Here is a 72,089-nt window from a genome sequence, read left to right as displayed (position 1 = left end):
GAAACCTTCTTCTGCTGCTGCTCATCTGAAGAACACGAAGAACAGACCATCCAAGACAGTCGTTTTTCAACAGTGGAAACGACACACAGGCGTGGGTCGAGAGCCACAGAATCAGCGACAGTATTGTTTTATCGTTCTTTGGTTTGCAACAATTATAAGCGCTACAAACCCGATTTTGAATTATTTCTCCCTTTTCATCATTTGTAAACACCATTTGAGCAATGAAATCAACTTTTGAGCGTGTTTCCAACATGATAATGAGCTAAATCTGCCACAACCAAGGAAATGAGGAAGCTATTTACGCATGAATAATTGGTAACTATTTTATTTTCTCTAATTTATAATTTATAATTCACTGAATCACTGCTTTTGCAGAGTTTTAAATTGTTTGAATAATTTTCTTAATTAGTTGTGATTCAAATGTGTATAATCCAAGTCTATTTTCTTACCAACACATATTTCGAGATATAGATAGGCGAGGTCTACTCGGCTCGAAATACCAAATGTGTATAATCCAAGTCTATATATATAGCATACGACTTCTTGTCTCAAGGAGTAGGATATATAGTAGATAGACTTTTGAGTGATAGATAAGTTCGAATCTTCACATGCATTTTTGTCGAGAAGTTCCACCGGTTCCTTGAGTAGTTATTCTACTGTATGATGAATCGCCATGAAGTCTTTGAGCTCCACTACACTTTCTATCATATTCCGAGACTTAGCTATAATAGACTAGAAATCAAGACTTATAGTTTTGGTCACTAACATTGACAAACATGCTTGAGATAGCAACGCATGTGAGTTCGACCGAGCAATGCTCTAACAACAATATTCTTAATTAACCAAAGTTATTACATGGGCCCACAAGATATTTCTATGTAAAGAAATATTCTAACATTCTCGCACTGGTCCATGTGATTATTTATTTAACGGTTAATTATAGAAAAACATAAGCGCGCATAATTGCTAAACAAATTTAATAGTTAAACGTAATACCTTAAAAAAGAAAATCACGTATGCGAGTCATGGCGGTGGCATGTTGTCCTGTTATCAACATGTTCCCTTCCATGTACCACAACACAAGCAACTTACTTAATCAGGCCTTAAATAGGGATATCATAATGGTCCACTAATGTCTTCAAAAGAAAACAATTTTTGTAACATTCATCCAGTAACATAAAAGTATACTGAAGTGGATACATTAATAAGTTCAGAATAATAACAATAATAAGATCTCAATAAGTGTTCAAACATAAGAAAAAGTCTAAGTGAAACTAATTGTTTGTTACTGCCTCAAGACCCATGTTTCCAACATGTTCCAAAAAGGTCTTGGGAGGTAACGCCTTCGTAAATGCATATGCAATCATAAGTTTTGTGCCTATGTGTTCAATGAACAACTTTTTCATCTGAACAGCTTGCTTCACGCATAGGTACTTTAGATCCATGCTTTGAAAAGAATACTTCTGCGGCATTATCACAGTAAAGTTTCATTGGTGCGGAAGCAAAATTTAGGTCTCCAAATATTGAGATGAAATTCCGCAGCCATGAACAGTGACTTGGAGCCTCATAACATGCTACAAATTCAGCTTCCATTGTTGAGCCAGTGAGAATAGACTCTTTTGCACTTTTCCATGATGAATCGCCATGAAGTCTTTGAGCTCCACTACACTTTCTATCATATTCCGAGACTTAGCTATAATAGACTAGAAATCAAGACTTATAGTTTTGGTCACTAACATTGACAAACATGCTTGAGATAGCAACGCATGTGAGTTCGACCGAGCAATGCTCTAACAACAATATTCTTAATTAACCAAAGTTATTACATGGGCCCACAAGATATTTCTATGTAAAGAAATATTCTAACATTCTCGCACTGGTCCATGTGATTATTTATTTAACGGTTAATTATAGAAAAACATAAGCGCGCATAATTGCTAAACAAATTTAATAGTTAAACGTAATACCTTAAAAAAGAAAATCACGTATGCGAGTCATGGCGGTGGCATGTTGTCCTGTTATCAACATGTTCCCTTCCATGTACCACAACACAAGCAACTTACTTAATCAGGCCTTAAATAGGGATATCATAATGGTCCACTAATGTCTTCAAAAGAAAACAATTTTTGTAACATTCATCCAGTAACATAAAAGTATACTGAAGTGGATACATTAATAAGTTCAGAATAATAACAATAATAAGATCTCAATAAGTGTTCAAACATAAGAAAAAGTCTAAGTGAAACTAATTGTTTGTTACTGCCTCAAGACCCATGTTTCCAACATGTTCCAAAAAGGTCTTGGGAGGTAACGCCTTCGTAAATGCATATGCAATCATAAGTTTTGTGCCTATGTGTTCAATGAACAACTTTTTCATCTGAACAGCTTGCTTCACGCATAGGTACTTTAGATCCATGCTTTGAAAAGAATACTTCTGCGGCATTATCACAGTAAAGTTTCATTGGTGCGGAAGCAAAATTTAGGTCTCCAAATATTGAGATGAAATTCCGCAGCCATGAACAGTGACTTGGAGCCTCATAACATGCTACAAATTCAGCTTCCATTGTTGAGCCAGTGAGAATAGACTCTTTTGCACTTTTCCATGATATTGCTCCTCCAGCTAATAGAAAAAGATATCCAAAAGTGCTCATTCGAGTATCATTACATCCCATGAAATCGGAATCTGTATAGCCAACCAACTCAAATTGATATGACTTCGTAAATGTGAGACGATGATCCTTCGTTCCTTGCAGTTACCTCAAAACTTTCTTTGCATCTTTCCAGTGTTCCATTCCAGGATTCACAAGGTATCTTCCCAGCATACCAACTATATAGCTGATATCTGGTCGTGTGCAAACTTGAGCATACATTAAACTTCCCACCACAGAAGCATAAGTGATTTTATCCATTTGTTTACGTTCCAGTTCATTCTTAGGACAAAGATTGAGTCCAAACTTGTCTCCTTTAGAAACCAGAACTATACTTGGCTTACATGCACTCATCTCAAACTTCTCTAGAATTCTTTCGATATATGCTTTCTGTGATATTGATAATGTTCCAAGTGATATATCACGGGATATTTCTATCCCAATCACATAAGAAGCCTCACCCATATCTTTCATTTCAAAATTCTTCGAGAGATATTCCTTAGTTTCATGCATAAGGCCAAGATCACAACTCGCAAGTAGTATGTCATCTACATACAATACCAAAAATATGAACTTCCTCCCACTGATCTTGAGGTATATGCATGGATCTACAACATTTTCTTCAAAACCAAATTTTTGAATGGTTTCGTTGAAGTTTAGATACCACTGCCTGGAGGCTTGCTTAAGTCCATGAATTGATTTCTTAAGTTTGCAGACCATGTGTTCCTGTCCTTCTAGGAAAAAACCTTCAGGTTGACACATGTAAATTTCTTCTTCAAGCTCACCATTAAGAAAGGTTGTTTTCACATCCATTTGATGTAACTCAAGGTCATATTGAGCTACTAATGCTAGAATAATTCTGAGAGAGTCTTTCTTTGACACGGGAGAAAAAGTCTCTTTGTAATCAATGCCATCTTTCTGAGTGAAACCTTTGGCTACAAGTCTATATTTATAACATTCAATATTGCCATTAGCATCGCGTTTGGTCTTAAAGACCCATTTACACCCGATTGCTTTGTGTCCTTCAGGAAATTCAACGTTTTCCCAGACTCCATTATCATCCATCGATTTTTTTTCTACTTTCACAACATTAATCCATTTACCAGAATTACTACACTTGATAGCTTGTGAATAAGAAACTGGATCTTTCATAATCCCGAAATCAAAATCCGATTCTTGTAGATAAACCACATAATCATCAGAAATAGTCTTTTTCCTTTCTCTGGTAGATATTCTTAAGGCTACTTCTTGTGGTTGTTCTACAATTTCCTCAGTGGCAATAGTATCATCATGAAGCGCCGGTGCCGTTATTTTTGTTTCTCCCTCATCAATCGGTTCTACAACCGGAGGAGTCATAATATCTGTAGAAATCTGAGGTAAAGGGATTATTACTCTGATTTCTTGAGCAGACTTTTCTTGCACTGGTGTACTCACACTAACTTCGCCATCCTTAATGAACTTTGCATTTCCAGTTTCAAAAATTCTCATACTATGGTTAGGACAATAAATAATATACCCCTTGGATTTTTCAGGAAAACCAATAAAGTAACCGCTAACAGTTTTCATATACAATTTCTTTTCTTTGGAATTATAAACTTTTGCTTCTACCCCAAACTTCCAAGTGTTTTAAATTAGGTTTCCATCCCTTCCACAGTTCAAAAGGAGTCTTTGGAACTGATTTGCTTGGAACTCTATTTAAAATGTACACAGCATAACGAAGAGCATACATCCGCAAACTTAAGGGTAAACTCACATGACTAATCATGCTTCTAACCATTTCCATTATAGTACGATTTTGCCTTTCTGCTACACCATTCTGCCAAGGTGAACCTGGTATTGAGCAACAATTCCAAGATTTTGAAGAAGTAAAGCGAAAGGTCCAAGATGTTGTCATGTTTAGTCATATCTTTCATAATACTCTCCATCCCTATCAGACCTAATGATTTTCACCTTGTTTTCTAATTGCCTCTCAACTTCGGTAATGAATTGCTCTACAACATTCATAGCTTGAGATTTATCGTGCAATAAGTAAAGGTAACAATAACGTGAAAAATCATCAATAAAGGTGATAAAATATTTTTCTCCTCCAAAAGTTGGAATGTCGAAGGGTCCACAAATATCTGTATGTATTATTTCAAGGAGTTCGAAACTTCTTGTGGAACCTTTCTTTGTGTGTTTTGTCATCTTGCCTTTAATACAATCCACACGACTCTTATAATCAGTAAAATCAAGGTTCTGTAGAATCCCATCTTTTACCAATCTTTGAAGCTTTTCACGAGATATGTGTCCAAGCTTCTTATGCCACAAGAAAGAGGAATTACCCTCAACACGTTCAGTTATATCATTATGATGCATGGTTAAATAGGTTCCAGATATTGATGATGGTGATAAATTTAATTTGTAAAGACCATCAGAAAGATGAACAGAACCAATAACTTTAAAATCTTTAAACCAATTGAAACATCCATTGGCAAAAGTTTTCATTCTGGTTTGTGAGTTAGGTTGAAAGGTATCCCTGCATCGAATTAGAAAAATGAACATTAACACCAGAATCAAACCACCATGATAAAGAAGATTCTTTAACAGTCAATTTTTTTTTCAAAATAGCTTATGAATCCCAACGGATTACCTTTACTTTCGAACTATTTTGACGCTTAGTGCAATCTTTCTGAAAATGACCAGGTTTCATACAGAAACGACACTTATTGTCATCTTTCTTTGCCTTCTTCTTTTCAGGTTGACCAAAATTATTCTGTGGTGCTCTCTTATTTCCCTTTGTAGGCTTGCGCTTATTATTCACTCCTCGATTGACGAAATGTGCTTGATTAAGCCCTTGCTGGTTTAGCCTAGATTCCTCTTGAACCAGCATGTTTCCCAGTTCATTTGCAGTCCACTTTTCCTTAATAGTGTTGAAATGCACTTGAAAAGGGGCATACTGAGGCGGAAGCGAGTTGAGAATGAATTGGACAAGAAAATTCTCATCCACAGTTAATTTCATCTCTGTGAGCTTAGCAGCAATGCTTCGCATTTCAATTATGGTGCATTGATCGTACACCGGTATACTTCATGGTGGTCAGATCAGCCATCAACTTCCCAGCTAGAGACTTATCCGCCCTCTTAAAGCATTCCTTTACGATTTCCATAAAGTCCTTAGCATTTTTAGGTTTGGGAAGCGATTCTTTAATGTTTGCACCAACATTCTCTTTCCTTTCTGAGAAGTTGGTGCCATCGAAGAATGGGATAAAAGAGTATACGAATGCAAAGACTTAGAACTAGAAGCTGTAAAACATGACAAAGATACACAAAGTCAAACTCTCACACATAAAAGTTAAGAAACTCATGTGGGTAGAATCTTAAATAAAACAACAATCATGTCATAAAGTCATAAAATCATTCACATATATATAAGGAAAGCAAAGACAAACATCTGTGGACATTATGCATTTCATAGTTACATATATAATCATAATATTAGTTCAAACATGTGAATTAGAGTAACCTGTGGGTAGCTTTTCATTCTAATATATATGACTAAATAGTTAATTTCTTAATGTTTATATACAAACACTTGAACAAACATCTCTTGTGGGTGATAGTTATTCTCATGTGATTGCAAAAAACGATGTAGACTTACAATGACATGTTCATATAACATAATACTTTAGTATCACTATGGTGATAGCTAAAGAGTATACAATTGAAACATTTTTGATGATCTAAACATATTATCGTACAATAAGGTTCTACACATGTTCATATTGTATCACATTAAAAACCAAGATCAAAAAAGTCAAGTCAAAGTCAACAGTCAAACATGTGAAAGTCAACAGTGGAAGTCAAACAGTTAGTCAAAGTCAACATGTGAAAGTCAATAGTCAAAGTCAATGACGGAAGTCAAACAGCCAGTCAAAGTAAACAGTCAATGTCAAACAGTCAAACAATAAAAGTCGAACATTATGGTCTTAATTTCAAACCAAGATGATTTTAAAACCCTATGGGCTTATCCAAAACAGAACCCAACATACATTTCATGTTTATGTTATAGTTAAGAAATATGAAACCAAGCCCAATAAACTTTCATAAACATCATAGTGAACCCCCATACACATAAACTTTTATTTTTCATTAACGTTTCATTTTCACATAACCGTAGCCGCATACTTCGCATATTAAACAAACGTTTTGAGTACTTTACGCATGAATCAAACATAACAGACTTTTATTGATGAACTAATCACATCATCATGTTATATCACGTCAAGCAAAAAAAAAATCATACGAGATCATATCATTTTCAATCGGATGAAATAACACATCAAATCTTTCTTATATGTTATAAATCCAATAAACATAGAAACATATCAAGCTATTACAGGTGAGCCCATATTATAATTAACAGGATCTAAAACTTAAAAAAAAAAACCGCATGATATATTTTCTCAATCAATAAAAAAATTAAATATCAATCAAGTAAGACAAAATATTCATATTTATAAATCGTACATAAATATGATTATTAATAATCAAACAGACATACTATGGATTTTTATAAAGACAACAATTGCATACAACATCATAGAAAATCATGGAGTTCTAAACCAGGCTCCAAATCCCAAATATATTTTTTATTTATATATACATAATGGTTGAATCTTCGAACAACATGATAATCATAATACGCATAGTTGTGTTAAAGTATAACACCTGATGAAGTCATTGATTGAATCCAAGAAATCCTCCAAGTCTGCAAGCACACCCGTATAACAGAATACAGTGGAATATCTTGGTTTCTCCTTCTTGACCTTTTGTGTAATGAATGATAAAATTCTCGAACCAATACTAATGGCTATTGAGTTCCTTTTATAGGTAGAAGGAGGACCAAGGTTCCTAGGGTTAGTGTTAGCAGTCAATCTCGACCGTCCATCAAGGAAGAGTTAATAGGAATTAATCACCTAGAATGGTAACCAGAATATTTAGCAATATTCTTAATTAACCAAAGTTATTACATGGGCCCACAAGATATTTCTATGTAAATAAATATTCTAAGAGTTCTTCGTCTTCAATCGATGAACGTCGTGAAGTCTAAATCTGAACTACACATTTTATCCTAATCTGAGACTTAGCTATAAGTAGACTAGATATCAAGACTTATAGTTTTGGAAAATAAACTTGACAAACAAGATTGAGATAGCAACGTTTGCGAGTTCGACCGAGCAGTGCTCTAACAATTCTCGTACATGGTGAGGTGATACAGAACCCCAAAGATAACACTTATAAGACCCCATAATGCACCACTTTCAAATATCCCAGGCTCAAGAACTTTGTGACAAAAGCTGGAGTACTTTACATCCATAGTGTGTCGATCAACAGTTTGGTCCTGCTGGTATAAGGACAAGAAAACACGCACTTAAAACTATTTTTGCAAAAAAAACTACTTCAAATATTTATGTAAGATATTTGACATAATTAATGTTTTTGAAGAATAATCAATACCCTCAATAGTGTAATCATGATTCAGAACAAAAAAACGTCATCTTAGAGATTTTTTTTATGTTTATGGATTTCTAGGAGATGGTCATAGGAAAAGGAAAAAAAACTTTGTTAATTCCATTTCGATTGATATTATTGTGGATATTTTTAAGAGAACAATATACATTGCGATCAACTTTATTGTAATCATGATTAAGAAGAATTATTTTAGAGAAAACTAAAATTAGAGTTTATTTTGTTTCGGGGAAAATACTGATTAGGGTATATATATAACTGTTGAATTTGTGAGAATACTAAAATAACAATGATAATTGATTTTAAGTATGATTAAGAAAAAAGTTAAGGTTTACTTTGATTTTAAGTAAGAGGGAGATTTAAGTTTAATCATATTAGTATAAAATTAAAACTTGATTGGTTTTTCATTTTAACTTATGATTTTTCATTTTAACTTAAACATTTTGGGTTATGGTTAATATATGTGTGGGCTATATTTAAGATAAGACAATGTAAATTCATCTTGAAGTTGAATACCCATGTCGAAACTCGTCTACATGCGTCCTAATTTTTCCAATCAGAGAACTAAATTCATAACGAAATTATAGAATACTTTCGAATTTCTATTACCTACCAAATAATTCTACTGTAATCTATCATGCTCAGAGTATATAGGTTTTGGGTTTGATTTACTTGGTTTATAGGAATTCTTCAACATCAAGCATCGCAGGAAAAAATAAATAAAATAAGACACAACCAAAATGAGATAACAACACCTAATGCAAAGACAACAAAAAATTACAGAACTAAGGGATTTTTATACCTAAGTAGTAGAAGTTGTTTGAAGTGGGGGGCTTTAAGAAGCTTACTTCTCAAGTTTAAGGGAGATAATTCTTTAGAGGAGATAGAGCAAGAAACAAAAGGAAGTACTGGAGAATAACTATTCCGTTGTTTATACAATAAAACCTCTATATAATAATATCCTAGGGATCACAAAAAAATAATCTTATATGGAGGTTATTCTTATATGGATGTTTAATTTGAACAGGCGAAAAGAAGTTTTTTCATATGTGTATTTGGGAATATTCATGCATATGCATAGGAAACACAAAAAATATATACAAAAACTATTTAAATGAGGATTTTTTTTTATGTTTATGCATGTACAAAATTTGTATTAAACCAATTCACGTACATCACAATTATCACATTGAAAATTGACAATTAAAATCAAATTAGTATGAAGATATACGTATTAAGTTGTGCACAAAAATTCAAAAAATCATTTTGAAGCAAACGTACTTGTAATATGGTTACAAGAATCTCTTCATCTTAAAATTTGATGTATGACAAGTGTTATATATTTATATGATGATGTTAATTATTCTTATATGGAGGTTGGTAACTTAAGACGGAACCAAAAACAATTATGACTTATTCCAATATGAAGTTTATTCTTAAATATAGCTGGTCCAAGTCGGGACTGTTAATTTTTATTCTTATATGGAGTTTATTCCTATATGAAATATTCTTCCGGAAGTTTCGTTGTTTCCCAAACGAAATGAAAAACTAAAAGATGAAACACTTAAGAGTTTTTATTCCCACCGAAGAAAGCTATTAAGAATTTAAATTGCATTTTCATTACCTTCTTTATCTCTGAATTTTTTTCTTTACTATGAGTTGCTTTTCCCATGTCTGTTTTGATTTATTTATTTTTAATGTAGAGATATCTGCCATTTAGGGAAAGTTTGAGAGGACCACGTCCCACGTAAACAGGAAAAGCGTAGGCCCTATTAGTAGGGAAAGTGAAAGTGAGGCTGAGCTTTTAAAAGCTCTACAATCAAACGTTCTGGCTTCATTAAGTTTAATTAATAATTTTGTGGCCTATAAAAAAATTTCAATGACAAAATTTACCCTATTGTTTGTTCATTCTCAGGTTTTCTACAATCAATGTTTTTCCATTTAGAATTCACCAAACGCTTCTTTAAAATTACTTTACTTTTTAGATTATAGTTTAACGAATTAGCCTACTAAATAAATATTCACTACAAGAAAAACTGGATTAAGCAACCAGGCAGTTTTGGTTGCAAAAGCCCATATTAAGTCGCACTAACCCTTAGAGCGACTTAATTTGGCGCTCGCTCTTGAGTTGCAAAAGGTGGGATCTCTATAGGTTTAGAGCAGCTAGGCACTCGCTCTAAGAATGTTTCAACTACCATCAGCGATTAATTAATATGCTTGCTTTCAGTTTATTCCAATTATCCTAGAGTGAGTTGCTCTAAATTTATTTCAACCATCTTAGCGAGTAATATGTTACGTTGACAAAGGTTTAGAGCAACTTAACTGACTAATAATAAGTTGCTCAAGGGTATTGGATGTACAAGATTTTAGTCGGTACAAACTTTCAACTTGTCTTAAATTAGTTGCTATAACCTTTGAGTTTGTCTAAAATTATTTGCTCATTACACAGAATGTTCCGGTTCTTTTAAAGGCTTCCGACCAATTTTGACTCGGCTGAATAAAAAATGAAATCATAATTAACACAAAAAGAAAATATAAGAACAAACTAAATGCAAAATTAATTTAATTTATTATCATTAAATTCAATTTACAACATCAATTGTTAATCAGGAAAATTACAATCTCATTTTACAAAAATTAAATAAAAGTACAATCTCATTTCTTTAAAAAAAAAACAAATTACAAGCTCTTTAACATACTTTAAGTTCGAAGGCTACATCATGCTTCTTCTTACCAAATACTTAAAGCTTTGAAGGCTACATCATGCTTCTTCTGAAACTCACTAAGATTCATACTGTTGCGACCTGATACCGTATTTTCTAGATCTGGTTTTGTTGTCAAAGTTTAGGCTGCAAAAGTAGAAGGATACCCAACAATCCTAGATACTGCAGAATCAGCACCAACAATCCTCAGCTGCTCAGCACGCCATCATCTTCTCTTGTTGTGAGTCTCTAGATGCAACTTATTCAGCCATTCCACCTGTGCGAAGCTCTCAGCAATTCAGTGCAATAACCTCAAACCAAAAGCCTACAGTATACACAACCAGCACCCATCATGTCATCCATTTCTTCATCACCAGAAGTACCATGAACAGAACATCAACAAAAAATCTTCCCCTGCAATAGAAGACCCATTGAATTCCTTCTGCTGTGCTATTTGAGAAGCAATACTGTGGTCAAAAAAATATAGAGCAGCTACCATCACAGCTGGTATAATGGCAGCAAAAAGTACATCGGTGGGACTTCTCCATCACTAATAACAATCATTAAACATAAAATCAAACAAAGAACTTAGCAATTTTCACCTGGCATTTGCATCCATTTATAAAAGTAGCCAAGATTGCCGCCACTGGAGTCTAATTAGAACCTGATCAAGGGATAATTGGAAGCTTGAAAAGTAAAGTACATTATTGAAGTAGTCTCTGATATGTTCCTCACAACAAGTTTAAGTGGCTAGCACATATGATACATAACTAAAGCTTAATTCAATTAGAGTGATAGCTTAATTAGATGGTTACATACAAGAAATACACTAGACTGCAATAAGCAGTTCACCCTCTCCAACCATTAGGAGGTCGAAACACCGTTTAAGAACACTGAGACAGTTACGACCCAGCTTTAGATGATTAACAAGACACACATGTACATTTTCCCTCAGCTATCCTGTTCCTGCGGAGAAGCCAAATAAGATGCTAAATAAACAGACTAGACGTCTAGTAGTGGTGGGTGTTTCCGTGTTTGTATGTTGTGACTTTTTTCACTGAATATCAATGGACATCAAATGCCACAATATCCAAACATTTGATAAAAAAAATCCTAGCATGAATTTCATAGTTCAAAATCTACAGATATATTTAGTTTAAGGAAAGCCCAGAACTCAACTTCATTATTGAAACTGAAAATATAGGATTTAGAGTTGTACTGATATTTCTTCTTACCTTAAACAGCAGTTTGGTGTTTCTATTAAGTTAACCAACTTGTATTTGGCTTATGACATTAAACAGATAGAATCCTCAAAGTCAAACTTGATTTCCCTCTAAATCTACATCATCTTCCACAGCATGAGCATCAACCATCCTGCATTCCATTTTTAGTTAGAAGCAATTAATTTGAAAAACAAATCAACCCAGAGGCAAGAAAAATCTAGCAATTAGTTTTTAGTTGTACCTCTCTTCTGGGCGAACATGAACCCTTGTATCAGTTAAGCTAATACTCTAAGACAACATGCACTGGATGCTCGAGTTCAAACAGTCAAGAACTGGATCTTGCAATTCAAATCTGTTGGCATGGCCTATCAATGACAAAAACACAATATTTTAAGCACACAAAAGATATTAATCAACACTTGTAGTATAATACTGAAACTGAAATAATTGTATTTAGAGTTGTAATGTTATTTCCATATACCTGAAACTGCAATTAATTTGGTGTTTAGATCAATCGAAGAAATTTTTATTTATTTGACTATTAAAAATAAGCAGAGAACACCCTCGAAATCCAAAAATGATTCTCCTCTTGCTTCCAATTTGGTGTTGAGGGGGCCTTTCAATTTCTACAGCATGAGCATCAACCTAATCCTGCAAACTTAACAAAGTTGTATTAACAAGGATGAAAAATATATGTATCCAAAGGCAACATTAAAAAGAAAATTAAGCACTAGTTTTGATTTCTACTTCTTTGAGCATCTATAGATGTTGTTGATGAGAGTTGTGATGCTGGTGGTATTTGTGGTAATAGTGATAAGTGTAAGAGGCGGCCGCCGGAAGCGGTAGTGGTAGAATTATACATCCAATTTTTTTGATAGGAGTCATAATGCTATTGAATTGTAGCTTACAATTTCCCCCCGTCAATCCTGCAATAGTTGATGTCCAATGCAATGATATTATTAACATCACAGAAATGTTGTACCAGTAGAATGTCATTAATAACTAGACTACTCCCTATAAGAAGAATATTAATGACATGATCAAAAGAGAAAGCCCTTCAAACACCAATCAGATGTTACACCCAAATAGAAAAAAAAGAATAACTAAAATAGCTAAAAGAATAACAATCAGCTCCATTCTACTTGAGAAGGAGAAACAAATATCATGATTATAACATTACAAAAACCAATTACTGTTTCCAGACCCAGTTTAGCTAATAAATCCAAGAGATAGACAAGAGCCAACCTTCAAAAGCTTTACACTATTCAAGAATTTGGGAATTCTGATTGCTTTTTAGGATTTGGAATCCCATAGATAAAATGAAATTCATAGCAGTATAATCAACAATTGCATCTAGAGTTGTAGTGCTATTTCTATATACCTGAAACTGCAGGTTTGATGTCTAGTTGATTGTTGGAGCAGAGAGCATCGTCCAAGACCACCGATAGTTGATGCTCAAAGTGCAATTAGTCTTCTGATTTCGTAACTTGTTTTCTTGAAAGATTTATTGAAGAAAAATGTTCAAATCAAGCTCGATCATTGAAGTGGAAGAGGGTTTACAGGTATGATGCCGCTAATGGAATTGATGTCCGCTGCGGTTCGGCATGTAGTTGTGATAATAGCTATTCTGATACAGGCGGAGGCGCAAGTAGAAGTGATGCAACTGTTTTGATAAGATAAATCATTATGCTGCTTTAATTGAATTGAAATATGTTGTTCTCCCACCACTGATTGATTAATTTAGCTGATCTTGAGTATCTGTTTCAGCAAATCTGGAGAAATCAGATTGTCAACACCACCAAGTACAGCAGCAGCAAGCTTTGATCTAAAAGGATTCTAGACTCTGTACTCAATCACTTTACTACCACCTTCCATTCCACCACCACCACGACCTCCTTCTTTGCTGCCTCCTCTGCCTCTATCACCACCACGGCCTCAAAATTTTCAAATCAAACATTCCCATCTCTAATCTTTCCCCTAAAACCTCAATTTCAGTTTCAGTCACTTGATTCAATTACATCCAAGAACCCTAATATCTATATTGGGAAAGAACAGAAACCCTAGCTTCTCTAATCTTCATTAAAACTCACACATCAATCACTAATTCTTCCTCATCATATTGTGTTCACCAAACCCACTTTAATTTCTCAATTTCTAACTCAATTACCGATTCACTGAGGAAATCCTAGTTCTCGATTCATAACAGGACTCAATCCTATTCTTCATAATTAGCAGAAACACCAACTCCTGCTTCTTTTATATATCCTCACGATAAAAATTTCTTCAAGCCATACCTCAATTTGACCTCTCGATTTTCAACTGAAGAAGAGCAGAAAAGAAGAACGAAAAAGAAGAAAGAAAAAGAGAGAATAAAAAGAGAAAATGAGTTTCAAAGAAGCAGGTGAAGAGGGGGAGAGGAGACGGTGATGACGAGTAAAAGATGGGTTGAGTGAATTAGATTTTCTCAAGTAATGCCGCCGGTCATCAATCTATGGAAGAGACGAAGAGCAGAGAAGATGAAGATAGAGCAAAACAGATCGAGTTCGAGTGGTTGGGTGGGTTTGGTGGGTGAATGAAAGTGATGGACGGAGTTCGTTGGATCCAGCCATACGAATTGAGAAAACAATCTGACGGTTGAGATTTTATTTGTGATGCTCATACGGATTGAAACACATTTGTGTTTCTTTTGTGTTAATACAAACTCATGTTTTCGGTTTAATTATCAACCTTTAACATGAAAAAAAATCTAAAAAAAATCTAAATAAATTTAGAACATTGTTTTCGACATTCTGATATAAAAAAATCCAAAAAATGTATAAGAATGAATCGGGAAAATGAAAAATGAATTCGATAATTGGTGTATTTCTATGTGCTTTCTCTTTGTGTTTTTGTGCTTTCTCTTTGTGCTTCGGGTTTGAATTTCGACTAGTCATGAAGTAATTTTTACAAGTCATATAGGTCATGAAGTAGCTTTAGTTCCTGGTAAACTCAGGTTATAAGATTACTAGAGATGGACCACGAAATTCATGATGGTTCAGACCTCAAACCTAGCTGGATACATCATCAAAATCGATAAATATGAAGCTCAGTGTTGATGTGAACTCCAAATGTGGTATAACAACATACAAACTATGAGCCAAGAACCTCCGGGAGGGTTTCCGACTTCAAACTTAGCATGATACATCATCAAAATCGATAAATATGAAGTTCAGTTTTGATTCGAACCTCAAATGTGGTATAACAACATACAAACTATGAGCCAAGAAGCTTTGGGAGGGTTCTGACTTCAAACTTATCATGATACATCATCTAAATCGATAAATATGAAGCTCAGTGTTGATTCGAACTTCAAATGTGGTATAACGGAATACAAACTGTGAACCAAGAAGCTTCGGCAAGGTTCTGGCATATTGTACGCATACGATCGTAACCTAGCCGTGAGTGGACTACTATAAGTCCATCTACTTCGTACGAACGATGAATTCATCCATTTACAGGTAAGATTCCTTCGGAATATACCCTGAAACGTTAAACAAACCATGTTCTGGCATATTGTACGCATACCTTGGCTTCAAGATCGTAACCTTGTCGTGAGTGGACTACTATAAGTGCATCTACTTCGTACGAACGATGAATTTATCAATTTACAGATAAGATTCCTTCGGAATATACCCTGAAACGTCAAACAAACCATGTTCTGGCATATTGTACGCATACCTAGGTTCTGAGATCGTAACCTGGCCGTGAGTGGACTACTATAAGTCCATCTACTTCGTACGAACGATGAATTCATCCATTTTTACAGGTAAGATTCCTTCGGAATATACCCTGAAACGTTAAATAAACCATGTTCTGGCATACAATTTTTCTTAGAAGTGTGTGTGAGACATATATCAAAAGTGAACTATATCGATGGTCAAGGTTTGCACAACAAGTATGCTTAACCTTAGCTACTTCATGTACTTTTTCCTTTGCACTTACGCTTCCGAACTATGTCAGGTCAACCAGGTATGCGTACCGAGTATGGTTACCTTTGGCAGTTGTGAAATCATATCCAAAAAGTGTACATACCTGTGTGCGTACGTGCTCTTGAAAGTTTGCGAAGTCATATCAAAATAGTATGTATACCGTGTATATATATATCGCCAGTAAGTCCCGAACTCAGATAAAAACGGCATGCATACTAATGGTAACAGTTGGTTATGCATACCGTGTATACATATCGTCAAGAAATCTTGAAGTAATATCATGTTCTGGCATATTGTACACTGGTACGTTCTTACATAGTTTCTGACTTATAGTAGTCCACTCCCGACCAGGTTTCGATCTTGGAGCCACTTTCTTTCTCGAAGTCGCCGGAAAAAGGTTTCATCCGTTATATATTAATGTTATCCAATCTCTCTCGGCCTTACTCAATTTCTCTTAGATTCCCATTGGTTTAATTATAAGGTTACCAATTAATTCAAATCAAATTTCCATCAACTTCATTTAATTTTATTTGTTATCGGTCAATCTTACCAAATTTGGTTGCCGCATTCATTTTCAATTAGATATATCGGTTTTCTTCTAATTATTCATCATTTTAACCGTATGCGCCGATTGACTATAGTCAATTTCACATGTTATCAATCAATTTTATTCAATATCACTCGACATCACTGGATTGCTCCTGGAGTCAATGGGTTTATATGATTAACTATTAAATCAAATCGAATTTTCATTTAGTACACTTAATTTATTTTTTTATCTGTCAGTTTTACTTTATGTCGGTCGACCTCATCCACTTTCTCTTGGATTATATCGGCTTCTCATGTTATTGATAATTTTAGCCGAATGTCCATACTCTTTATTCAATTTCACCTGTTATATATTAACCTTATCCAACATCGCTCGCTCCACACGATTTTTCTTGGATTCCATGGGTATAATTGTATTATTGCCTATTAATTTCAAACGAATTTCACCGTTATTAATCAATTTTATTCAATAGTTACTCGATTTTTCTTGGATTCCATGCGTTTATATGGTTGACTATTAAGTCAACTCAGATATCCATTTAGTTCACTTAATTTATCCGAGACCAAAAATTTCACCTTGGCCAAGCTGATTTCTATTTTTCACCGAGATGAGAACTGATGCGTTAATCGTCATAATTGACCAAGTTCCACAGATTTTTTGACCGGAGGAATTATCGATATAGTTTTAAATTTTCAAGGTTTTAGTAAAGCTCTGAGATCTATTTCATGTTGTCAGATAGTTTTTTGGTTTCTTTTGTTTGTTTTTTTTTTCTCATTTGGAACCAGTTAAAACAGTAGTAGCCAGAAAAATGACCGAGCGGACTGGGATCGGTTTCAAACGCAACCGATCCATCAACAGTTCAGTGGCAGTTTTTAAATTGAAAACCGAGGTGTATACGGTTTGATCAATGGTTTTGCCTAAAAACCGGACCGACAGACCATTGTGCACCCCTAATAGTAAACTAAGATAACAACCATGATCCGTATGACACTAATCTAACCAATAAGAAACTAAAATGAGATCATTATCGGTTTCAAATGCCTACTTCCAAAATTGACTTCTCTTTTGAACATGTGGTGGCCGCTTAAACTTGGTTGCTCAGAGAGGTTGTACCAACCGATTCATTTTTGAGTTGCTAGGAGTCGGTGCCTCAAAGTGAATAGCAACCTCAGCACATTTCAAGCTGCTATAGATGACCTGAAAGAGTGATGTAGCTAGCAAACACATTCGGTCGTGGCTAGATATTAGATGACACAGGTTTGTAGCCGCCAAACTTTATCGCAGTTGCAATTTTGGATGCTTAAACCCTTAAAGTGACTAAAATTACGAGCTCTTGCTGAGATTTTGGTCGCTTAAACCAGGTTTTCTTGTAGTGATCACACATAATTCTTGATCTTCATCTTGGTTAACATCGTGAGCAACTTGTTGCGACATAACCCAAACCACTTCCGGACCATGTTCCCTCAACCAACTTTTGTATGTAATCTCATGTTGATTTTGTGTTCCCAAATCGTAACATGATAATCACTTCAATACATTTATATTCAGTTATCTCCACCGTCTTACATACTACGTACGGCTTCAAGCATAAATGTCTAGGCTTGGAAAACATATTGCCACGCCATCTTGTCATTATCAAAGATAAACTAGTTGGTAACGATATTTGAAATCATGGTTTTCTTGGAAAGTTGGTTTACATGCTTTAAGTTTTATGAATTATATCTTCCAATATTGTTTTTGTTGTCTCTCTTTTTGTATCATCGGTTAGCCCTCATACAAATCAAACTTTCAGGTATACGGCGTGATATTTTCTTTTCAAGACTGCGTCTACCCAAGAGTTTTTCATTTCAGTACGTTTGGCATCATTACTTTTGAGCAATTCACTGATTTATAAGCTAGGCTTTCCCGGCGTCCATAAGCTGTGTCGTGAGAGGAGGTCCGAACTTGTCAGCCGGTGAAGTGTCCCAAGCGGGTGCACAAAAGTTATGCGAGAATTTATTATAGATTTTTCATCCAAGAAGTAAGAAGGCCCTTTGGGTTGGATATTTTGAAAACTTTAGAAATGGCTACTCCTCTTAGATGTCAATGGTCGGTCTTCATATTCCGCTACAAGTAAGAATTTACTTCCATTCTACATTGGAAATTAAACTAACATAAGATTTCACTTTTAAAGTCGAGTAAACCACGATTCATGTTGACCAACTAGTAAGATTGATTTAGACTCTAAAATCTCAAAATCTATGCTCAAGTGGTTTGGTATACGCCAATTGGTTCTTTTTTAATCTTTCCATAAAATTGTTACACTAGGAGATTTTAAATGCTTATATTAACATATACCTCCAAGTTCCATGGAAAATTATTAGAATTAACTCGACACTAGCCGAAAAGGACTGGGAATTATCATCTCGAATCCATGGACTTTCCCAAGATGGAGTAATACACTAATTGGAACATATCTGAGTATGTTGATTTAGTCTCCCAAATCGTAACAAAATTATCGATTTGGCTTACCACATGCAGTTGATTAATGGATTTGCTGTGTAAAGCACTTCAATTCACTTGTGTTCAGTTATCTCCATCATGGATCTAATAATATTTTGGCTTCAAACATAAAGATCCTGCCACAACATATCATGTAAGCATATTATATAAAATTAGTCGGGGGTTTGTAGAAGTGGTTTTTGACACTCCAAGTGTTATGGATTACACTGTTTCTTCAAATCTAGGTTTTGCTTTGTTTACTTGTGAAAAGACGAGGGTACCCAAATACACCACAATCTTTAAATAATCCACCTATAAGTACTTTTACCGAAAATGATCGTCTATGGACAAAGTCGAGAAATTACTACAAATTGATATTCACACTTTGTGTGATCGTATATGAATACGAGAGCGAGACAATACAAAAATCAAAGTGTGATTACTTGATAATAGGTTCGGACTTAACCAAACTCTATAGGATCACTATCAAGTAATACGGAGTTAACGTTTGTGTATTTTACTTTTAATTATAATAAACAATTATAATTGCGGAAATAGAAAAGTAAAAGACAAAGCAGGGTTTTGTTAACGAGGAAACCGTAAATGCAGAAAAACCGCGGGACCTAGTCTAGAATTGAATACTCTCAGAATTAAGCCGGTATACAAAATATAAAAAACTTCGTATAGTTGAGACCAAACAACTAAACCTATAGTTCACCTAGTTTCTTCAGTATCCCTGCGCTTCCAACATTCAATAAGTGCACGCACTGGAACAATTCTTTTGGATCGTATATATTCCAAACAGTAAAGGAACAACAAATCTGTTTGGTAACAACTCTCTTGATTCTTACAGATGAAGATATCTCAAGACATATGCAAAGGCTCTTCCGTTTAACCAATAAAATCCTTTGCCTGGTCAGATCAATCTATCCAACAACTACCAAGTAGAAAAGTTTAGATTTGCAATAAATCAATATACAATCAAACAAGAAACTATAAGGTGATGCCGATCTTTCACAACTAATCAATCGAATAAATCCGATTCTAGTTGGATCCCAACCGATCAAGGTTTTTGCACACACAAAGATATAGAAACCAAATCAGTAATCTTCTTTGTCTTCAAATCTTATTTAATCTTCAATAAACACCTGCACAACACCACTTGAATCTCTTGTGATCAATCACGCACAGAACGGAGTCTGTTAATAATGGATTATCATAAGATGTCTTTAGATCTACAAACAGTTCTAAAGATCATGTCGACACTTCGATCTAGTTTGAGTGAATCTTATATCAGAAGAGAAGATTCTCAAGAATAAACAAACTAGGTGCAATCAAAGTTTAACAACCGTTAGTCAATCAAATCAATCGAAAACTAAATAAACTACAATTATCTAGTTTCCCACCAACGATACTCTTAGAGCTTCTTGATCCCACAGAAGTCTTTAAACGAGCGGTCGTAAGAGATTTCGATTAATTAGGGTACTTTCCTCACCAGAAACAACAAGAAGATGAAGTTTGCCTGGCTCTTAGGATAGTTTGCTCGAAATGCAAACTTAGGCATTAATAGACCAAGGATGTTTGGCCACCAAGGAATTTCCAAAAACAAATATTCTCAAGACATGCAATAAATGCCCAAATCGGTTTTCATAATTCCTGGAAATGCTTTGTTCAATATTTCCGAAATCTCTAATATAAAATCCTCAATTAGTAAATGCACGTTACCAATTTTTATTTTCTAGAGATATGCATTTAATTGCTGGTAATTAAAGCATATAAAACTAACAACCTTAATTAAAATATTTTTTTATTTCGGTCTGGGATCTCCTTCAGTTATTAAGGAATATCTTTGAACAATAAAAGATAAGAGTTATTGATTCTGTTCTTAGTATGTCGATATTATTTCTTTGTAAATCCTTTTTCTTATTTACAATCTTGGAATCGATTATACCACACTTCCAAACAAGTTTAGAATTGGTTCACCTTTATTCCAAGACAACTATGTGATTGATCAAATATCAAATCACTAATCATGGGTTTACAGTTTTACCAAACACAAGGATCAGTTCTACCTTGATATGCTTACTGAGACCAGTTACATCAGTTACCAGGATCGGTTACATCAATTACCAGGACCGGTTACCACATACTCATGGTATTACTTGTGGTCGGTTACACAAGTCACTAGAATCGGGTACACCAATTACCAGGATCAGTTACAACAATTACTAGGACCGGTTACGCCAATCACAAGGATCGATTACACAACTATTTTGTGATCGGTCACACCAATTACTAGGATCGGTCACACCAATTACAAATATTGATCATACCATCTCAGGTGATTACTTAGGATCGGTTACACTAATAAAAGTCATACCAAATCATAAGTCAGGCATTATGACTAGTTTTACCAAGATACATAACAAGTTATGATCGGTCATACATGCAATGAATAACAAAACCAATAAGCCTAGTGATTTCCCTTTCGATTCATAAAACAATTTCATGAATGTACTCCTTTAAGAAAATGTAAACATTGTTTTCTATGACGAAATCTTCACCTTTACCTATATACATAATCACAATAGCATTCATACGTTTATGTCGATGTCTTATATACGAATTTCAAAAGATAAGCGTTATACTTCGTATCCTAATTCCTTAACACTGTGATCATGTGATCATGTCTTACTACTAGAGTATAATCATTCACAGCTTCGCAGTTTTGTTTTCAATATAGCACGACTTGAAAGATACGTTAGGAATGAAACAGTTCAAGTCAAATATTACTAACCTCAAGAGGAAGGATGATATCGTCGTTGTAGCTTGTTACTTCTTCACATTCTTCAAGTCTTCGAGTAATACTTGTATGTCTCATAATCCTAGACTCTCTAGTCTAACCTATACGAAGTTGTATCTAGTACATAACCAAGCGACTCTTTAAATGAGTTTTGATTCACTAAAATATGACAACCAAACTTGACATACCAACTCTTGGTGGGTTCAACCGAGCTATTCTCTAACAACTTGTATATCACTAGAAGCTCATCAAAGAAACGTCTCTCATGCGAAATAAAATTTCACAAGACATGAAAACTTCTTTCAACTACTCAGAATTTTTTCGTTTTCAGTTTTATTTACCAAAGTCAACACTCAATAATATGCATTTCAAAAAAAAAAAAAAAAATACTCGACATTCAACCAAGCTTAAGTGGTTAGATAACATGCTCGTAGAAATGGCTAATGAGTACCAACCAAATAATTGAGACCCATAAGTAGTTCCTGTGATTTGAAAGGAAGTTTGAGCTTGCTATTTCGTGCGGTGCACCACGCAGGGCTATCCGGATCTTGAATCACATAAGGCAAGAAGGGCTCTAGGTTGGATGCAATGTAGTCAATCTCGGCCAAGATGACCGAGATCTCGCCGGAGATTCCGTTTTCGGCTCTCAAGGTAGCGGAATGCTTAATTCCATCGAGAGGGAATTTTTCCGGAATTGGTCGGAATTATCGTTTGAATCTCACGCGACTCGGCCGGAACTATCCGGAAACTTGAAATTTGTACGGATCTAGAGTTTTTTATTATTATGAATGATGACTTGTTTCTATTTTACTAAATTGGTGGAAATTATGTGTGGAAAATGTTTGGATAACTCTTGATATAAATATTATATGTACAAAATTCGGAATGAGTTTTCGATAGTTACTTCGAGATTTCACCGAGAATTTTCCCGAAATAAAATTGTTCCAATATGCCAATCCCAACCGAGACAAACCAGAATCTGGAATTAACTACATTGGTTGGTGTTAATACCGGAATTCTCGTTAGGTTCTACCTGTCCTAGTGTACCAAGATGACTTCACTTTTCTTAGAATAGTATGAGAGAGAGTTGTCTTTCCATTGTACCCTGTCCTCCTTATATATACTTTCCAAAATCCCCTTCTTTTTATGGCATCTTGCGATGTGTCCTAAACCTCCTTAATTACTACTAATGCCATCCCTTCTCTAATATAACCTCCTTCTTCCTTGTTAATTCCTTCATTATCCCTTTCACCTCATGGATACTTCTTTGGTGGACTTGGGCCTTAGTCATCAAGTCCCCATGTTCCATGTGTGGCATTTCCCTTCTCTGAGGCAATCTATCCTGGTTAAGGGGAATTATTTTTCATGTATCAACATTAGTCCCCTGACTATGAGGTAAGTCGCAAGATAACCTTATAATCATACTTATAATCATACTTATATGGAGAAGATCGACGGTTACTGCCTCGTGAATGGTGTCTCTCTTATATATACATACATATATATATGTACAACCGGTACCTTCTCATCTTATTTCTCGATTTTTTCTTCTTCCCTTTTCCTTTTGTGATCTACTCGACTCGCATGGCTGACTCTCTTCATGGGTACGTGCTAGTCTTAGCGCCTATCCCGGCATTAACCTCTGTGATGTTCAAGCATGATGAACTAAAGCGTCTGCTTCTCGTGAAGGCTGAAGTCGAAGCGCTACGGGAGCGGAGAATTACTGACAGACATGGTGCGAATACTAAGTTTAGGGACGTGTTTGAAGCTTATCAAACCGCGCTAGACACGGAATCATCGGGTCGTGTGTCGTCAAAGATTCTACGCGCTCCCAATGATGCCGCTACCGCACATGGCGCGGCTAATCAGTTGTATGCAGATTCCCTGGCGATGGTGTCTACAATAGACCGGGCTAATTCAGATTGTCGCCTCTGGATTTCCAACCGAGTAACGCATCCACTCCTCGGTCACACCTTGGTTTTAACAGCGACTACTTTTATTGTACCTCATCCTTACATTGAGGACGAACTAGCTCGTCTGCTAGTTCTAAGGGAGGAAGAGGGAATGTTATGGAACCTCCGTTCACGCAGAGAATACGATGAACATGAGAACACCCTTTCACTTTCCCAAGGGGCTGGGGCCGAGGATAAGATCATTCAGGAAATTATTAACCGAGTTCACGAAGCTAATCAAGATTTGCGCTTGGCCGACACACAAGTCAGTGACAGTCGCTTGATGGTGGAGGTTCTGGACGTGGATATTGCTCGCTGCCGTTCATTATTGGCAGACTAATTATTATTATTTACTATTATTATGTTTTATTATTTTTTGTTGCTTATCCCTCTTTTTTTTTAGTACTTCTCTAGTAATTTGGGGTTTGAAATTGTGAAAGTGTCCGATTTTTCAAAGACGCATTTTCTCGAGATACGACCCCCTTTCGATGCTGTCCACATGTCAGCCATGGTTTTTATGGTCATTGTAATCGTTCATACTTTCATGATTCTTTATAAATATGTAATATTGGCTTCTTTAAACTCCAACTTGTCTGCTTATTTCTTTTGTTCTAAATGGCATATGTTCTTCATGGTTACATTCTTTCGTTAGCACCAGTACCCTCGCTGGTTGACCTTCGACACAAGGAGAAGGAAATCGCGAGGCTTTTGTTAGTAAAAGCGGAGATTGAAGCGCTCAAAGCGCGGATGGAGATTGACAGGGATGCCAAACAAGCCCAATTTTCTGATCAATACGAAACATTCCAGATGGCTGAAAGGGTTCGGGCGAAGGGGCGCGTGTACGTCCAAATCCGACGCGCATTAGACGAAACGGTTAAAATCCGCCAAGCTGCAGATCAGCTCTTTGAAGAGTCCGTTGTTATGAAGACAAGTATAGATCAAGCCATAGCTGACAGTCGTCTGTCTATTTCTGAGCAGGCTTTTCCTCACTTGCACGGGTGTACTTTAACCCTTGCAGCGGTTTCCGCGCTTGTTCGTTCCTTTGATATTCCTGGTGAATTGAGGCGTTTGATACTTCTGATGGGGGAGATCGATATGTTATTAGTTTCTCGAGTAGTGCAGGTGGACAAGATGCGCACGATTTATCATGACCGAGAGGAAATTCTAGCCTCTGCTCGTAAATCGGAAGTTACCAGCGAGAAAGGGGCTCGCTGAATTGGCTAATGAAGCCGATTATGCATTGGCTACTGCTATTGATCAGCGTGAGGAAGCGCTCTTAATGGTGCAGTATGTAGATGCAGACATTGCTCATTTTCGCGCATTACTATCAGATGATGAATGAGTGACAGACGACTTGTCGTACTTGGTCATTTTTTTTTTTTAGTTTTCCTTTGTACTCGGGTATTTATTCTATATAGTGTATTTCACTCCATCTGCCTTCCTTCTCTCCCTTCCTTTGTGCGGGTTTTAATTAAAGATATGTTTATTCCGTCCCCCTTTTAACAAGGACGCTGGGTAGGAATCTGTGATAAATCGTATTTACCATCTCTCTCTCCCCGCCCCTTTTTTTAGGGGATTAGGGAGCGGGATGTATGTTAAACGCGCCTACTCCTCCCTTTATTTTTCTCAATGAGAATTGAGAAGGCGGGGTGTAAATATTAAACGTGCCTACTCCCTCTTTTATTTTTCTTAATGGGGATTAGGAGGTAGGGGTATATATGTTGAACGCGCCTACCCCCATCCCCCACCCTTTATTTTTCTCAATGGGATTGTGAGTGCGGGGTGTATATGTTAAACACGCCTACTCCTCCCTTTATTTTTTTTAAAGGGGATTGAGAGGGCGGGGTACATATGTTAATCACGCCTACTTCCCCCTTTATGTTTCTTAATGGGGATTGGGAGGGTGGGGTGTGTGTGTTATACGCGCCTATTCCCTCCTCTGTTTTCCTCAATCAGGGACTGGGATGGTGGGATGTATATGTTAAACGTGCCTACTCTTCCCTTTATTTTTCTTAAGGGGGATTGTCTGGGTGGGGATTGGGTGGACTGAGTATATATGTTAAACGCGCCTACTCCCCCCTTAATTTTTCTCAATGTGGATTGGGAGGGCGGGATGCGTATGTTAAACACGCCTACTCCTCCATTTATTTTTCTTAATCGGGATTGGGAGGGCGGGGTGCATATGTTAAACGCGCCTACTCCCCCATTTATGTTTCTTAATGGGGATTGGGAGGGCGGGGTGTGTATATTAAACGCGCCTATTCCCCCTCTGTTTTCCTCAACAGGGGACTGGGAGGGTGGGATGTATATGTTAAACGCGCCTACTCCTCCCTTTATTTTTCTTAATAGGGATTGGATGGGCAGGGTATATATGTTAAACATGTCTACTCCCCACCTTTATTTTCCTTAATGGGGATGGATCTTACGGAGCCTGGTGATGCACGACATGATTCGTCTCTGATCATAGAAAAAATTATCCTCAAGCGAACCAGCCTATCTTATGTATGGGGCGTACGCAGTGGTTGGAACAGAGACACATTTGGTTGTCAATTCCATTGGGAGGCGGGGTGTATATGTTAAATGCGCCGACCTCCCCTCTTTATTTTATTTAATGGTGATTAGGAGGGTGGGGTCTATATGTTAAACACACCTACTCCTCCCTTTATTTTTCTTAATGGAGATTGGGAGGGCAGGGTATATATGTTAAACGCGCATACTCCCCATCTTTATTTTGCTCGATGGGGATTGGGAGGGCGGGGTATATACGTTAAACGCCCCCCACCCCCTTTATTTTTCTCAATGGGGATTAGGAGGGCGGGGTATATATGTTGAACGCACCTACCCCTTTTATTTTTCTCAATGAGGATTAGGTGTAAGGGGTATATATGTTAAACACGCCTACTTAAAGCTATCGTATTCTCGTGGCATTACGTTAGTTGATCGGGCGCCATTAGCATTCTCGTAATATTTTTGTAAATTTGTCATCCGATCTGGCGCTGAAGGCATTCCCGCATACTTTTGTCACTCAATCGGACGTCATTGGCATTCCCGTGACCTTTTGTCAGTCGATCAGGCGTCATTGGCATTCCTGCAACTTTTAGTCAGCCGATCGGGTGCCATTTGCGTTCCCGCAGCCTTTTGTCAGTCGATCAGGCGCCATTGGCATTCCTGCAACCTTTAGTAAATTTGTCAGCCGATCAGGTGTCATTGGCGTTCCCGCAGCCTTTTGTCAGTCGATTGGGCGCCATTGGCATTCCTGCAACCTTTTGTCAGTCGATCAGGTGTCATTGGGATTCCTGCAACCTTTAGTAAATTTGTCAGCCGATCGGGTGCCATTGGCGTTCCCGCAGACTGTTGTCAGTCGATCAGGCGCCATTGGCATTCCCGCAACATTTGGTCAGTCGATCAGGTGCCATTGGCATTCCTGCAACCTTTAGTAAATTTTTCAGCCGATCGGTTGTCATTGGCATTCCCGCAGCCTTTTGTCAGTCTATCGAGCGCCATTGGCATTCCCGCAACCTTTTGTCAGTCGATCAGGCGTCATTGGTATTCCTGCCACCTTTAGTAAATTTGTCAGTCGTTAGCCATTGACGTTCCCGCAGCCTTTTGTCAGTCGATCGGGCGCCATTGGCATTCCTGCAACCTTTTGTCAGTCGGTCAGGCGCCATTGGCATACCTACAACCTTTAGTAAATTTGTCAGCCGATTAGGTGCCATTGGTGTTCCCGCAGACTTTGTAGATGTTACGAATCATATATTAAAAATTGGCTTTTATTCAAAACGAGAGTTTTTACATTGATCTGTTTATGCATAAAACTTCTTTAGCCATTTACCATTGATCGATGACTTAACCTTTGTGTGATTCATGTGTCTGAGCTTGTAATACCCACTTTCTGCTACCACTCTGAAAGGTCCTTCCCAGTTTGCGGCGAATTTCCCTGCACTAGCATTTCTTTGAACATGAGGAGCGATCTTAAGAACCAAATCGTCTACCTCGAATTTCATTTCCTTTACATTCTGATTATAATAATTTGTTGTGCGCTTCATATACGCCTTAGCAAACCATTCTGCCCGGGATATCCTCTCTTCTACTGTGTCTAAATGGGCAAAGCGACTTCGTCTGGTGTCGTATGACTAGCCATTTCTACCCTCGCGGACGGAATTACAATCTCTGACGGCAATATGGAGTCCTCCCCATAGACCAGAGAATATGGTGATGCCCCGTGGAACTTTGTTTCGAGATTCTGTATGCCCATACCACGAGCGGGAGATGCTCATGCCACTCGCTGTGGTGGTCCTCCACTGTCCTGCTCAAGATCCGAATGAGTGTCGTTTTGCTCGCCTCTGCTTGCCCGTTCCCTTGAGGATAGTAGGGGGTTGACGTATGAAGCCTCACATTATATTGGCGTAGAAAATCTATCACATCCTTGTTTACGAATGACTTTGTATTATCCGTCCTGATAATCATGGGTGCTCCAAATATGCAAATAATATATTCTTTGATAAATGCTGCAATAGTTTCCGCGACATAGTCTTTAAGAGGTATCGTTTCGACCCATTTCGTGGTGTACTCGGTGGCGGTTGTTATGTACTTGTGGCGCTTCGAGCACTTTGGGTTGATCTGCCCTATAATGTCTAAATCCCAACTGAGGAACGACCATGGTGTTACCACGCTATGCAGCAGGGTGTGGGGTGTTCTGATTAGGTCTCCGTGTGTTTGGCAGTTGAGGCATCTTTTCACATGTTCTGCGGTATCGCTTTCCATAGTGGGCCAGTAAAACCCGCCTTCATAGAGATGTAGAAACAACTTCCGCATTCCTTGATGTTCTGTATGTGGGACCGAGTCATTACTTCAACGGCCTCCTCGTCCGTTAAGCACCTTACACAACATTATTATAGCTTCTACGGTAGAGGATCCACTCATGTATGAAAAAACGTGCCTCTTTCTTTTGGATTTTTAGGGCCGCCTGCCTGTCATTTGGTAATTTTCCGTTGTAGATGAAATACATATACGATTGTCTCCAATCTACTTCGTCGACTGTGCAGACCTCGGCGGGTTATGGTGGGGATTGGAAATCAGCGGAACTATCTTGGAGGGCCGCTGCTTTCTCTGACATACTAGGACAGTATACTCCTCTCCTCTGAAGCTTTCTGTAGAGGTGAACTTCTGCAGTTTTCCCACATGTTGTCTCGTGTAGATCCTGGAGTATTTTTTCCGCTTCTCTCTTATTTACGCATCTGGAAAGAGATCCCCCTATTGATCAATAGTAAAGAGCTCCATTGATAAATACAAATTTTTTCAGAGTTCGGGTAGGTATTACACGATCCTCTTCTGTTTTGGTCAGATCGTCGATGTAAGTCCGCCTCCAATCATCTGCCTCTTCGAAGGCCATGTCTTCTTTCCAGGTGTTGGGGAGCTCCTTCCTCCTAAATGTTACTGTATCCTCTTCATTATCATTTAGTTGAATCTCGCTAGCTAGTGTTGCCAGGACATCTGCATGTTTATTCTTGCCTCTGCCCGTATGATCTAAGGTCGACACTGTCTGACTTATCAGGTTTTGAGCCTCTGGCCGATATGGAGCTAAATGTGGCTCTTTGACGTGGAAATTCCCGTTGACCTGGTTAGTTACCAATCTCGAGTCACCTTTTATCTCGACCCCTCCCAAACCAAGCTCCTTCGCCATTCTGAGCCCTAGGATCAAAGATTCATATTCGGCGACATTATTACAGCAGGGGAAGTCCAACTTGAATAAATATGAGAGCAATTCTCCTTGTGGTGCTTCGAACACTACTCCCTCTTCTCCGACGGTATCATATGACGATCCATCAAAAAACATGGTTCAAGGCTTATTAATATCTGCGACAGCTACCTCTCCCGGGACCTGGTCGTGAATCTCGTTGTCTCCTTCTCCAGGAAACATAGCCATTAGGTTGGGGATCGCTTTACCTCGTACTCGTTTACGTCGCTGATAATCGAGTTCAAACTCTGATAGATGCAACAGCCATCGGGATGTTCTCCCAGTCAAGACAGGCTTAGAGGCGAGGTAAGCTATGAGGTTTGTCGCGGCTACAACGATTGTCTTATACGTCAGAAGATACGTCCTTAGTTTTTATGTTGCGTAGATGAGGGATAGGCATGCTTGTTCCACTCGTGGGTATCTCAATTCTGCGTCTCTTAAAACTCGACTCACGTAGTAGATGGGTGATAATTCACTTCCTCCCATATCTTGTGCTAGGACTGCCCCTATGGCTGATCTTGTGAACGTCGTGTATAAGTAAAGAGGCACTCCTTTTATTGGTGGTTTGAGGACTTGTGGATTGACGAGGCATTGTTTTAGTTTTTCAAACGCGACCTGTTGAGTTTCCTCCCGTTTGAAGATGATCCCTTTCCTTAGTAGGGGAAAGAACGCCGACATTATCTGAGCCAAACCGGGAACGAAGCGCCGTATATAAGATATTCGTCCTATAAACGCCTGGATCTCTCTGGCATTAGTTGGTGGTGTCATAGTCATAATCGCCTCGACCTTACTTTGATCCACTTGAATTCTTTCATCGGTTACAACGAATCCCAAGAACTTTCCATATGTTACCCCATAGGCGCATTTGAGCGGGTTCATCTTGAGTTGGTACTTCCTACATCTTTTGAATACCGTCTTTAGGTGAGATTTGTGGCTCTCAGTCTCCGAGGTCTTAACTATGATGTCGTCCACATATACCTCTATCGTCTGATGCAGTAGATCATGGAGTATGGATGTCATGGCGCGCTGGTACGTGGCACCAGCGTTTTTTAGCCCGAAGGGCATCACAACGTAGTAGAAATTCCCATATGGAGTTTGGAAAGCAGTCTTCTTTGCATCTTCCTCGGCCATCTTTATTTGGTTATATCCATTAAACCCATCCATGAAAGAGAAGTGCGTCTTGCCTCCAGCCGCGTCCAACGTGAAGTCGATGTTGGGTAGTGGGAAATTCATCTTTGGGACAGGCCCAATTGAGATCCCTATAATCTACGCAACATCAAATCTTTCCATTCTTCTTCACCACTAGGACGATGTTGGCTAACCAGGTCGGGTGCTGGATAGGTTTGATGAACTTGGATTTCAACAAGCGTTCCACTTCTTCCTTTATTGCGAGAGCGGTAGCCCTCGGTAACTCTCTACTTCTTTTTTATCGGCTGGAATTCAGGAGACACTCCAAGGTTATGAGCTACGAGGATGCTATCTAGACCTGGTATTTCGTCATAATCGTAAGCGAAAACATCTCTGTATTCCCCAAGTAAGGCGATCAATGCTTCCCTTTCTTCCGCGTCCAAGCTTTTGCTGATCATGATTGGTCATCTTTTGTTCCGATGTTAATTTCTTATACGTCATCAATGATAAGGTCTTTAGGAGCTCGTTCTTCTATAGACTGTGTGCTTGCACTGAGTAGTTCTCGTAATTCTTCATCATTAATTTTATTGTATGGGAGCTCGCTCGGGTTTTGATCATCTGAGGGGGCCTCTACATCGGGTGTGTCGAAGTTTTGCATGCTTGTAGACGCTTCCTCGTTTAATTGATATAATAGGTACACGTGTCCCCCATCTGGTCTAGAGAAACGCTGGAACCTAGGTTGATCTTCGTGTTTCCGCTTTCTTTCCTCTGGGAACGTTATTCTGGACGAGCTGAAGACCGACTTGGTTGGCTCTGTCATCTCTTCCTCACTCCATTTTGGTAGCGGGGTAAGTTTCACTTCTGGGATTTCATCAACCTCCTTAGCTAAATCATAAAAAAACCGCATCTGCATGTAAGCTTCTTCCGGGTCAAAGGGGTGGCTCGTGGCTGGTATCTGAAATTGCCTTCCTCCTATGTTAGTCTTGACACACTGGTGGTACGTCGATGCTACCACTTTATGGTTGAGTAACCACCCTCGTCCTAGCAGTACATGGAACGTCGTGTCATCTTCTAGTACATAGAGAGGGGTAACCCCACGAATGGGACCAATCTTCATAACCAAATGGAAGATCTCGATGCCCGTCTGCGTATTCCCTCCAAATCCTTTCACCGTTGTGGTTCGCATATTGACTGCCGACTGCTGTACTCCAAGAAGGTCTAGCGTGTATGTAGAGATTAAATTTAGAGATGCTCCCCCATCTACGAAGGCCCCCTTCAAAGGGATCTTATTGATATGCGCGGTCAGATACAGGGGCCTGGGGTGGTCTCCCGGGTAGCAAATATCCTCGTCCGTGAATACGATGGGTTCTTTTGGGAGGGAATCGTAGGGCTTTCCCGCCGCAATCGATGTTCTGCTTTGGCCGCTTCTCTGCTTTGATCTTCACTAAAACCTAACGAGTTGAAAAACTGCTGAGCCAACACCGTGCCCATGAATTTGCTAGCGACGCCGTATGTATTTGTAAACATACGTCCCTCCATGGCGATATCGCATGCTTCTTCATCCTTTTCCTCACAGGGTTTCCATTCGTCTCCGTTGGGGTCATGAGAAAGCATCATTACCTGATTTTGAGTTGCTTTTCCTTCCTCGGAATCTCCCATTTCGATTTCGGCCACTTTTAGTTTCTTATGAAACATTCTCCTTAGGTTATAGCAGTCGACCGTAGGATGTTGTACTTTACGATGGAAGTGACAGTACCTGGTGTTGCTCTTCTGGATATCTTTGGGGTCTGCACTTATTGGAGGCAACTCAATTTCTTTGTTCTCCACCCACTGTTCTAGGAGCCCGATGATCTGCTCTCTACTACAAGGCAATGGGGGAAGGAAGCGGTTGATCCCTGTATGACTGATTTTTTTGCGCGCCCCAGCCTTCTTGGTTGTTGTTTACGCGGGTTTTCCTTGGTGCTGTTGAGACAGTATTGACTAAGTTGCGCCAGACATAATCCGAGTTGCTCTCCTCAACACAGTCGGCGATTCTTGATGCCGCTTCTTCCAGCTCGACGAAGGTTGGGAATCTGAAGTTCACTAGGCTTTTCTTGAAACATGGTATCATCCCGCGAACACAGATCTCCACTAGTGCATCTTCCTTAACGTCCCCATGGAAATCCAGCGCGAAATGACGAAACCGAGTGATATACTTCCCTATGTATTCCCCTAACCGCTGGTAACATTAACTCAAGTCGATGGTCGTGACTTTCCTTTTTGCGGAGTGAAACTTTCCGAGGAAATGTGTGGACAGGTCCGTCCATGAGCTGACGCTTTCGGGCTTTAGGTTATCATACCAAGAGAAGGCCATATCAGTCAACGACTTCGGGAACTCTCTTAGGCATAATTTTCCATCAGAGGATCGATCGTTCATAGAAGCGATGAATCGTCTAAGATGTTCTCGCGCGTTCCCTTGTCCATCGTGCATTTTTAACTTTGGTGAAGTATAATCTCCTGGATATTGATAGTCCACGACCTCAGGGGTGTACGGGCTTTCCATAAAATCATAATTGTTCTGTTTTACCACTTTGTAGTTCGTTTCGAAAAATTTGGCCATCGCCTCCTGCGTCATCATGTCGTGATCCTCTCCTTTATCTTCAGCGTTCTCTAGGGCTTCCTTGGCGCTTTGCTCGTTGCTAGCTTCTTTCAGCAACCTTCTCAACTCTCTCTCCCCGCGGATGTGTTCCTCCAATTCTCTCTGCATTTCCTTCAAAGTAGGTTGCGCAAGTGACGTGCTTCCGCCCTGTAGTTTCTTATCCTTCTCTTGTGTCGCTTCAGGTGTTCTCGCTTGTAAGATTGGGTCCGTCACTATCCCTATCCGTTCCCCTTCTAGATTAGGGGGCGGATTATTCATCTGATCGCTAGTCACGTTTGGGCTAGTACCACTCGGCTGCATCATGATAGACTAGGCACGAGCCTCCGGGTGTGGTCGCCCAATGTTAATGCCGGAATTCTCGTTAGGTTCTACCCGTCCTAGTGTACCAAGATGACCTCACTTTTCTTAGAATAGTATGAGAGAGAGTTTCCTTTCCATTGTACCTTGTCCTCCCTTATATAGACTTTCCAAAAGCCCCTTTTTTTATGGCATCTTGCCATGTGTCCTAAACCTAATTAATTACTACTAATGCCATCCCTTCTCTAATATAACCTCCTTCTTCCTTGTTAATTTCTTCATTGTCCCTTTCACTTCATGGATACTTCTTTGGTGGACTTGGGCGTTAGTCTCCAAGTCCCCATGTTCCATGTATGGTCTTTCCCTTCTTTGGGGCACCCTATCCTGGTTAAGGGGAATTATTTTTCACGTATCAACAGTCCGATATTTAGAAAACTTTGTTATGCAAATAATGTGGACTTTTCTATATGCCCCTTGGTTTATGAAGCAAAGCAAGGAAATAACTATACTCAGGCTTGGGAGACCAGGGCCACTACAAAAAAAAATAAAGAAATTTATTTTTGGATGAGATATAACAACGGTCCTTAGAACACAATTAGGCACAGATACGTATATTAGCCTAGGATTTATGCTATTGAATGGATTCAATCCTCTAACCTCCGCGCGTAAAGAAGCTTGAGAACCATCAAACTACTTCTACTTTAATTTTATAATTTTAAAAAATAAAATGGCTGCTTAGGATTTTGCAGTTGTTCAGATACTCCTTGATATCAAGATCTACAACACCCACTAGTTTGAATATCTTGTCCGCTGCAAGTTATAAATTATGATGTCCCTTTATTCGAATGGGCAATGGGTGAAGTTTCATGAAATCAAATTGAATAAGTGATGGCATATATTTATTGTATTTTTTTCTTTTAATTTCCACTTCGGCTCGCAAAACCTTTCGAAAAAAAAGAAAAAAAATTGTTTCTTCCTTTCTCCCTCCTCGGCATAATATGGATTGTTTTTAGATCTTGTGTATGTTGATTAACTATAGGCATGAAATACTTTTTAGAAACTGTACTTCTTGATGTTAATGGTCGAAATATATATATATATATATATATACAAACTTTTTTTATTTACTCTCCCTGATCGTCCAGTGATAATCAATTTGTTGTATAGAGCACTTCAATTTCCTTCTATTCAGTTATCTCCACCATCTTACATATTCCGGCTAGGCATAAACTAGTTGGTAACTATATCCGTAATCTTGGATCTCCTGGAGAATTCGTTTACATGCTTCATATCTTCAAATCTTGTTGTTGTCTCGTCTGCCTTATATCATCAGTTACTTATTAGAGAAACGGCCCTTGTATAAATTTATTTTCATGACCTCAACTACTCAGGTAGTAAAATGAAGACCATAACATTCCCCAACAATCGATGTCTCGAACCCATTCATTTTTCTCACATTTTGAGCAATTTGCTTATTCCTAAGCTAGACTTTCTTGGCGGCCATAAGCAGTGCCTGTGAGAGGATGGATGTCCGAACTTTCCAGCGGTGCAGTGTACCAAGCAGGCACACGAAAATGATGCAAGAATTTACTACAGATTTTTCATCCAAGAAGTAAGAAGGTCGGATTTTTGAAAACTTCAGAAATGTCATACTACTGGTTGATGTCAATGGTCGATCTTCAAATTTCCCTACAAGTCAGAATTTACTTCCATTCAATCCTGGAGATGCTAACATAAGATTTCACTTTTGAATTTAAGTAAATCACGATTCTTGTTGACCAGTGAGATTGTTAAAGACTCTAAAATCTCAAAACTTTCTTTAAGTGTTCAATTTCATTCCTCTTTAAATAAAAATTGCTACAATAACTCTCGCCTGATCAAATACTAGCGGATTTTAAATTTTTGTACATTAATATATAGTTCCAGGGCAAATTGCTAGAATTAACTCGGCATTAGTCAAAAAGGCGAATACATGGACTTTCAAACCAGTGCCTTCAACCATAGTCAGTTATCTCAATTCAATTCCCTCGTGGTCAGTTATCTCCACCATCTCATGATTTTTAGGTTTCCAACATAAACTCATCAAGGATTTGTTCTCTCTTTTTATATCATCAGAAGCTCATCAAGGAAACGTCTCTCACACGAAATAAGCTTCCAGAGTCATGAAAACTTCTTTCTAACTACTTAGGAGTTCCTTGTATTCGGTTTGCTTTACCATGGTCAACACTCAACAATATGAACATTTCAACAACGACAACAAAAAATGAAAAGAGACTCAACATTCAACCATGCTGAAGTAGTTAGACAGCAGAGATATACGAGGCCCATAAATGCTTAAGGCAGTGAAATCACAGAAATGAGTACCATATCATATCAGAACCTAATAGTTGAGGGCTTGAGGCCCTGGAGTGTTAGTTATTGAAGACTAATTATTATTTTCTAAAGTTAGCCATGGTTATTTAGGGAAGAGGTTTCCTAAAACAGCTAGTTTGTAACCTATATAAATAGGTAATTAGGCCTTGTAGAATTGTATTGTGTAGAAAACGATTAAGAGATCAGTGAGAGATTTCTTGTACAACTTTTAGGGCTAAAGTTAGGGTTTCGTTGTGAAAGCATATTGGTGAGGAACAAGAGACAAGGTTATTGTCTCGGGTAATTGTTGCGGTGTAACCAAGGGTTTGCTGGGATTCACACGACGTTGTAATCGTTTTTATTCATAGTGGATTTGAGTTGGTGCGGCTCAAAGTGGACGTAGACAATATATACAAGTTGTATGTATTGGTCGAACCACTATAAATCTTGTGTCTTGTGAGTTGATTTATCTTTCTCGTATTATTATAGTTGCTTGTGCTTGGTTTACTTATTATTCATCATAATATCTCAAGATCCGTTATTCCGCGGTTGTCAGTGATTCCATAAGCAAATCCTGACAACTAGTATCAGAGCTCGGGTTAGAGTTTTAGGGTTTATCGTAGTACGATTAGAGTGGGAGTTATGGGTGATAATAACAATAGTACGGTAGCTAGGGTTAAAGTTTTTAATGGGATGAACTTTGCATTTTGGAAGTCTCAGATAGAAGACTACCTATATGAGAAACACCTTGCTGATCCATTTGGTGGAGTTGCGGAAAAGGGAGCACGCAAAAACGATGAATGGACAACTCTTGATCGCAAGTGTGTAGCCGTGATCTGTAGACGCCTAACGGAAGAAGTCTACAATAACGTACAAGAGGAAACTAGTACGAAGGATCTTATGGATAAACTTGAAAAGTTATATCAAAAGTCATCAGCCTCGAGGAAGATTATGTTGTGTGAACAACTATTTAATCTGAAGATGCAAGAAGACGAAGCGATTTCAGCACATCTTGGGAAGTTTAAATCAATTATTTCTCAACTTTCAAAAGTTAGTATTACTTTTGATGATGAAGTTCAAGATTTACGGTTGTTGTCGTCATTACCAAAGAGTTGGGAGACTGCAAGGACAACCATTAATAATTCCGCAGGGAACGAGAAGTTGAAGTTTGATGATGTGCAGCAAAGATTAATCGCTGAAGAGGAGATAAGAATAGAACAAGGTTATGGTTCTAGTACTTCAAACTCGGCCTTAAGTATGCAAGAAGAAGATAGAGGCAGGAGTTCAAATAGGAACAACAACAACAAATCCAGATGGAAGTCTAGGGGGAGATCTCAATCCCGACCTAGAGGTGTTGTTGAGTGTTGGGCGTGTAAGAAAGTAGGACACTACAAGCGCGATTGTCCGGAAAACAAAGGTGCTAATAATGGTGGAAACAAAGGTAATCAAGAAGAGGTCAACGTTGTTGTAGCTGCGGAACCGGTGAAGGTCCTTGTTGATAACAAGAAGGTGATTACGGAAGGTTTTCTACTACTCTCTGAGGACAAGCAAGATGAGTCTTGGATTATAGAATCGGGAGCTTCTTTCCATGCAACGGGTGATAAGAGTATTATGATCTCTTATAAAGAAGGATACTATGGCCAAGTATTCTTAGGTATCGGTGAAGCATGCGACATCATTGGTTTGGGTGATTGATCTTGAAAGTCAACGGTTCGACATGGAAATTGAATGATGTACGACACGTTCCAAATTTGAAGAAGAACTAGGTGTTTGTGGGCCAAGTTTGTGATGATGACTGTGAAGTTGTGATTCCGAAACACAATTGGAAAGTGAAGAAAGGAGCTATGGTATTTGCTCGTGGAGTTAGAGTCGGTACTCTACACCGGACTTCAGATGGAACTACTTTAGCAGTGGCTAGTATTGGTGAAGACACTAACTTATGGCATAGAAGATTAGGGCACATGAGTGAGAAGAACATGAAGATTCTATGTTCGGGAGGATATCTACCTAAGGTGAAGTATGTTGATATGAGTTTTTGTGAAGACTGTGTTCTTGGAAAGCAAAAACGGGTTAGTTTCAGCAGAGGCGGCAGATCCTTGAAAAGTGAGAAACTTGATTTGGTTCATACTGATGTGTGGGTACCAATTGATGTTGCATCTCGTAACGGGTTCCAATATTATGTCACCTTTATTGATGATCACTCAAGGAAGGTATGGCTTTAGTTCATGAAGAATAAGTTCGAGGTGTATGAAGTGTTTAAGAAGTGGAAAACTTTGGTTGAAACAGAAACTAGTATGAAGTTGAAGTGTCTAAGGTCAGACAACGGTGGTGAATATGACAAAAAAGAATTCTTACAGTTATGTGCTACGAATGGAATTCGTTTGGAGAGGACAGTTCCAAGGACTCCACAGGAGAATGGAGTAGCAGAACGTATGAATTGGACGTTGAATGCACGTGCAAGGTGCATGAGGTTGCAGTCTAGTTTTCCCGAGACCTTCTGGGCATATGCAATAGAGACGGCTACTTATCTAATCAATAGGACACCTAGTATACCGTTAGATATGAAGATACCAGAGGAGGTTTGGACCGGCAAAAAGGTAAATCTTTCATATTTGAAAGTTTTTGGCTGTGTTGGTTATGTTCATCTTAGTCCAGGAGAGAGGTCTAAGATAGGTGATCAAGCAAAGAAGTGTATATTTCTTGGTTACGGAAATGACGCTTTTGGGTATAAACTTTGGGACTACGAGGGTCACAAATTTGTTAGAAGTAGAGACGTCACTTTTAATGAGAATGAGTTGTACAAGGACAGGAATAAAACACAAGTTGAAGATGTCGGATCAAGCAACGTCGATAAGGAGTTGTATATCGATATTGATGATGTTTCTGGAAAAAGTGTGGTACAAGAAGGGCACGGTGTTGCTGATGGAAGAGAAGTACAAGGTGAAGAGACTTCTGTTGCAGTGGGAGTTACTCCTATAGTTCCACAATAAGTACGAAGATCATCAAGAACTCCAAAACCAAACCCAAGGTATTCTCTGAATTATCTATTACTTACGGATTGAGGTGAACCTGAAGATATTAAAGAAGCACCAGCGGCTGATGATTCAGGCAAGTGGAAACTTGCTATGGAAGATGAGATGAATTCACTTGAGGATAATGACACTTGGGTGTTAGTAAAATTACCAAGAGGTAAGAAGGCGTCGCATAACAAGTGGGTTTATCGGATGAAGTTTGAAGCAAATGGAGATATTCTCTACAAAGAGAGGTTGGTTGTGAAAGGTTTCCAACAAAAACCTGGTGTTGATTACAAAGAGATATTTTCTCCAGTTGTGAAGATGACTACTATTCGAGTAGTGTTAAGTCTAGTGGCTTCTGAAGATCTCTACCTTGAACAGTTGGATGTAAAGATAGATTTTCTTCATGGTGACCTTGATGAAGAAATTTACATGAAGCAGCCGGAAGGATTCATAGTAAAAGGCAAGGAAGAGATGGTGTGCAAGCTAAAGAAGAGTTTGTATGGTTTAAAACAAGCCCCGAGACAGTGGTACAAGAAGTTTGATAACTTCATGTATAGAGGTGGTTACTCACGGTGTAATGCAGATCATTGTTATTACTTCAAAAGTTGTGGTTCTGGCTACATCATATTATTACTGTATGTGGATGATATGTTGGTTGCCGGAATATCTCTACAAGAAGTTGAGAATTTGAAGAAACAATTAGCAAGTGAGTTTTCTATGAAAGATCTTGTTGAAGCAAAGCATATTCTTGGTATGAGGATCATAAGAGACGGAGCTAAGGGTGTACTTATGCTTAGTCAGGCTGAATATATTGAACGAGTGTTGAAAAGGTTCAATATGAAGAATGCTAAACCAATTATTTCTCCAATTGGAAGTCAAATTCGTCTTTCAAGTATGCAGTGTGCGAAGACAAATGAAGAAAAGGAGTACATGGCTAACGTACCATATTCTTAGGCGATTGGGAGTCTAATGTATGATATGGTGTGAACGATACCGGATATTGCACATGTAGTGGGAGTAGTGAGTAGATATGCAAGCAACCCAGGAAAACAACATTGGGAAGCTGTGAAGTGGATTCTCAGGTATTTGAGAGGTAACACAAACGTACCATTGTGTTATGGAAAAGGTGGTTCTATCTTGAGGGGTTATGTGGATGCAGACTTCGCAGGCGATGTAGATAAAAGGAGAAGTACGACCGGTTATGTTTATACTATGGGGTCAGCTGCAGTGAGTTGGAACTCACGGTTACAGAAGTTGGTAACATTGTCTACTACGGAATCGGAATACGTAGCAGTAACAGAAGCGAGCAAGGAGATGATTTGGTTACGAGGTTTGTTAGATGAGTTGGGAAAGGAACAACGAGATAGTGTTCTATTTAGCGACAGTCAAAGTGTTATACATTTATCCAAGAACTCAGCCTATCATGATAGGACGAAGCATATAGATATTCGTTATCGTTTCATTTGGGATCTCTTAGAAGAAGGAGAATTGAAGATCGAGAAGATTCTTGGTGTGAAGAATCCAGCGGATATGTTTACCAAGGGAGTTACATCAGACAAGCTAAAGCTCTGCAAGGCTTTAGTTGGTCTCTCAGAATGAGGATCTGGGAGGGGAGCCTCACTGACATGAAAATTTTTTAGCACCGTCAATCCAAATTTGAAGAAAAGGAGAATTGAAGACGATAAATGAGTCTTCCAAGTGGGAGATTGTTAGTTATTGAAGACTAATTATTATTTCCTAAAGTTAGCGGTGGTTATTTAGGGAAGGGGTTTCCTGAAACGGCTAGAATTCTTGGTGCCCAAGCATGTAACCTATATAAATAGGTAATTAAGCCTTGTAGAATTGTATTGTGTAGAAAACGATTAAGAGATAGGTGAGAGATTTCTTGTATAGCTTTTAGGGCTAAAGCTATGGTTTCGTTGTGAGAGCATATTGGTGAGGAACAAGAGACAAGGTTATTGTCTCGGGTAATTGTTGCGGTGTAACCAAGGGTTTGCTGAGATTCACACGACGTTGTAATCATTTTTCTTCATAGTGGATTTGAGTTGGTGCGACTCAAAGTGGACGTAGACAATATATACAAGTTGTATGTATTGGTCGAACCATTATAAATCTTGTATCTTGTGAGTTGATTTATCTTTCTCGTATTATTATAGTTGCTTGTGCTTGGTTTACTTATTATTCATCATAATATCTCAAGATCCGTTATTCCTCGGTTGTCAGTTATTCCATAAGCAAATCCTGACATAAAATAGTGCCTGCCATAGGAACTCTGAACTTGCTATTCGATGCGGCACGCCGTGCAACGCATAAACGTAAAAAATGATGCAAGTATCCAGGTCTTGAATCACGTAAAGCAACAAGGCTCTAAGTTGGATATCTAGAAAACCTTTCATTTCGCCCCTTTAGCTTTATCAGTGTCTAAATTGCATGAAGCAAACGCAGGGACAGAACTGCGTTCAGGTTTGGGAGGTCAGGGCCACTCCAAAAAAAAAATAAAGAATTTCGCTGCTTAGAATTTTGCAATTGTTCAGCTACTCCATGATATCAATGGTTGATCTCCATTGCCCGAATACTTGTTTTAATATCTTGTCCGCTGCTAGTTATAAATTATGATGTCCCTTGATTCCAATGGGAAATGGATGAATTTTTATAAATAATTATCACGTAATCGTTATTGATAAGTGAATATCTAGTTAGTATATTGTTTAAATTTGTTTCCACTTTGGCCCCAAAAAACGGTCATTTCTGTCTTTCTCCATCATCGGCACGATATGATATGATACGTAATATTGCGATGATCTATCAGCATGAAAACAACCAATAAGTTATTCCTAAATTGATGTCAGACAATGATATTTTGATAATCATTAAACTAAGGAGATCATAGGAATATATTGACTCAAAATAGTAACAACAAACCAAATCTCATTGGGTGTTCTTCTTAAAAACTAAAGATAAAACTAAATACTATGATTCAGCATATTTGCCTCTATGTTCTGCCTGTGCCCCCGTTTTAGATGCTCTTGCGTATGTAAACCTTAATTTTCCAAATACAAAATTCATCAAGGAATAGAAAAGAATTTGTTCGAGTAGCCATTCTTATCCCCAGCCTTCACTTGTCATTCTTATATTTGGAATAATTTCAGGCAGTTGGACGATATTATCATTTGAAATTATCCATCCTGCCGAACAATTACGGATATGGCAACATTGTCTAGTGCTGCTGTTGAAGTAATCTCGAAGGAAATCATTAAACCCGCAACTCCAACCCCACATGGATTTAGAAAGTTCAATCTGTCACTTCTCGATCAATATTGTCCTCCAGTTTATATTCCAATCATACTTTTCTACCCTGTGGTCGCCGTCGCTAATAGTACTCCCGGAAGCAAGCACCATGATGATATTGATTTGCTTAAGAAGTCTCTTTCTGAAACGCTAGTTCACTTTTATCCAATGGCCGGTAGGATGAAAGATAACATTGTTATCGACTGTAACGATGAAGGTATTGGCTTCTCCGTAGTAAAAATCAAAGGTAAAATGTGTGACTTCATGATGCAGCCAGATGAATCCTTAAATCTGCTTCTTCCATCTGAAGTCATTTCAATGAAATTTGTTAAGGAAGCACAGGTGATTGTTCAGGTGAACATGTTTGATTGCGGTGGAACTGTTATTTGTTTGTGCACATCACACAAGATCGCAGATTTATGCACTATGAGTACATTCATTCGTAATTGGGCAAGCACCACCAACGCAGCTCGTTACGGGGGCGCTATTGTTGCCTCAACCACAAATCAGAATTTGCTTCCTTCTTTCGACTCCACATCTCTCTTCCCGCCTAGGGAACAATTGGTATCTCCATCAGGGATTCCACCCATACCCGTTAAAAATCCTACAGATGATATCAGAGGAAATAAAATTGTCAGCAAGAAATTTGTTTTCGATGCGGTAAAGATAACATCTGTACGTGATAAGCTAGAAGTATTGATGCATGATAACTACAAATGCTATAGGCCAACAAGAGTTGAGGTTGTTGCAGCTTTGATATGGAAGGCAGCCATTATATCCACTCCGACTGGCTCTTTGTCGACGGTAAACTTTGTCGTGAACTATAGAAAGAGAATGGACCCTCCATTACTTGATGTGTCATTTGGGAACCTTACTGGAACCGTTGCAGTGGCACTACCAGCAACCAACAAGACAAGTATTGAGGTTGAGGTGCAAGAGGTATTTGATCAGTTAGCTGAATTTGCTGCTCAGATGAGAGGAAAATAAATAAGGTAAAGGGTGATAAAGGTTGCATTGAGAAAATCTTTCTAAGATGTGTTGTTGATTATGAGGAACCCATAGCGAAAAATATTACTGGTGTTGAAAATGAAGGTTTAGCATTGTTGATGACTAGCTGGTGCAGGTTTGGTTTATATGATGCTGATTTTGGTTGGGGGAAGCCAACTTGGGTAACTACTGATCCATTTATTGAGCCGAACAAGAACATAATTGTCATGAATGATATGAAATGTGGTGAAGGAATAGAAGTGTGGGCGAATTTTCTTGATGATGATATGGTTAATTTCGAACTTCACCTAAGCGAGATCCTCGAATTGTTTTTTTTTTTTTTTTTTGACAAAAGAAGGATATATTAAAAAGAAAAATATGTACAGAGTATATACAAAGTCATCAGCCCTTCAAGAGAAAGGACTGATCAATTACAAGTTCATAATATCCTCTCAGTTTGTTATTATCTGGTTCACAGTATAATCCTTAAACGTTTCTGTTGATGAGCTCCACAGGTAAATCTATTGTTTAACCGCAATTTCCAATTCATACGCTGTCTTGGATCTTCCTCCATGCACCCTCCTATTGCGCTCATTCCACACCTCCCAACAGATTGCATAAGGAAGTAGATGCCAAACCATCTTTACTCTTGTTGAGGTTCTTTCCAATCTCCAACACTGAATACACGACAAGAAATTAAGAGGCGTAACCCAGCGAACCTTCAGAGCTGCAACAAAGAAATCCCACAGCTGCTTAATCACTCTGCAATGTATGAATAGGTGATCCGTCGTCTCCACCTCTGCGTTACAAAAGAGACATAAATTGGATTGTACTATTACTCCCCTGTGTTGCAGCATGTATCTCGTCGGGATTGAATCATGCAGTGAGGCCCAAAAAAGGAAAATCACTTTAGGTGGCACGTGTTTGTTAGATAACAATCGATAACCTTCCCAATCTGGCTCAGTCCCTGACAGCCTCGTGTATATTGCTTTTGCAGACACTTCTCCATCCAAACAATCAACCTGATCCCCTTGAGTCAAGTTGATCATCCTGATCTCGTACTTTAATTCCAGAAAATCAATGCGTTCGGCTGGGTCTAGTTGCCTAGTAAATTGAAAGTTCCATCTTGGTTGAAATAGCGTGGCCACGGAGTCCATTTTTTGTGCACTGATTTTGTATAACCTAGGATATTTCTCCCTGAATGAAATTCCTGTACACCAGCAGTCTTGCCAAAACCTGATTGTAGAGCCGTCTTTAACCTGGACCCTTACAGTGTCAGCAAAAACCTTGCTTTCCCGTAAAATCCCAAACCACATACTACGACCGATGGAATCCTTAACTTGTAGTGGTAGTAAACAGTCCTCTTGAGCTTGCATCTTTCCACACATAATGGCCTCCAAAGAGTAGATTTTTCTTTACAATACCTAACATGCCATTTTTCTAACAAAGATTTGTTCACTAGCCTCAAGTTTCGAATACCTAAGCCACCTTTCCTCTTTGGTTTGCAAATTCTTTTAAAAGATACCCAACTCATCTTCTTCTTCTCATCGTCTTCTCCCCATAAAAAATTTCTCATAATGGTGTTTATCCGCTTCTCCACTGAAACCGGAATATGATGCAAGGACATGAAGTAAACAGCCAAGCTCTCCAATGAACTCCTAATCAGAACCACCCTACCAGCCTTGTTCAAATATCTTCTCTTCCATGGAGCAAGTTTTTTCTGCATTTTCTGTATAATCACCTCCCAAATCAGATCGTTTCGTCTATTAGAACCAATTGGCATACCCAAATAAGTCACAGGCAGCACCTCCACTTTACACCCCAATTCCAAAGCTAGTCCATCTACTAGATGACACTACACTATTTTAGTGATTAGCAACGGTGGAACACTGTTGCAAATCGGGGTCGCAACAGTCTTCCTCTGATGCGAAAGTCGATGTTGCAAATTTTAGCAACGGAAAAATGTTCGGTGCAACGTCAACATGTTGCAACTGTTTAAACACTTGCGAAATTAGATGGTCGCAACTGCTTACTGCGGCTGCGAAATTTTCGCAACAACAAAAAAATGGTGGTTTTGACCGGTTAAAATCATAGTTCCCTCTTATCAAATTCAAAATACCCCTGTTCATACAGTTCTTGAAGTTTGAATGTTTCATCATAAAATCAAAGAAAAATGGAAGAAAGATTTTTTCCAAAAGAAACATCTTATTACAAGTTCATAACAAGCACCACAACTTGTCCAAAAGAAGATAAAGACTAGCATCTCAAAGAAACCAAAATGACATCGTCTGGACAGATTGACATTATCCAGACAAAGTGACCACCTGTTAACATCCTCATTTGGAGACAACATCATACATGATATCACGAAATCACATATATTGGTATAACGTCCATGTTTGTTTAATCTGTTTCACAGAAAGCAGGAAATCACGGGAAATTTTCAGCATATACGGCACACAGTTTGAAAAGGTGAAAACGAAATACTTGACAGTATATGCTAGTGGACTCCAAAACAAAGCATGCAATTTTATTGTACGAACAATATCCCAAATATTCAACAATATGAGTAGTCTTTGCTTGCTCAGAAAAGTACCATCTTTTGTAAATATATCAAGAAGGGATGCGCTGTAGTTCCTCTTGATAAGGATAGATTGGATGTGTCTTTCTATCATCCAAGCAGATAAAACAATCATCTAGTTGCCAATTGGGTGTTCGATGATGCAACCTAAGAAGTTTGACATCGCTAATAGGCAAAATCATCAGCATCACATGATACACCATCATGTAACGAGTGCTTGTCAAGAGTTTAGATGAACTTTGAAATACAATTAAGGAAACCCAATTATGCAGCTAAGATAAGAATGCCCATCGGGAGTTTCTGTAACTCTGATTTGTCACTAGAACTGTCAGGATGATCACTTGGCAGTTGATCTACATACTGTTTGATAAGACACAACCCATCTTAGTCATAAACTTTCTAGTAAAACTAGAAGACAACAACCATCATTGAAAGGTCAAAGCTAAGATGATCATATGTTCTGGACCTTTTCACCATCCTGGACAGAGGGGCCTTTGATGAAATCAATCTGGCCCTCAAAAGGGAGTAACTATAAGAATAGTGTTTATTCTGCGCAATAGATTAGCACCACCCCTAATCATAATAATGGAAGAGCAAAATCTTCAGACAGACCTAAGGCACGTAAAAACAAGAAAAAGTGAGCAACTTACCAGCGACGGAACCAGGATTTCATGTTCGGGTGGGCTAAAAAAAAATTCCCACGAATTCATTAATCTCAACTGCAATAAAGAAAAACGCGGTAAAATACCTGAAGTGAGCAAAGCGCGCAACACAGTATTCTATCGCTTCAAACACCACACATTGAGTTAGTCCATCCTTTGTTTCAGACTCTTACAAAAACAGTGGACAACAATCACAAAGACATCACTCAATCTAGTTTAGATATAGAGACCCATGAAATAATCCAGAGGCAACCTGTTTTTAGCCATAACTACGGATTGCTCATTAAACATTGTTGCAAGATCTTGACGTTGATTCATGAAGTCATTAGCACACCCCATTGTTGTATATGTGGGGATTTAAATGTACCCTGGTGCCTTATAAATGATCAATTTCTTAGTGTTTACCTCTTGCACCATTAGCTTCCTCACCTTCTACATTTTGTGCTCCTTCAATACTGATATCTCCACTGCCAATCCTATGAGGGTTAGGTACAACTTTAATTGGTACAGTTTATGAACATAATATGAAAAAGAACAAATACTTTTTGCTGGTAAGAAAAATTCAAAGATATTCACTGAAGGTTTGCTCATTGTAACCAGAAAACTTAAAGATATAACCTAGAATCCCCCTGTTCCCAACTGAAAATTCAAAGTTAACCCTAATTCCAAAAACAGAGTAAGAACTAATAGAATTTAATTGAGAACGGAAGGCCGATAGACCACTGAATCAAGCTAAAAATGCATTATTCTAGTAGAAATAATCATACAAATGATCCAATTACAAATACCAATCTCAATTCCCAATTCCACATAATCTTAGATGAAAATTTTACACCATAATTAGTAAACTCAAAAGTAATTACCTATTATCAGTGAATACGTGAACTTATAGATGATGGTTTGATATTGGATTGTGGTTGCGAGAGAACCTTCGATTGTTTGTACGGCAACAAAGTTTCAGTGTTTGAGCCCCTAATTCTAACCTAAAAACTATAAAGAAGACGAAAGATAACTACAATTTTGACTTGTTTTCTTTCTGTATTAGAGAGGGAATGAAAACAGTCGCGTGGTAAAGTGAAATCCCGTGAGTGTAGTTTGTGAATTAATGGGCTGACTTCAATTTTAACCTGGGCTATTATTTTTTTGGTTGACAACTACGCTAGGAAAGATGAGGTTTTCTACATTTTGGGGTGGGCTACAGCCTGGGTAAGCCACCCCCCACCTCCGTCACTGTAGCTTACGCACATTTATAATCAAAAGCTTGGCTTCCCATCAAGATCAAAGTGACCTGTATCGCTGCACAATAGTAGCAACTAAGTAAATTTTACAGGAAAATCCTATGGAGGAACTTTAGGGAAAATCTCAGAAAGAAAACCATAAGTAAATGCCTCATCAACGAACCAATACTAAGCCATCCTTCAATATTACACAATATCATATTAATTGTCAAACACAGTTGGCAGTTCTTATAAGGTAAAGCATCAGTTTCACCTGTTAACATTCACATTTAGAACTTAAATGACTGCGGAAAGAAACAGCAAGTATGCCTCAAAGAGCTGCTAAGGACTCCAATCATAGAGGTATACTCATTGCGTGAGATTAAATGACACTTAATAGTTCATAGAAATCAAGCTCAAGTTTTATAGATAATCTGCATCATGTCTTTGCAATTGAGACACAATTTTCATTAAAAAAACAAGCATGATAATATAAGATAAATAGAGGCAAGGATTGTAGAACACTTATATCCTGGTGCAGTTTTTACATCAACAGATGTTCAGGAGATGCATATTCTTGTTATGCTATGAGATGATATGTTCAGTCGTAGAGCATAGTAGACAACACGACTTGTATCTCAACAGTGAACATACGTATATTAGAACAAAAAAGTTCAAGCAAAATCATTAAGAACAAAATTAAATGATATTAAGTGTAACGTGCTTGCTGGCATTGATCATGAAGACATTTTATTGCAATGACAAGCACCGTCCTGTAATGGAAATTGACATTCAGATAACGAACACTAACTAAAAGACAATATCAATTAGATTGCTTACCAATATGCAAAGACAAAATGCATGCTTCAGTTAAGGCAAGATTACTACATCGCAGTCTGAGGTACCCCATCCTGTCAAAGCTAACTCCCCATCACAAGAATTCATAAGACATACAAGTGATCAGTGAGTTTCTTCCATGTTCATTATTGGACCTTGGCGCACTGTTTCATCACCACCACAACACAATCATCACCAAAACCCTGAATGGAGTTCAATCATAGTTAACTGATCAAGATCTAGTAGCATAGACTTTGAGAAGAACTAAAACGCAAGTTAAATGAGTCATCACCTCAAAACCCTGGACTCATAAGCTGCATTCATAGTCAATTCAAAAACCTGCCTTCAGGACAAGTAGTCTTCATAGTTCCCTAGCTGTACTTTCTTACCAACTTGGTTTACTTGTACATCCATCTCTTCCTTCACAACAAAACAGTTAATACTTCAGATTGGAACTGAAACTATTAACATAATGGGTTAAACTGGTTATACAACCTCAGGGAACAATGCAAATTAAACTTAAGAAACAAAAGAAAGAGCCTTACCAGGATCTATTTGATTCTTCTGTCTAGTACAATCAACCTAAAAACCCATGACAATAATCGTTGATCAGTGTCAATAACTAGCATCTAGTAACTATATTTACAACAAGTAGCAATCACCTGTTCAAGATTAGCCTCATCTTTGAAAAAGACCTCAGGTGTTCCACCTTTAGTAGGATCAAACCCGAATTACATTCGGCACAACACATGTAAGAATTGCAGGAGCGTCAATTACAAATTTTCTTTCTACAGTACAAACCAAACAATCAAGTTTAACTTTTAGCTAGATTCTTACTATATCGGTATGCTATTAACATCTCCATAAGAAAAACTTATTTAAAATCCATATCTCAGCATCCTTAATTTATCTTAAATCATAATAAGATTTCTCAACATGTATCCAATGAAACCCAAAAAAGATCTAATGACAAGGGAAAGAAACTCATCTTGGATGGGAGAATCAAGAGGATAATCATTGAAACGATTACAACTCCTCAGATTCTTCTTCTTCTTCAGTATCTTCATCGTCACTCATACATCACTCCACTTTTCTGTACACAAATTTCTAGGGTTCTAGTGTTAAAAAAATTCACAAAAATCACATTTTTTAGGGTTTGAGAACAAAGACATAACTGATTCATGATGCTTTTCTCCGGATTTATAAGCTGAAGCAGGTAAATTAGCTGCAACATACAAGATTCAAAATAGAAATTAAAACATTGATAAAGGACGAGTTTTAGGTTTTGCAGATTGAGATTAGTATTGTATTTACTTCTCCAAATAATCTCTGGAAAAAAAAAAGGAAAGGATCACTAAGAAGAGATAAATTAGTATGGGTTTCAACACATCTAGATGGTGTTGTTTCCATCGTTTCCACAGGGAGAACGAGAGAGAAATAAGAGGAGAAGAAAATGATTTGAGAATGAGAGGCTGATAAAAGAGATGAGAGAACCGGGTCAGCTTTGCAAAGAATCTGAATAGGCTGAATAATGAGTCAGTTTGAAAGTGTGGACAGCCACACTCACTTTTAGCACGCGTACAGTTCAATCTAGTTACGAATTGTAACAAGTTTAAACAGTTACAAGTTTTGTCACTGCTACAAACTGTTGCCAAATATTTGCAACTGAAATTCGCAACTGAAAATTTGCAACAGGTCCTAAGTTGTTGCGAAATCTAGTTACTAATCCTTGAATTTGGTGTAGTGATGATCTGCTCCAATACTTATCATCGTACTCTTTTCTAGGTTAAGTCGCAACCCTGTTAAGATTTCAAAAACCAGCAAAATAACAAGAAGACGTCTAACCTCAATATTAGAAGCGTCTAAGAAAATTATCGTATCGTCTGCAAACTGGAGGTGTGACACCAGAGTACCACCTTCCTTAACCCGAAATCCTCCAAGTTTACCTTGTTCTACTGCCCTATTAATGAATAAAGACAGAACCTCTACCACCAGAAGAAAAAGAAAGGGAGATAAAGGGTCTCCCTGACGGATTCCTTTGGAAGGTTTAATCAATCTCGTTGCTTCCCCGTTAACTAAAATTGAGAACTGAGCAGCAGTCACGCACCATCTCAACCACTGTATCCATTTCGAGCCAAACCCATTCTTTTCCAGAATAGTGAAAAGTGCAGGCCAGCTAACGTTATCGAATGCCTTTTGCATATCAATCTTACACATGATACCCGATATTTTTTGTCTCAGCCTACTATCAACAAGCTCATTCGTAATCAGAATACCGTCGAGTATTTGTCTATGCTTGATAAAATCTCCCTGCGAAGAAGAAATCAAACCAGGCATGACCACCTTCATCCTTTCCGCCAAAATCTTACAAACAATTTTATAGAAGCTGCTTATTAAACTCAAGGGCCTGAAATCCTTGACAGTTGCAGAGTCTTCCTTTTTAGGAATCAGCTTCAAGAAAGAGACATTAAGTCTCCAATCCAGCTTGCCCTTAGAGAAAAATTCCTTAAGTGTTGCCATAACATCATTCCTCAACACCACCTAGCAAGTCTTGTAAAATTCCAGGTTATATCCGTCCGGCCCTGGAGCTTTATTTTTTCCGCATAACTTAATAGCTTTCAACACCTCATCCTCCTCAATATCTCTTTCAAGCCACGCCTGTTGGACCTGATCGATAGTCCTGAAGTTTAAACTGTCAAAAGAAGGACTAACTGGTGAAGGATCAGAAAATAAATCAGAGTAATAATCATGAATCTAATTCTTAATAACTTCATGGTTAAAAACATCAACTCCGTCAACCTCCAACTTTGTGATACAGTTTCGTCTCCTCTTGCCACTTGCAATTTGATGGAAATATTGGGTGTTTTTGTCGCCATCCTTGAACCCCTTCACCTTCGCTCTTTGGTAAGCCATCCTAGCTCTGATGAGCTTTACAGTATTTAACGAGTTCAACAAAACCGTTCTTTCTTCCAACTGCATAGGTGATAAAATTGAAGTTTCCTCAGTAGTATTCAGAGCATTTATCTTCTTCTCAATCTCCTGCTCCTCCTTACGCACGTTACCAAAAGTGGTCCTGCTCCAAGTCTTGATGAAGTATTTCAAATTCTGTAACTTCCTAAAGAGAACAAAATTTGGAGTTCTAATGTGTTCCTCGAATTTTTTTGATTTTGCATCATCTGTTGGTGATCCAAGCACTCTCAAACCATAGTGCCTTAGACCAACAGAGCCATATCAACCTATGTTGAATTAATCTCCCAAATGTAACCAGATAATTAATCCTTACCACCTGCAGTTGAGGAATCAACTTTAGCACTTCCATTCACTTGTATTCAGTTATCTCCACCATCCCATGATTCTTTGGTTTTGAACATAAAGACCTGCGACTACATGTACCAAAGATAAACTAGTTTGGTAATGATGGTTGAAATATTATATCTCATGGAGAATTGGTTTACATGCTCCAAATTTATAATATCCTCAAATTTTGTTTTTTGTTGTCTCTCTTTTTGTATCATCAGTCTCTCTCATTAGAGAAGCGTCCCTCATACAAATGAAACTTTCACTTGAAAGACATGAAAACATTTTCAAGATGAGTTTTTCATTTTCCAGTAGTTGTTAACAACAGAAAAACAACACAAGGACCTAAACATAACCTAATAATCAAGGGCTCAAACCATGTAGATACCAAAATATGGATCGCCACGTGGACATAGGGAAGACGTGAGAATCCGAACTAAAGATCCTGTATCGGGTCACGAAAATCTTCGTCAGTGACTTGTCAAATCAAGTCAGAATCACTATTATTGACAAGTAGACGAGGTAAAAGCTATGTGCAAGATAGTATCTCATCACGAAATAAGCTCCGAGAGGAACAAGGGTTATGAAGGATCCATGAAGTACCCTACAAGATATCTGCCGCGAAGTAAAAAAGGACGAAGTAAGATTACTTGGCCGAAAAGACAATCCACGAGATAGGTAAATTATGGAGCAAGAAAAGATACAGGTGTCCCGACAAGCCCATGTGAAGTAAGCGAAAGAAGGGGAAAAACTTTATGGAAAACGGTCTGGGCGAAGTGTAAAGCGTTACTGCGAGAACGCCACGAGATAAAATGAGTTGTGTTCCATTAGGGTTAGATGGCCTATAAATAGAGGTCCTTGGGAAATGTATAGGGGATGGGATTTTTGGAGAGTGGGAGAGTTTAACCTAGGGGAGAGATTAGGGTTTCCTTGTATTCAAGAACTTGTATCTTTGTTACTTTGAATGATTCAATACGAATTTTCGGTGTTTACTTTACTTAAGATGTCTTAGATCTTGGTTATCATTACTTTGAGTGTGCTACTGGGTTTCCAGTAGTTACATTTTGGCGTCCAGAAACAGGGAACTTGGATTGGGGATTCATCAGAAGCTAGAGTTTTAGGAGTAATAGATCTTGGCAAGACATCTTAGCTAAAGTTGTAGGAGTAAGAGATTTTAACAAACATCCCTTTTTAAGATTAGGTTTTAGAAAAAAACCAATATTGAAAGTAGGGAAAATCGATGACTAGAACACCAGATCGAGCGGCACACATGATAGCGATGAGGAGAAGCAAATGATTAGAGGCCAAAAGGGGAGGAAGAATGGAAAGAGGGGGAACATCGTCGGCAAGGAGGAGCAAGCGGTTGGAAGCCCTGAAGAAAGGGGAGAAGGGAGAAACGCCCACAGAAGATGAAAGACGAGAAGTCACAAGGCAAAGTAAAGGAAAGCAGAGTGTAGAGGATGAATCCATGGCGTAACCAGCTCAAATCGTGAAAGTCGGGGCTATTACGAAAGGGGAAACGAATCGAGAAGAAGTGGAGGTGAACGAGGGTGATAAAGACGTGATATCGAAAGAACCGAGTAAAACAACTCGTCAAGATAAGGGGCGAGTAAGGTACCAGCCGGAATGGCAAGCAGGAACGGCAAAATGAGGCAGTCAGGCGAAACGAGAGGAATATGAACGTGGCATTAAAATGAAGGTTGGAGTCTCGCAAGAAAAAAATGTTATTTCATGAATGATAACGACTTCATCTCGGAAAAGGACCATATATGGGGAGGAGAGTCCCTACGAAGGTTATGAAGAAGAGGACGAACGAAGAACACACGGAAGAAGGTTTATAGAAGGATACGATCAGGAAAGAGATCTAAGGAGGCTGCTAGTGGAAGCGAGAACGGAAAATCATAAGCTAAGATACGAAGAAGGAAAAAGGCGTAAGGAGGAAAGCGAAAGCAAGAGGCGAGAAAGAGACATTGATGAATCGGTAAGAGGGATTATGGACCACGAAATCTTACGAGAGATGCGAAGATTGAGGATTCAGATGGGAAATTCGCGAAGGCAAGGCCAGGTGCAATGGATGGAGAAGAAAGTTATGTTGGCTGCCATGGTGATAACAACTTCATAAGGAGAGCTGAAGCGGGTTGACCAAAGGCAGGAAAAACCCTTGAAGAAGGATCGAAAGCCGCAAAGTAATAAAGCAAAAGGACACCAGCTGAGGAACATAAATCCGATGAAGCAAGGAGTAAACGCTTGGACAGAGTTAGAACTCCCGAAGGTTAACGCAACTGTGAAGAGGATATGGGGGAAGTGATATTAACTGAGGAAATTCCAACACCATCAAATTTGGGAAGAGAACCAACTCTTAGGAAGATTCATGGGTTCTGCAGATATCATAGCTTTCATGGACATCATAGTAACAATTGCAGGAGCGTTAGGAAGATCATACTTTTCCTCATGGAACAGGGAAAACTCGCACATTACGTAGAAGGTCGGGAGCTGCCACCGGCACCACAACATTATTATGGGGACCTGACGGGACAACATCAAGTTAAAACAAACCAAGGAGGGAAGTCGTTCGGCTGCAATTTTGTAGTGCATTCGAAGGAGGATTTCCTCAACTTCCAAGATAACGTGCTCTCAAGGATATACAAGGTGGACTATGAAGGGAACGAAATATTGCTAGTAGATAAGAAGGAGCCACTAGAGGAATGGAAAAAGAGAGACATATAATTTTCGGCACGGGGTGCACCAAAGGAGGGGCTCAGCACATGAATCCATTGGTCATCACCTTGACCATGTGTAAACATTTGTTGAAAGAAGAAAGCGAACGAAGAATGTGGGTTGTGGACAAAGTCTTGGTAGATATGGGAAGTTCGGTAGATGTCCTCTTCTACCATACGATCAGAGCCTTGGGGTATGAGGATTCTGACATGATACCATCGGCATATACACTTTACGGATTCAACGGGGTGGCAACGAAACCAAAAGGCGAGATATGTATGAGGATCCTCGCATGAGAATTAGAAACAATGGTTACCGTTTGCGTGGTGGATGTGGAGTCACCATACAACGCCCTCATGGGCCGACCGTGGATCCACGAGATAAAGGGAGTCGCGTCAACCTATCACCAATTATTAAGATTCCCCATGCCCAGTGGGATTGGTGAGATACGTGGAAGCAGCAAGGACGCGGAAGAATGTGATGAGAATGACATCGTGAATTACGAGGGAAGATTGAAAAGGAAGAAGGAACGAAAGAAGAAACTGCTTGAGTTGAAAAAAGAGGACGAGTTAAGGGTATACATGGCAAGATCTAAAGAAGGATGGGCAATACCCAGCGAGATACCAGAAGAAGAAGGAGGGATTGTGAAACCGATAAGGGAGCCGACACCATTAGGAGAACTGGTCATGAAATTTGCTGCAGTAGAACCAACAAAGGATGTAAACTTGGGGACTCACGATGAACCCAAGATCCTAAAGATTGGTACGAAAATGGACAAAGAAGAAGAAGCGAGGCTAGTTGAATTGCTAAAAAAATATGGCGACATATTTGCGTGGAGCATGGAGGAAATGCCAGGAATTGATCCACGGGTGGCATGTCATGGATTGGAGCTAGATCCGACAATCAAGCCAATCAGGAAATGAATAAGGAAGATCGCCACAGCATATCATGAGCAAATCGATAAGGAACTTCAAAAGATGATGGAGGCAGAAATCATAAGGCTAGCAAAGTATCCAGACTGGATTGCGAACATGGTAATCGTGACAAAAAAGAACAATGGAATAAGAATATGTATTGATTTCAGCGACCTGAATACCGCGTGTCCCAAAGATAGTTTTCCCGTACCAAATATCCCACAGATGGTGGAATCAGCATCAGGATATAAAAGGTTGTCATCCATGGATGGATATTGTGGATACAATCAAATACCCTCGGCTGAGGAAGACCAGGAAAACACGGCCTTCTTCTCTCCAAGGGGTTTGTATTGTTACACAAGAATGCCATTTGGATTGAAAAATTCGGGGGAAACATATCAACGGATGGTAGAGAAAATTTTCGCCAAGTGGGTAAATACGAAATTAGAAGTTTATGTGGATGATATGTTGGTCAAGACAAATGATTCAGGGGATAATATGGAAGACTTGGAGGGAGATCTTTGAACAGATGATAAAATACAAAATGAAGATAAACCCAATAAAATGCATCTTCGGGGTTGAATCGGCGAAGTTTCTCGGACACATAGTTTCACGAAAAGGCATAGAAGTTGATCCAGCAAAAGTCCAGGCTATACTATAAATGCCCTCACCCGCAACCATAAAAGATGTACAGAAATTAAACGGGCAGTTAGCAGCTCTGAGAAGATTTATCTCGCGGCCCTCAGACAAATGTAAGAACTTCTTTGACATTTTGAAGAAAGGAGCAAAGTTCGCATGGACACAAGAGTGTGAAGAGGCGTTGAAAGGTATAAATGAGTACCTTATTAAATTGTCAATCAACCAGAACCCGGAGAGGAGCTGTTGCTTTGTCTTGCGGAGACACCAAACGCTATTGGTTTTGTCCTACTTCAGAACGATGAAGGAGTAGAGAAACCAATCTTTTACGTCAGCAAAACTCTCAATTCCGCAGATAAAAATTATCCAAAGATTGAAAAATTGATACTTGCATTTTTTTACACGTCACAAAAGTTATGGACTTATTTCCAAACCCACAAAATTAAGGTCCTTACAAGAATTCCTATAGAATCAGTCCTGAAGAATTCAAAGAGTGTTGGGAGAGTAGAAAGATGGAATACCCATATTGATTAATTTAAGCTAAAGTATGAAGTACAGCCTTCTACGAAGTCGCACATAATCGCAGAGTTCCTCGCTGAATTTCCCTCGGGGGAAGACGATAGCATAGGGGAAATGATGGATGTAGACGACAGTCGGCCAGACCCTAAGGACTTGTTACAGGAGGATCATCCCATAAGGTGGGAAATATTCATCAAACAGTTGTGGAGGAGGAATAGGAATAGTATTCACTTCGCCCATAGGGATCAGGATAGTTTTCTACTTTCGGTTGGAATACAAAGCAATAAATAACGAGACTGAATATGAAGCAGTGGTACAAGCTTTAAGGATTGTGATAGAAATGGGATTAAACGAAGTACGAATTACCAGTGATTCGCAGCTAGTGGTTCGCCAAATTGAAGGAAGATATAACGCAGTTGATCCGGTGATGCAGAGATATCAGCAACTCGTGAAAGAATACTCAATGAAGATATGAAGCCTTATTTTGAGAAACATAGGACGAGACAATAATAGACATGAAGATGCACTTGCCTTTATAGCCTCAATGATTTAGGATCCAAAAATCGGGCATATCATGATTGAGCGGTTAATGCAACCCTCAGTAAGCAGAGAGGAAAGGGAGTCCCATGTAATGATGACATAATAAGGGGATGTGGAAATAAGCGATGATGATTGGAGAGCCCCCATTTATAATTATTTGATGAAAGGAGATCTCCCGCGAGATAGGCAAGAGTCAAATAAAATTAAAATCAAGTCCACGAATTACGAGGTGCGAGAAGGAATCATGTATCGAAGATCGTATTTGGGTCCGATGATGAGATGCTTGTCGCAGAAGGAGGGGATAGAAATCATGAAATCAATTCACTATGGGGACGCTGGTAATCATAGCGGAACCATGTCACTGGCTCTCAAAACCAGGACGCAGGGGTACTTTTGCCCATCTATTCAGAAAGATGCAAAGGATATATTTCTCCACAAGGTGTGAAGACTGTCAATGATTTGGGAAAAGTATACATGCACCATCCACGAGCTTAAACTCTGTATTGAGTGTATGGCCCTTCGCCATGTGAAGAATAGATATTGTGGGACCGTTTGTAACCGGGACAAAACAAAGAAGGTACCTGATAGTAGCAACATATTATTTCACGAAATGGGTGGAAGCCAAAGCCCTACAACACACGAGAGATGGTGATGTGTACGATTTCATTCTGGAGCATATTATTTGTAGATTTGGAATACCAGTTATGATTGTTTCAGACAATGGGAAACAGTTTGAATGAGAAAATGTAAGAATGTTATTTAACGCATTCAAAATTCAATCCGGAAATCAACTCCGCTATACCCACAGAGCAACGTGCAAGCGGAGGCTAAAACAAGACGACAGCAACAACGTTAAATAAAACGTTGGACGGCCATCATAAGGGATGGTATGAGCAGATCCCAAATGTGTTATGGTCATATAGAACCATCAGGCGAGATGCAACAGGAATGTCACCCTTTTGTTTGACATACGGAGCTGAGGCGGTGCTGCCCGCCGAAGCCATCCTTCCAACCACGAGAAGAGAAGCATGGGAGAATGGGCTAAACTCGGAATTGATTCTAGCAAAGTTGGACGACCTCGAGGAAAATAGGGAAGTTGCGTTACAACATATGGTAAATTATCATTAGAGGTTGTCAAGGGAGTATAACAAAAGAGTAAAGCCCCGAAGCTTCGTACCTGGAGAGCTTGTACTACGAGAAATGCCCCCATACCAAAAGGGATCAGGAGGAAATCTAGATCCTACGTTGGAAGGCCCTTATATCGTGAAAAGGGTAGTTGGAAATGGGGCATACGAGTTGGCAGATTGCAAAGGAAAGGACACAGATGAAGAAGGGAATATAATATATGGTGAGATCGAGAGGCAAGATTGAAAACTGGATCATCCTTGGAATCCATTGTATATCAAGAAGTACTACCCATGAATGTAATTGATAATGCAGAAAAGGAAATAAATGTGTAGAATGGAGTTTATTAATGAAATATCTCTTCCATAATCAACTTATACAGGAGAAAGCTCTTTGAAATAAGAAAACAAAACTCACGATATAACTAAAGAGAAATAAGACCTCACATTAGGAGGCAAATAAGATTCACAAAATAAACAGTTTCTAGGGAAACTTAAAACCTTCGCCTAGGAAGGCTGAGAATCCACGGCATGCACCCTAGTTCGCATGAAAAGTTCAAGAGTCAAGACCTAACGCACGTGAACAACTCTCAGAGAGATAATCTAGGGGAAATGATAAGACCTATCCGCTGAGGGTCCCTTTTATGATGGCCTTCAGTAAGGGGTGCAGAAATATGACCAAGGCGCCTACGTATTCGGTTGAGCTGCGGGTGCCTGGGACGTCTAGAGTGTTACCGGCCATGACCGTATGGAAAGTCTTGGCTACGATGCACTCGATCCCAAAGAAACCTCACTTAGAGTGTGGCTTCGTAACCACAAGCCATATCGGCAAAGACGATAAGAAGTCACGAAAACAACTGAATGTCGTAATAACTGGATGGCAGGAGACCAACATGCATGTTGATGAGTGCCAAATATTGTATATATTTATCCCTTTTTGTTGGCAATTTAACTCATCTTTTGTGCATTAATTCTACATTTTATCCCATATTCTGTATTTTCATTGTTTTCAAGAATAAATATTTTTCTTACTTAATTTTGCATTTTTAGGTAATAAATAAAGTCTGGATGACTTGCGGAGCAAAAGAGCAGAAAAGTAGTGAAAAGCCGGGAGAAATCACGCAAGGAAGCCGCGAAGAATGGTGCGCACAACCTCATTTTCTACAACACAAAAGCGCCTCCTTTCTCAGCCATCAGAATCAGTTCTCAGAAGCATCCGATGGTCGCTCCTTCATAGAGCATCAAAATCTGAAGTCTCTGCCAAGCACCACGCGCTGAAATTCCAAGCCTTCAGATTAGATTGGTAGTGAATCCAACGGTTGCTCCCTTGCTGTTCATCAATGTTTGATATCCCCGCCTTACACTACAGCACCTAACCTAATCTAGCACCGTTGTTTCGTTGTATCCCTTCATCCGACGTCGCTCCTCGCTTGCCTCCGCATCACCATCCGATCTACCTACCATCTTCGCATCTCGCAGCTCAGAGTCACAGAACATCAAGACTCGATGGATTCGCTCAACACTCTAGCAACCTATACCTATACCCTAAACTCGACCCATTCTTCTCTTCTTTCTTCTTCTTTCTCTCGACTCGTCTGCCAACTCCACCAAACACCATGTTCACCTGCCGCACCACCATCATCGCCACCCTCCCTGACCCACCAACACCTCGTCATCATCCTACAAGTGATGAAAGCTTCCCCCATCATTCTAGCCCTTTATCCCATCAACTTATTACCAACCTAAACCCTAGGTTATGGGTTGATGGATTAACGTGTGCTAGAGAAGCAATTGATGCATGGAGGTGATACAGGAGAACAAATAGAAGCATGGGTCGACATCAAAATGGAGTGGTTGTGTCAAATTGGGTGAGTAATCACAAACCTAGCCTACTGTTATTTGGGAAAATGGGTAGAACCCTAATTGTGTTGTGGACTATAAATAGGAACTATGGGGTGTGTTGTAAAAGGATGCTTGGATTAGCCTGCATCCAGGACTCTCATGTCCTGTTAATGTTAATGTTTTCTTCATTGTGTTCTGTTCATTTTCACTGCATATGTTAAATGTGTATGTTTTAATTTCTTGTTTTTCATATCCTGTTGATGTTTGTTCTGTTAACTGTTATCCATTGTTAATTGTTACTATGTTCTGTTAATGTTAATGTAATCCTGTTGTTCCCTGTTAGTGTTAGTTAATCATGTGCTCTGTTAAAATTGTTGTTCCTGTCATGTGTGTTGTTTATATGTTTGTCACTGTTAGTGCATATAATGTTTAGTGTTAAGTTGTGATACATGTGAAGTGATGGTATGCTAGGTTAGAGCTTTCAGTACACTGTTTTGATTGAGTAATGGAAGAAATCAGTGCTCATAGCAAGATGATTATCTGCCATTCCTTTTGTATGCTTAACTCTCTTGCATTGTTGTGATTGAGCAATGGGAGAAATTAGTGCTCATAGCAGCTATCTCTTCCCATTCTATTTGTATGCCTAGAGCCACTGCTACTACTTGCATTGTTATCACGTTAGTTTCACCATCTTCCCTGCCCTTGGCTTAGGCCTTGGTTCACTTTGTTCCATTTTGTTTTGTTTATGTTCACTGTTTTGTTACTCATTATCTTGTTCACACTGTTTTGTTCACTTCCATCTCTTTTCTTCATTGCCTGTTTTGCCCTGTTATTCTTCCCTTGGCTGTGCTTTCCTTCTATTGCTGCTGTTGTTTCTTTGCCTTGTGCTGCTGCTGCCTAAGTCCTACTGCTGCTGGTTAAGTCCTACTGCTGGTTAAGTCCTACTGCTGCTTTACAAACTGAAACCACAGTTCAGGTTAAGACCCAAAGGCCTAGCTAAATCAAAGCTCAAGTTCAGTCCACTAAAGGCCTAGTTCTCTGTCAAGGGTACTCAAAGCCCATTGACACTCCAAGCCCAAGTTCATTATTAAGGCCCAGTTCAATTCATTTTAAGACCAACTGAGTCCAAGGCTCAGTTCAATTCAAAGGCCCAAGGCCTAAAGCACTTCATCATTACAAACAAACCCACTAAGCCCAAAGCAAATTTAGAGCCAAATAGCAATTTAGAACCCAAAATAGCTAAACACTCCAAAACACACCCAGTCTCTGTGGATCGACCCGTACTTGCACGAGCTACAACCGACGACCGTGCACTTGCGGTATTACTGTAGGCCCGCGTTTTTATCGCTTAATTTTATACACTTTCCCGGGCCTACCAAGTTTTTGGCGCCGCTGCCGGGGAGCTGGCTGCCATATTTTTGAAGTTTTCATAGCTGTTGTGGCCTTGTTGTGCTTGCATAGTTGTGTGTGTTCATTGCTATCTTGTTCACTTGCTAACTGCTGCTGGAGCTGTGCATTATTTGTTGTTGCTGCCAAGCCTGCTGCCAAGCCAACTGGGCTGCCAACTGAAGCTGTCAACTGGGCTTGTGCACCCTCTGCTGCTGGGCTTGTGCAACCTTTGTTGCTGGGCTTGAACCAACTGAGCTGGGCTTAGTAACCTCAATCTCGCTGGGATTGCAACTTCTGCTCTTGGGCTTCGCTGCAGATTCTGCTGGGCTTGAACGTGAGCTGCTTAGGACGATCATAAAGCCCAACTGGGCTGTGCAACTAAAAGGGGACTAAAAGCCTATTTTTGGGCTTCCCTCCAAAAAACAAGTAAGCCTAACCCATGAGTTAACCCACTTGGGCCTCATTTAAATTCAAATTTGGGCTTGTAATAATTAATTTAATTATTTATTTGGGATTGTAATAATTTTTATTTTTTTCTTTTTTTTTTTTTTTTTATTTGGGACTGTAATTATTTTTTGTTTTTTATTTTTCTTTTATTTTTCTTTTTCTTTTATGGGCTTGTTTAATTATTATTATTGTTTTTATTTTCTTTTATGAGTTGTGCTAATTTATGCTAGGTTTAGTTCAAAATTTTCCAAAGCCCAATTTTAAACCAAAAACAAAATCCCTTCTTTAAACCAAAACCCATTCAAAACCAAATCTTCATAACCCTTGTGGGCCAAATTGTTTCCGATTGCTCTGTCTGACCAACATGTTAGTTAAGGTACCTACTAGGACATGATTGTGACCTACAGAGACCAGACAAACAGACTTGTTAGAATTAACCCAGACGAACCTATCGAAATTCTAAGTTCTGAGGGAGACAGTCCAGATCAACCAGAAACAATGGGAGAACCCCGTACCCTCAAGGATTATATGTACCCAACTAGAGCCAGTCAACCTTCTTGTATTGTGCCCGAGGCTAATGGCCATTATGAGCTGAAATCAAGCACAATACAGATGCTTCCTATTTTTAGAGGTGTTGAGAATGAAAACCCGTACCACCACGTGAGAGAATTCGAGGAAATTTGTGGAACTCTGCGTTTCACTCAAATCCGACGAAACCCTGAAGTTAAGGCTTTTTCCTTTCTCCCTGAAAGATAAGGCAAAGGCCTGGCTCTATGCTTTACAGCCTCAATCCATCATGACATGGGATGACCTCATAAAGGAGTTTTTCAAAAAGTTTTTCCCGAACCACAAGACTGCGACAATTCGTCAAAGTCTGAATAGCTTTGTGCAATTAGAAGGTGAGACCTTAGCTAGATACCTGGAGAGATTCAATGAATTATTGCTCCAATGTCCCCATCATGGTTTTGAAAAATGGAGACTTGTGCAAATTTTGTATGAAGGTCTAGATGTGTCCACCCGAACAACGGTTGAGTCGATGTGTAATGGTCTATTCGTAGATAAAACTGCTGACGCGTCTTGGGACTTCTTGATTGAAGTAGCTGAAAAGACGCAACAGTGGGAATCCATCCGTGAAACCAGAAAGACTACATCCGAAGCAAAGGCTTTTAGGATTGAAGCGGATTTTGAGGGAAGAGCAAACATGGCATCAATAGTTAGGAGATTAGAAGAGTTAGAACTACATAAAAATTCAAAACCTTCCACCACTACTCTCCGAGAACATGTCGCTTCGTCTGTTTGTGCTGCTTGTAACGACCCCAACCATCAATTCCAAAATTGTCCGATTTGCTTGCAGTCCAGGATCTAGGCTTGAACAGGCACATGCCATGTTTCAAAAACCAGAGCATAACCCTTATTCACAGACCTACAATCCAGGATGGAGAAACCACCCTAACTTTTCATGGTCAAAAGGACCCACTCAAGGAGGACCATCTCAACCCAATCAGAGCTATCAAAACAATCAGGGATATCAGAACAATCAAGGTTATCAACACCCGAGAAACCCTCAACAACAATCAAACTCTCAACAACAATCATATCCTCAACACAATACCGACAAGAGATTATCCACCCTAGAGGAAATGTTCCAGAGTTTGATGCAAAGTCAGAAAAATCTAGATCAAAAGATGGATCAAATATGTGAGAGAGAAAAGGGTAAACTTCCGAGCCAACCCCAACAAAATCCAAAGAGGATATTTCAAACAGGCACAACATCCTGCACTGAAACCTCACCTGATCAAATCCATGCCATTACCACCCTCCGAAGTGGTAAAGTCATCGAGAACAACGTGGGCGAACCTAATGAATCTGATACAAATTCCACGCTGTCTCCACAACCCCAGAAAACCAAAGAATCTGAGCAAGTTGGAAAATCTGACAATTCTACTGCTGTGAATGTCCCTTTGCCAACTCATTCTCCTGTTGCCCCATTTCCTCAAAGATTGATCTATCAACAGAAAAGTACCCATTACAATGAGATGTTAGATCTGTTCAAGAGAGTCAACATCAACATTCCTTTTCTTGAAGCAATCAAGCAAATCCCTGCTTATGCCAAATTCCTCAAAGACTTGTGTACTCAAAAGCGCAAGCTCAATGTGCAAAAACGTGCTTTCTTAGCTGAGCAGGTGAGTTCCATCATTCTGAACAAAACTCCACCCAAGTTTAGGGATCCAGGATGTCCAACAATTTCTTGCACTATAGGAGAACACACGGTCAATAAAGCGTTATTAGACCTAGGTGCAAGTGTTAACCTACTGCCATATTCTGTTTATGAGCAGTTAGGTCTTGGGGAGTTGAAACCAACATCTATCACTCTACAACTGGCAGACCGATCTGTCAAGATTCCTCGTGGAGTGGTGGAAGATGTTTTGATCAAGGTTGACAAATTCTATTTTCCCGTAGACTTCATTGTCTTAGACACTCAACCTGTACAAAACCCAGACTGTCACATTCCTGTCATCTTAGGACGTCCTTTCTTGGCTACGTCCAACGCGATCATCAACTGTCGGAATGGAGTGTTAAAACTGTCTTTTGGTAACATGACGGTAGAATTGAATGTGTGTTCGATATTAGTCAACAACCTGTGAATCTTGATGATGATGATGTGCATGAAGTTAATATGATTGAAGGATTAATGCAAGATTCGTTGACTAACATTCTATCCGTTGACCCCTTTCAAGCATGTATGGAGAACTTTAACCCTGATTTCTATGATGATGCATACTGTAGTGACGTCCTATCTCTGCTCGAATCTGTACCTTAAATGGACGTCACGGAGAGGAAATATGAAGTGGAACAACCCCTATTCTCCGATTCCAAGATTATTCCATCCACTGTTGAGCCACCCAAGCTTGAATTGAAAACATTGCCTAGTACGTTGAAGTACGCATTCCTAGGTTCTTCTGATACTTTACCTGTCATTATTTCATCATGTTTAGACACGGAACAGGAAAGTAAGCTTTTAGAAGTACTTAAGGAACACAAAGAGGCCTTAGGATGGACCATCTCAGATCTCAAAGGAATTAGTCCCACCATTTGCATGCACCACATTAACCTTGAAGAGAATGCCAAACCATCGAGGGAAATGCAAAGGAGACTTAATCCTAACATGAGAGATGTAGTCAAAGGAGAGATCCTGAAACTACTTGATGCAGGTATCATATACCCAATTCCCGATAGCAAATGGGTTAGTCCCATTCAAGTTGTGCCTAAGAAGTCAGGCATTACTGTTGTTCAGAACGACAAGAATGAATTAGTCCCTACTCGTACAACCACAGGGTGGCGAGTATGCATCGACTACAGGAAGTTGAACACAGTAACAAGGAAGGATCACTTCCCGCTCCCTTTCATTGACCAAATGCTAGAACGTGTGTCTGGACACAGTCACTACTGTTTTCTAGATGGCTTCTCCGGTTATAACCAAATTCACATTGCTCCAGAAGATCAGGAAAAAACTACATTCACGTGTCCATTTGGGACGTTTGCTTATAGACGTATGCCCTTCGGGTTGTGTAATGCACCTGCTACTTTTCAGCGTTGCATGATGAGCATTTTTTCTGACATGATAGATAGTTTTCTCGAGATCTTTATGGATGATTTCTCTGTTTTTGGTTCCTCGTTTGACGAATGTTTGAAGCATCTTGCCCTCGTGATATCCAGATGTAAAGAAAAGAACCTTGTTCTAAATTGGGAAAAATGCCATTTTATGGTGAATTCAGGAATAGTTCTAGGACACATCATCTCAGAGAAAGGAATTGAAGTGGATAAAGCTAAAGTTGACCTCATTCAACATCTACCACAACCTTGCTCTGTGAAGGAGATCAGATCATTTCTAGGTCATGTTGGTTTTTACCGGCGATTCATCAAAGATTTCAGCAAAATCTCCAGACCTCTGTGCAGTCTTCTCTCCAAAGATGTTGCCTTCAATTTCGATGCTGCCTGTGTAAAGGCATGGGAGGAATTAAAAACCCTTCTCACCACCGCTCCTATAGTCCGACCACCCGATTGGAAGCTTCCGTTCGAACTTATGTGTGATGCCTCTGATTATGCTGTTGGTGCTGTTTTAGGACAGCGAGTTGATAGACTACCATATGTGATATACTATGCTAGCAAAACCCTTAATGATGCCCAACTCAATTATTCAACTACCGAGAAGGAATTGCTTGCCGTCGTTTTCGCATTAGACAAGTTTAGATCTTATCTGATAGGGTCTAAGATCATCATATACACAGACCATGCGGCTTTGAAGTATCTTCTTTCCAAGAAGGATGCTAAAGCTCGCCTTATTCGATGGATACTCTTATTACAGGAATTCGATCTCGAAATCCGTGATAAAAAAGGTTATGAGAATGTGGTTGCTGATCATTTGTCTAGATTAACTTTAGAGTCTATTGATGAATCTGAGCTGATTAGAGAATCATTCCCAGATGAACAGCTGATGTCTATCTCAGACCTTCCTTGGTTTGCTGATATTGTTAACTACCTCGCTACAGGTAGGATGCCCTCACGTTGGTCAAGACAAGACCGCTCTAAATTCCTGGCTGAAGTCAAACATTTCCTTTGGGATGACCCATATTTGTTTAAGTACTGTCCAGACCAAATCATTAGGAGATGTGTCCCCAACACTGAACAGAAAGATGTGATATCTTTCTGTCATGACCAAGCATGTGGAGGCCATTTCAGTGCCAAGAAAACTGCTGCAAAGATCTTGCAGTGTGGATTCTATTGGCCATCATTGTTCAAGGATTGCCATGATTATTGTGTTGCTTGTGAACGCTGTCAAAAGCTAGGAAGCATTTCGAGGAGAAACATGATGCCATTGAACCCCATTTTGATTGTGGAGATTTTTGATGTTTGGGGGATAGACTTCATGGGTCCATTTCCCATGTCTGACGGCAAGTTGTACATCCTAGTCGCAGTTGATTACGTTTCTAAGTGGGTAGAAGCCATAGCAACCAGAACAAATGACCACAAGGTGGTACTTTCATTTCTAAAGGAGAACATATTTTCACGTTTTGGTACCCCTAGAGCTATCATCAGTGACGGCGGTTCACATTTTCGTAACAAGTACTTTGAGTCTTTAGTACGCAAGTATGGCATAACTCACAAGGTTGCTACTCCGTACCACCCTCAGACTAGTGGACAAGTGGAAGTGTCTAATAGGGAAATTAAGCACATTCTGGAGAAGACGGTCAACCCGTCCAGGAAAGATTGGTCATTGAGATTGAATGATGCTTTGTGGGCCTATAGAACAGCTTATAAGACACCAATTGGCATGTCCCCCTATCGTCTAGTGTATGGAAAGCCGTGCCATCTACCTGTGGAATTAGAACATCGTGCCTACTGGGCAATCAAAGAGCTGAACTTTTCTCTGGACGAAGCTGGAATTCAAAGGAAACTTCAACTCAACGAGTTGGAAGAGTTGAGAAATGAGGCTTATGACAGTGCCAAGCTGTACAAGCAAAAGATGAAGATATTTCATGACAAGCGTATTCTGCGCAAATCCTTCACTCCTGGTCAGAAAGTCTTGCTGTATGACTCCCGATTACATCTTTTTCCAGGAAAACTGCGTTCCAGATGGAAGGGTCCGTACCTAGTACGCACAGTTTATCCTCATGGAGCTGTAGAGCTAGAGGACGTCTCCAACAAGAACGTTTTCAAAGTCAACGGGCAGAGATTAAAGCCATTCCTTGAGTCATTTCCACCCGACATTGAAACAACCAACCTGGAGGACCCGGTCTATGTGGACTAAACTGGTCCACTCTTTCCCTAAATAACCAAACAGTTTTCCAAATCTTTCCCTAAAAACCAAAATTTTTTGTTTTCCCATCAAAACCAAAATTTGTCTTTTTCCCAACAAAACCAAATTTTTTTCCAAAAAGTCCAACCCCATTAAAAACCAAATTTATCTTGTAGATAATGTGTTAGTTAAATTTCCTTTTGTATATATTTTGTGCTCATCCATTGTGACTGCTAATATGATGGATTTTTGCCGTGATATAACGGAGTTTTAATCGAGCTACCACCGTACAATCGGGTATTCTCTCTCCTTTTACTCTACTCAGCATGTTCCTCTTCATATATTGTTTTATAATTCTTTCCATGTTTTGAAACATTGAGGACAATGTTTAGTTTAGGTTTGGGGGTATAGAGTAGATACCATGATAATATGCCATAATTGAAAACGAACTCCTTCTTCTTTTTGAAAAAATTGAAAAATTCCAAAAAAATTGAAAAATCAAATTCAAAAAAATTAAAAAATTGAAAAAAATCATAAAAATGGAGCTCATTTACCTTGAAATGTTGACTCTTGTGCAAATATGTATTTTTATTAGGAGTCTTAGTCTAGATATTTAGGCACCCTGATTCTAGCACAATTCACATAGTGATAAGAAATTTGCACGCGCACGATCTACCAATACATGTATGGCCTCGATCTTCAAGGTGTTTGATAGGAAGTTACGATTGCCAATCACTTTAGAATACTGAATGAAACTTGACTATCTTGTTCTTTGGTTGGTTGGGATAGAAGGTGGAGGTTACATTAAGAAAGACAACCATCGAATTTAACTGGGTGCATCAAAAAGGGCTACCTCTTGCAAAGTGTCATGTAATTTTTTGTTTCTTCTTGTTATGTATCAAAAGTGTTTCCTTGTTCGAAAAAAAAAAAAAAAAAAAAAAAAAATTCGATGTATTTATTCAGAAAAAAAATATAAAAAAAAATATCAGAAAAATACAAAAAAATCAAGTATTTATCAATTCCATCATCTCTTGTTCCAAAAAAAATAAAAGAGAATTGTCAATGTAAATAAGAGTCATGTAAATAGTCATCTTTTGTTGTTTTTGTGTTGTAAGCAAGGAGGGTGTATGCCATTGATGTACAACGCGAGCAATTGTGAAATACCTCCAACTCATTCACAATTCTCGTAAAGTCCGGACAGCTAGCTAGATTTCGACCTCAGTTCTTAGCCTGAGAAACTATCTCTTGGTGATTAGTAGTCATGACTTCAGATCTTTCTTTACACATGTGTAGATACACTTTACACTCTTATCACATGTCTTTATTTGTTATCAGTGCTAGGATTGTGCCTTCGATAGCTAGATTGACATCTCCATTTTGCTGTGAGCTTAACTGTTTTGCACATGTCACGTTTGATGGAATATGAGCTTATTTTTTGACCTAGAACTTTGTAGGTACGTTCTAAGCAAACCTTCACGAGACTTCAACTCGTCCACTAGGGACACTTAGTGGTTTAAAAGGCTTAGTGCATACGCTAAATGCATTCGAGAGACCAGCGACAGTGGTATAGTTAGGATTTCCTTAGTTTTGTTTTACTTGAGGACAAGTAAAATTCAGGTTTGGGGGTATTTGATGAGTGCCAAATATTGTATATATTTATCCCTTTTTGTTGGCAATTTAACTCATCTTTTGTGCATTAATTCTACATTTTATCCCATATTCTGTATTTTCATTGTTTTCAAGAATAAATATTTTTCTTACTTAATTTTGCATTTTTAGGTAATAAATAAAGTCGGGATGACTTGCGGAGCAAAAGAGCAGAAAAGTAGTGAAAAGCCGGGAGAAATCACGCAAGGAAGCCGCGAAGAATGGTGCGCACAACCTCATTTTCTACACACAAAAGCGCCTCCTTTCTCAGCCATCAGATCAGTTCTCAGAAGCATCCGATGGTCGCTCCTTCATAGAGCATCAAAATCTGAAGTCTCTGCCAAGCACCACAGCGCTGAAATTCCAAGCCTTCAGATTAGATGGTAGTTGAATCCAACGGTTGCTCCCTTGCTGTTCATCAATGTTTGATATCCCCGCCTTACACTACAGCACCTAACCTAATCTAGCACCGTTCGTTTCGTTGTATCCCTTCATCCGACGGTCGCTCCTCGCTTGCCTCCGCATCACCATCCGATCTACCTACCATCTTCGCATCTCGCAGCTCAGAGTCACAGAACATCAAGACTCGATGGATTCGCTCAACACTCTAGCAACCTATACCTATACCCTAAACTCGACCCATTCTTCTCTTCTTTCTTCTTCTTTCTCTCGACCTCGTCTGCAACTCCACCAAACACCATGTTCACCTGCCGCACCACCATCATCGCCACCACTCCCTGACACCACCATACCACCTCCGTCATCATCCTACACGTGATTGAAAGCTTCCCCCATCATTCTAGCACTTTATCCCATCAACTTATTACCTAACCTAAACCCTAGGTTATGGGTTGATGGATTAACGTGTGCTAGAGAAGCAATTGATGCATGGAGGTGATACAGGAGAACAAATAGAAGCATGGGTCGACATCAAAATGGAGTGGTTGTGTCAATTGGGTGTAATCACAAACCCTAGCCTACTGTTATTTGGGAAAATGGGTAGAACCCTAATTGTGTTGTGGACTATAAATAGGAACTATGGGTGTGTTGTAAAAGGATGCTTGGATTAGCCTGCATCCAGGACTCTCATGTCTGTTAATGTTAATGTTTTCCTTTCATTGTGTTCTGTTCATTTTCACTGCATATGTTAATGTGTATGTTTTAATTTCTTGTTTTCATATCCTGTTGATGTTTGTTCTGTTAACTGTTATCCATTGTTAATTGTTTACTAGTTCTGTTAATGTTAATGTAATTCCGTTGTTCCCTGTTAGTGTTAGTTAATCATGTGCTCTGTTAAAATTGTTGTTCCTGTCAATGGTGTGTTTATATGTTTTGTCACTGTTAGTGCCATGTAATGTTTAGTGTTAAGTTTGTGATACATGTGAAGTGATGGTATGCTAGGTTAGAGCTTCAGTACACTGTTTTTGATTGAGTAATGGAAGAAATCAGTGCTCATAGCAAAGCTGATTATCTTGCCATTCCTTTTGTATGCTTAACTCTCTTGCATTGTTGTGATTGATCAATGGGAGAAATTAGTGCTCATAGCAAGCTAATTCTCTTCCCATTCTATTTGTATGCCTAGAGCCACTGCTACTACTTGCATTGTTATCACTGTTAGTTTCACCATCTTCCCTGCCCTTGGCTTAGGCCTTGGTTCACTTTGTTCCATTTGTTTTGTTTATGTTCACTGTTTTGTTACTCATTATCTTGTTCACACTGTTTTGTTCACTGCCATCTCTTCTTTTCATTGCCTTGTTTGCCCTGTTATTCTTCCCTTGGCCTGCTGCTTTCCTTCTATTGCTGCTGCTGTTCTTTGCCTTGTGCTGCTGTGCCTAAGTCCTACTGCTGCTGGTTAAGTCCTACTGCTGGTTAAGTCCTACTGTGCTTTACAAACTGAAACACAGTTCAGGTAAGACCCAAAGGCCTAGCTAAATCAAAGCTCAAGTTCAGTCCACTAAGGCCTAGTTCTCTGTCAAGGGTACTCAAAGCCCATTGACACTCCAAGCCCAAGTTCATTATTAAGGCCCAGTTCAATTCATTTTAAGACCAACTGAGTCCAAGGCTCAGTTCAATTCAAAGGCCCAAGGCCTAAAGCACTTCATCATTACAAACAAACCCACTAAGCCCAAAGCAAATTTAGAGCCCAATAGCAATTTAGAACCCAAAATAGCTAAACACTCCAAAACACACCCAGTCTCTGTGGATCGACCCGTACTTGCACGAGCTACAACCGACGACCGTGCACTTGCGGTATTACTGTAGGCCCGCGTTTTTATCGCTTAATTTTATACACTTTCCCGGGCCTACCACATGTTAGGGTTAACCTCCTTGAAGGGGCAATCAGGGGGAATATAAAGGGATGTCTCCCTCCAGATTAGGGAGCTGTGTGACCAAAAAGCACGACAATGTCATGGGGATAATGTTCAAGGGAATATCTAGGCATGTCGCATTGTCGCGGAGAAAATAAAAATAAATGTTAAGACGAGGTAGATGGATTATTATTCGCAAGGGTAATAAGCGCCTGATACTTCACCGAGTTAAGATCCTTCCGAATTGATGAGGCAAAATAAGACCTTAACTAGGAGGTGCAATAAGACCTCGTAGAGTCACAAAGAAAACACAAATTTGCTCAGACCCAGCAAGGAA

The 72,089-nt window shown here is 39.0% G+C and overlaps 2 protein-coding genes, 2 long non-coding RNA genes and 1 pseudogene across 15 annotated transcripts; 1 reads left to right on the top strand and 4 right to left on the bottom strand.

Moving 5' to 3' along the window:
- Positions 1 to 10,871: 10,871 nt before the first annotated feature.
- On the bottom strand, positions 10,872 to 12,613 carry LOC113301270. Of its 2 annotated transcripts, none has more exons than XR_003336160.1 (4): positions 12,560 to 12,604; positions 12,320 to 12,443; positions 12,091 to 12,229; positions 10,872 to 11,269 (listed from the first exon to the last, which is right to left on the bottom strand). It is a non-coding gene; the product is annotated as an uncharacterized LOC113301270 (long non-coding RNA). The 2 variants fall into 2 exon arrangements; XR_003336161.1 differs by lacking the exon at positions 10,872 to 11,269 and adding an exon at positions 11,520 to 11,821 and having other exon boundaries at positions 12,560 to 12,613.
- Positions 12,614 to 29,092: 16,479 nt separating this feature from the next.
- On the bottom strand, positions 29,093 to 29,668 carry LOC113305123 (uncharacterized protein Mb2253c-like). Its single transcript, XM_026554224.1, has one exon. The coding sequence runs from the start codon at positions 29,666 to 29,668 to the stop codon at positions 29,093 to 29,095; it is 576 nt and encodes a 191-aa protein (XP_026410009.1).
- Positions 29,669 to 42,205: 12,537 nt separating this feature from the next.
- On the top strand, positions 42,206 to 43,795 carry LOC113305122 (annotated as a pseudogene).
- A 2-nt stretch (positions 43,796 to 43,797) lies between these two features.
- LOC113305121 lies at positions 43,798 to 44,664 on the bottom strand. The gene has a single exon (XM_026554223.1). The coding sequence runs from the start codon at positions 44,662 to 44,664 to the stop codon at positions 43,798 to 43,800; it is 867 nt and encodes a 288-aa protein (XP_026410008.1).
- A 748-nt stretch (positions 44,665 to 45,412) lies between these two features.
- Positions 45,413 to 49,998, bottom strand: LOC113301869. Of its 11 annotated transcripts, none has more exons than XR_003336511.1 (8): positions 49,236 to 49,998; positions 49,119 to 49,155; positions 48,866 to 48,993; positions 48,577 to 48,776; positions 47,383 to 47,815; positions 46,606 to 46,995; positions 45,873 to 46,469; positions 45,413 to 45,684 (listed from the first exon to the last, which is right to left on the bottom strand). It is a non-coding gene; the product is annotated as an uncharacterized LOC113301869 (long non-coding RNA). The 11 variants fall into 11 exon arrangements; XR_003336514.1 differs by adding an exon at positions 46,508 to 46,576 and having other exon boundaries at positions 45,413 to 46,406; positions 46,773 to 46,995; XR_003336517.1 differs by adding an exon at positions 46,508 to 46,576 and having other exon boundaries at positions 45,413 to 46,406; positions 46,925 to 46,995.
- Positions 49,999 to 72,089: the final 22,091 nt, after the last annotated feature.

This window comes from Papaver somniferum, chromosome 8, assembly GCF_003573695.1.
Source record: "Papaver somniferum cultivar HN1 chromosome 8, ASM357369v1, whole genome shotgun sequence".
Taxonomy (NCBI): domain Eukaryota; kingdom Viridiplantae; phylum Streptophyta; class Magnoliopsida; order Ranunculales; family Papaveraceae; genus Papaver; species Papaver somniferum.
The sequence above is the reverse complement of the archived record's forward strand: the minus strand, read 5'-3'. Positions and strand labels throughout refer to the sequence as shown.

Bases quoted from the DNA above. Each gene is read 5' to 3' on its own strand.
- LOC113305123 (XM_026554224.1), bottom strand. From the start codon at position 29,668: ATGTTTTTTGATGGATCGTCATATGATACCGTCGGAGAAGAGGGAGTA.
- LOC113305121 (XM_026554223.1), bottom strand. From the start codon at position 44,664: ATGTGTGGAAAGATGCAAGCTCAAGAGGACTGTTTACTACCACTACAA.